We start from the raw sequence: 72,089 nt of genomic DNA, 5'->3' as shown, positions 1-72,089 counted from the left end.
TGTGTAGTAGAGCAGCCCTGCTTGTAGCTCAGAAGCCAAATATCTCCCTTGGGTGTTTGTGTTTGGTTTCACTTCCAGGAGACTTAGGTTAAAATCCAGGTGGTTTGCAGTTGCAAATGACCTTTCACTTCTATTTTCCTCTGTCATGTGACTGTGGTGTCGGTGATGGCTGATTTAAACAGGGGTTCTCAAAATGGGGTCTGGGGATCCCCAGGGGTCCTTGAGATGGGGGTTCGTGGCCAAATACATATGAAATTGAGTGTTCTTGACATGAAAAAGTTTGAGAACCACTTATTTTAAAAAGGTCACACCCAGCTCAGTGTCCTAATTAATTTTAGACTCAGGCCATGTTTGACCGCTTAAATCAGCCGTCACCCACACCACAGTGACGGTAAAGGCGATGTGTCGTGCGTCATCTGAACCTCGTCCTGTCCCTTCTATGCGTCTTCAGCTGTTGAACTGCATCATGGACATGGTGGAGAAGACGCGACGCTCCCTGACGGTGCTGCGCCGCTGCCAGGAGGCAGACCGCGAGGAGATGAACCACTGGATACGGCGCTACAGCGACGTGGAGGAGATGAAAAAAGGTGGGAGCAACGGACAGCAACATCGCCCTCCTCCTCCTCCTCCTCCTCTCCCTCCTCCTCACCACAACTCCTCCAACACAGCTAACAGCAGCGAGCCTCAGAACATAGGTACTAAAAGCCGCTGCTGCCGAAAATCACTACGAATCCACAGACAGAAAGAAAGGCACACAGGAAGTAATTAACCTGAGCAAAACTTCTGGCCATAATGGGAGTCGGGGTCAGGGGGGGGGGGGGGCTTTGTTTATGCTCAGAGGAATACCCCGTGATGCCTTGAATTCATGGAGATTCTTTCGTTTTTCTCGCATGCCTTTACGGTGAATGAAAAGATGAATAAAAAATTGAGAAAATACTTTTGAGCAGAAATGCATGTGTTTTGGATGTACTGAGCAACTGGATACATAACAATTTGACAACTGAGACTTTTTTTTAATATCGTTTTGCTGTTGTTGAATTTGGCCTCCTATTAACTGCAATTCATCAAGTATTGCTGACAGTTTATGACTTTCAGCCCCTCAATGTAACTACTTTCAACCTGGTGTCCCTATTTGGGCATATCATTATAGGCATTTGTTTTTCTTTCTCCCAAAAATAGCCGATCTCACAACACGTTGCATGTAGATAGATAGATAGATAGATAGATAGATAGATAGATAGATAGATAGATAGATAGTTATATAGATAGATACATAGATACATAGATAGATAGATATATAGATAGATAGATAGATAGATACTTTATTGTCCTTGCGGAAATTCATTTTGTGCCAAGCAGCCATCTGGATACAGAAAAAATCACAAAACATAGACAGATCTACTCAGTGCTACACAGCTCCTCTCTTACAGAGTGAAAACTAGAAGTCATGGATCGCAACACGTTTCTGAGCATGTAGATCGGCTATTTTCCGATGGGGGGGTACGCGGCCAGATACTTGGCACGAAAAAGTTTGAGAACTACTGATTTAGAAGGCATTTGTAGAATCGGTCGCTGGTCTTAATGGGTTAATGCTGCCCCAAAAAATAAGTCCAGAAACTGAGGGTGTGTGTGTGTGTGTGTGTGTGTGTGTGTGTGTGTGTGTGTGTGTGTGTGTGCGTGTGCGTGTGTGCGTGTTGCTGTGTGTGCATTTTTCAGAGATCCACCGAGACTTCTTGCACAGGCCTGCCTCAGGATACCTGCCTGAAGAGATCTGGAGGAAAGCTGGTAAGAGTCAACAACCACGGTCCCCTGTTATGTCCTCTGCATGGTCCACATGCATTGAGTAGCTCTATCTAAGAATAGGGGCCTCATTTACATGAACCGCTGTACACACAAAATGGGACAAAACGCACCACCTCCTGCGCAAAAGTTGGTAGATTTATAAAACGAATTTGATGGGAGAATGTGCACACCAGTACAGCACTGTCTGACACATGTGGAGACAATTAGTAACAATGACAGGAATGTAGTGAAACGCTATAAAGCTAAACCTTCTAATGACCTTTCTCACACAATTCATTTCACTCCCTATCAAATCACACAGCCTTCTATTAGACTTGTATGTGTGTGATCGTGCAAATATGATTCTGACAAACGTAGCTCGATGGCCTGACTCAACCCACGATTACTTTTCTGAGACACAGCAGTGAAGGCAACAGACTGGACTAGTGTCTGATGGCTGGCTTCTTGATAAAGTTACTGCTCATTATAGTCATTTTGCTGGCTTTTTAACTAAAGTAGTCAGTGGTTTATCATTGATGTATAGCTCTTGTTGTCTTAGCCACTGCTTCACACGGGTTTCAGTTGTATTGATCTGCTCAAATGCATTAATCATTATGGTTAATTGTGGAAGTGAAGAGGGCAGGATATAAAGGGACTGGGAGAGTATCGTGCAGGTATGCGTGTGCACGGTTTTATAAATCAATGCAGGATCTAAAAGGGAGAGTATCGTGCAGGTATGCATGTGCACAGTTTTATAAATCTGTCTCTTTTCCCGCATAATAAACTTTTAGTATGGAATGCACGCGCAGTTTTATAAATGACGCCCCAGAAGCCTAATATATTTCTTGGCCAAGGGGGATACCCCTTAGAGCTGAGCAGTAAATGTTTGGCATCCCACCACACATGTGCCCACACACACATATGCACGCACGCGCACGCGCACACGCACACGCACACGCACACGCACACGCACACACACACACACACACACACACACACACACACACACACAATCACACACACACACACACACACACACACACACACACACACACACACACACACACACACACACACACACACACACACACACACACACACACACACACACACACTACCTGAGGCAGAGACAGAACAGAGGCCTTGCAGTTTGCAGGTCCATAAGGCCAGAGGATTGGAGGCCCTCTGAGTCATTAGGGCTAAACACTCTCCATCTGTCACCACTATGAAAGGCCACTGCAGTTATACTTGCAGTGAAAATGCAGTCACCTGGCCCGAGGCGGGCCACAGCAGTACAGCACCAGGCTGTTGTCCCAGCATTATAACTGGATTCCACTGGAATCAGAAAAACAGAAACCTCTGACTTCACACTGCTTTTCATTGTGACAGCTAACAGTATAGCTTCTGCACAATACATAAACATAATTTTGTTGAACCAAACAAAGGCCCCCTGGGATCGTTGAATTGGGTAATGTCGGTTACAATGGTATCCTGACAAGCATAATTTGCCTCATGTTTTCGTGGAAGTGTGGTCCAGTAGATGGAAGGGTTGCATTGTTTGGGCCTTTCTGTATATCATGCAGAAACCTTGTATCTCCATATTTTAGACTTGTTATGTTTTTTTGCAAATGAATGCCCTACTTTATCATACTACAGTGTCACACAAAGTACTGTAGCTGAAATAACCAATCTACAAGCTCACAACGCATTGTGAGCTTGCTCACAACGCTTTACCACTTTAAAAGTGAAAGTGGTTAAGTGTGTCTGAGGGTTTTATTATTATTGAACCAATGAAAAGCATTAACAAGATCTTGTGACTAAATAATAACTACACTGGATCCATAGGAACACAGGTTATTTTTTACATTTTCTGAAAAGTCACAATTTTGGACATACAAGGTTTCCACCCGACAGCGACGATATTGTATAGCAGATATTGTTATCCCAGCTCAGCTCTGGTCCATCCCCGGTCCCAGCACTATTATGTTGCAGTCATCCACCAATACCCGACCTACTGTAGGAAATATGCTGCTGCTGTCTGCAAAATACTGTGCTGCATTTTCACCTGCAGAAAAAAAAACAAAGCTCTTTTAATAGCATAGTTGTCTTTCATCCAGGTACCACCAGCATCCCGCTCTCCCCAGCACTAAAGCACCTCCAAAACAAGCAGGGTGAGTAACGCACCTCACCTCACCTCCTACCATCTCGCCGCTAGGGCTGCATAATGTATCGAAAATGTTTCGTCATCGCAATATCAACATGCACAATATATTGCACATATCGCAGCTGCTTGAACTGCAATAAATGGTATATTTACATGCATATTTTATTCTTACGTTGTGCGTTGATGTTGCATGCCAACAATACCCGATCTACAAACTCACAACTCGCTGCGGCGGGAGGCGTTGTGAGCTTGGAGATCAGGATTTAAGTTGTTTTGTTGATATATAAGGTGGGGGGGGGGGGGATATCCAGTTAATGTTATTGGTTCTTCTAAATATCGGTTTTGATATATTTTCAGTTAAGCTCTAGTGTGATGCCATCTCTCTTCTCTGTATAAATGGGGTTTATCTCACTGCTGCCTCAGCAGCCAGCTATTTTGTATGGAGGAAGCTGTAGCACCTCTTCCTATTAATTGATGCCAGACACGTACTCTCTGGTCTGGTTCAGGTGAAGAGACTCCGGTGCGTTTAGAAAACAAGATCAGAAGTGTGAAAAAGCGGACAGAAACGCACATTCCCGGCGGAATTAAAACGTTAATATTGCTGCCCCGTGTTTTCCATTAAGTGCTAATTGCCCTGGCATCTGCTATGCAGTCTCCTTGATAAGAATTAATTAAATTTGCCAACTAATCTTAGTGGTGCATGTATTAGCCCTGATAGCTGAGAAGCTTAGGATGGTGCAGATAGTAGTAGTGGTGTGTGAGGGGGTGGGGGTGGCGGGTGGGGGCAATAATACAAGGAGGAAAAAAAGGGGAAATAAAATGAAGGATGAAGGTAAAGACAGGATGTGTGTGAAAGTGGTGGTGGTGTGTGTGTGTGTGTGTGTGTGTGTGTGTGTGTGGGGGGTGGGGGGGGGGGCTTGGGAGGATCGACAGAATACCAACTACTTCAGCAGAACACGAGGAGAATATCTGGCTCAACACACACACACACACACACACACACACACACACACACACACACGCACACGCACACGCACACACACGCGCTTGCTGCCTTCTTCTCGACACAGCTGTAGTTTGAGACAACTGGGCGAGTGCCAACTGCATGAGTTCACTCATTTACACGGACAGACTCACAGATAATGCAGCAGTGGAGAGAACAGTATCTCTCAAGTCTCTTAAATGTCATGACTGCTGGGACAAAAGTTTTCATTGGCTGAAAACTTCTTGTGGTCGTGACATATCAATTTAGTAATTGCCTCTTGGCATAATTCTAAACCTTGTAAATTTAGCTGCCCCTTTCTCCACAGTATTCTCTAGAGCTCTGCAAGGTATGGAAAATGTACGCTTGTTTTGTTTTTCCTGTGGGGAGAGCGAGGAAAGATGGCAAACCACAATCACTCCTGCCTTTTATTGAGCGTTGGGGGCTCTGGAAACTCCTATTTTAGACTGCCATCTGTAAAGGAGTCTGCGCACCTGCCTGTTCTAAAAACACAGCCTCCTCACTCATGTACGTGCTGGCATTTGTAGAACAAAAGGCCACAGGCTAACGTCTCCTTCATGGGAACTCCTGCAGTGACGTTATACATCACTGATGGGGAGGCAATTCAGTGTCTTCACTTTTAAGTGTTTTATTTGTTTTGTTTTCCCATTGACTCATTCTAATGGCAGGAGGGCAATTTATGAACAGCAGGGAATCCCAGACCACTGGGTTAATATTGAAGTTGGTGAACAAAGTTTGGAGACATCTGCTGTTGTCAGCACTGAAAATGATTGCTGCGAGACGTGTTTGAATTAATTATTCAAGTCTGTCTGCTGTCTTATTCTGACAGAAGGTTTTAAATCTTGGATGATGTACATCTGTTAGCTGAGATACAACAAGAAAAAAGCTTATGCTTACTTTATACTGCGTCGCACGACGGCGTCACGTAGTGGAAATTAGCAGATTCACAAGCTCACTATAAGACGTGTGCTTGTAGATTTGCAATTTTCCCACAACACCATCAATAAAGGAGGACGCAGGGGACAGAATAGGTAGCAGTGGTTCTCAAAATGGGGTCTGGGGACCCCAGAGGGGTCCTTGAGGGGATCCCAGGGGGTCCCCAGCAAAATGTGTTCAACCACTTTAACCCTATATACATAGGCCATTTGAAAATAGCTGATCAACAAGCTCCACAACGAAACAACACAAATCTTGTATGGGGGTCCCTGGCACAAAATATTTTAAGATGGGGGGTCCACAGCCAAATACATATAAGTCCTTGACATGAAAATGTTTGAGAACCACTAGCCTTCAGTAGTAACACCTCTCTCTCTCCCTCCCTACTTCCCTCTCTCTCCCTCCCTACCTCTCTCTCGGTCCCTCTCTCTCTCTCTCTCTGCAGAGGAGGCTGTGAATGAGGTGAAGAGACAAGCGATGTCAGAGCTGCAGAAGGCGGTGTCAGACGCTGAGAGGAAAGCTCACGAGATGATCTCAGTGGAGCGCTCTAAGATGGAGAGGGCCCTGGCCGACGCCAAGCGGCAGGCCTCCGAGGATGCATTGACTGTCATCAACCAGCAGGAGGACTCAAGTGAAGTGAGTATCACAGACCCCCCACCCGCTATGCCACGCTGTAAAATCCTGAGCATTCATTTAACTGAGAAAAATATAGTACAAGTAAAGTACATTTTGACAGTAGAGAAGCAGTTCCATGACAGTCTCAGTCAGGGTTGAACAATGCTCAGGATTTTGCGGTATGCTCTCATGTCCTCACTTGCTCATTATTCACTCGCTTCCTCAACTCTTCCCCCTCGTTCCCCTTCTTTGCACTCATCCCATGTCCGGTAGTCTGGTCCCCCGGTCCTGTTGTGTGGTCTGTGTCATGTGCAATCTCCTCATTTTCACTGCTTGATGATGGTTTAGCAGTGAGCTACAGTACTGCAGCGAACAGGAGCACTCGTCCTGCATTACTTTTTTAATCACTTTAAAACAAGGCAGGCGCATCGACAGCAAGGCCTTGAGGCTCATGAAGAGCGCCCAAGCGAACCGACAGCCGAGCTGTCAACGGCCTTGTGCGTCGATGAGCGTGCCGTCCAAGTAGGCAAGCCACGGTGGACGGAATAGGTTATCATCTTAACCAACATGAGTCCCTCCCCCGGTCTCAGCCAGTCATATAGGGCATCTGAGCTCATGCGTCCACATGTCATACCAGGAAAAAATTGACTTCGCCTACAGTACAGCTGGCTGCTGCTGCTCTGGTCTAGCACTGTGTTGCCATTTTGATTATAGAGGAGGCTGTCCAGCTGCCTGTGTAAATAAAGGCAGGCAGACCCAGATGGTTGGAGCAGAATGCCAGACAGAGGCCGTTAGAGAGCAGTTGACCACCACCTGCTGGTACCACTGACCATGGCCTTGGACCACGACTTGAAACATTTAAATCAAATCCATGTGCAAAGAAGGCAAATTAAATAATAATAATAATAATGATAATAATAACATTAAATTATATTATTATTATTAGTATACAAAAACTGTTTAAAATGTTCAAAAAATGTTAACATTTTCAAAAATAGCATTTTGAGCTTATAGATCGTCTATTTTCACTATTCATGGTACGACAAGTCTAAGCCATAAGTGGTTAATACAGTAAGTATTAAAAATACATCATCCGTAAGTAAAGAAACTGAAAAAAAAAGAAAAGAAAGATGTAGCACAACAGCCGAAACTTCTATTAGATGAGACTTATTTTTATCAACCCGCTTCTCCCCCCACTGTCTTCCCAGAGCTGCTGGAACTGCGGCAGGAAGGCCAGCGAGACGTGCAGTGGCTGCAACACGGCTCGCTACTGCGGCTCCTTCTGCCAGCACAAGGACTGGGAGAAGCACCACCACGTCTGCGGCCAGGGTCTGCAGGGACTGCCGGGGGGCAGCAGCGTCCCGCTGGGGACCCCGTCGTCCTCTGCGTCCTCCAGCGCGCCCCCCACCCATTCGGAGAGCACTCCGCCAGGCGCCCTGTCCCTGGCAGGCCAGGCCTGTATAGGAGGTGGTGGTGGAAGCGTCTCTGCCAGCCCGAAGGAGAGCAGTTCCAGCAGTGCCTCTCGCTCCACCACCCCGGCCACCCCTGCCCTGCTGGACGCCACCTCTCGCTGACCTCTGAGCCCTTCACTCCTTTATTTTTTTGGACACTAGACGCTACAGTGCCCGACACTCCAACGAAAACAAAACCAAACTGAGGAATCTTCATCGCACATTGCACCCATTCCTCTTTCCCTGCTTCACTCTCGACTCACTGAAGCGCTCAAAGTTATACACGGTGAAATCCTGAGTGTTAATTTAACTCTGAGAGTATACAAATGTAACTAAATGGACCCTTACGAGTCCATTTGGTTACATTTGTACACTCTGCGATACAAATGGATGGATTATCACTGAGGATTTCACAGTACAGCTGATGATGAAAAAGAAATATAAAAGATACTTCTGTCAGTCAGATATACTTCTCTACATCACCCCCTTCCACACACATAGAGACTCCAGTCTGGGTTTCAGTGTAGTGTAAAGCATGGAAGGTACAGTGACTCCTCTCCCCGTGTTCAATAACAAAACATATCAGGCTTACTTGCTGATGATGTGAGCTTTGATATAAGACTATGTGCCCTCAGGCAATACAGGATGTGTGGAAACATAACACTGAAGAGAAGTTAACTAATTGCTTAGCACTTGGATAGGATTTCCCTTTAATTCAGCACCAGTGACAGCAATGCCCAGCCCCTGACGTGTGCACTACTATATCACACCTCTCACAGAAGTGGCACTTCCTGCACAGTGTCTTTGAGAAGACGCGTGGGGGTGGAGAATAGTACCTTTCTTCCATTGAAGGAGGGAAGGGGGGAAAAATTCATTGAAGCGATTTATTCCTCAGAAACAGTTATTTATCTGATATTTCTTTTTTTGGCTTTAAGGGAAATTAAAGAAAAGTCCAAATATTCTAAATGAATAACGATGATGATGCTAATAATAATGATGATATGAAAATAAATTTTAAACTGTTAACTACCTTGCTAGCGAGCCAAGAAAATCTACACCGGACTCACCTCTCTGCACCATTGTGAACCCAAATGAATTCAAAGAAGAAAAAAATAATAATAACATGATCCAAACCTTTGTATTACACTGCCAAAGTGAGGAAGTAAGAGATAAGGAGAAGCACTCATCTTGTAACCAAACGCAAAGCAACATCCCCTCCTCAGCAGATAAAACCTGATTCATGCTTCGGGAACGGTGTCGCTCTGCAAAAAAATATCTCTTTTTTTTTTCAATTGAAGACGTGTTATTTTTGACGAGCTACACTGTTGCCGAAGCATGAATCAAGTTTAAGCCAGCCCTGAGAGGGCCAGACTGCAGAGGTGCTACAGAACAGCACCCAGAGACAGTCAGACAGACATACTGTACGTAGACTGTGCCATTCTATGCTCTGTAGCCGCCTGCTGCAAGCCTGGACAAACCAACAGTGATTCCTCAGTGACGGCCCAGACTAGTGAACACAAGAATGGACATCGTGGTGAACTTGCCCGCCAGATACGTTTATTGGAATGGACGGAGACCCTGCCAATGAGTGATTTATGTGAACACTGAACAGTAACAGAGAGGACAGAGAAAAAGAGGAAAGGAAAGCTATTTGGAAAGAAGATAACATGGCAAAAAAAGAAAAAGAAAAAAGAAACGGAGTTGCCCGAAAACCTCAAAAAACAAACTTGATAAAAAAAAATAAAAAAAAATGTCCAAGAAAGCATTGTATAATATGGAGAAATATGGAAAGGTTGTTTTTAAATTGTTTTTTTGTTTTGTTTTTTTAAACAAGCTCCATGAAGAGGAGATATTTGCTGTTACCTTTTCATTCTCTCCCTCCTTTTCCAAAGCATGATAAACAGACTAAAGAGCCTCGTAATGAGCGGTGTAGACTCATTTCTCCTCTCTTTCTACCTCCCCTCGCCTCCTCATCAACCCCTCTCTGCTCCTCCCCACCACTGGCCCTGGACCCCCAGCCTACTTTGGACAGAGCCTCTGAGAAGTCGCGTGGGAAGGGATCAAACCTGCTTGTAGATACTCCTTTTATTTGCTTTGGGTTTTTTCAATAATGTCTCTTGTCGCTGACGTCCACCTGTGCTGCCCTTGTGTATATCCAGAAAGATGGGACTTTGTTTTTCTTTCATTTTTCCTCCTTTAGTTTGGGCTGAATATTGAAGTCAGAGCAAGGACACTCTTTTACGAGGCAAAGCCCCATGTTGTACTTATTGTTTAATTTGTTGTATCTATATCAATGAGATGAAACTCCTCTTGTAGAATATTTTGTATTGCTCGCATTGTAAGACAGTGAGAGGACGGAGGTGCAATATGAAGAGAATTCAGCTACTGAATGGAACCTCAACAACTGCCCATAGGGTGTCATATAATATAGATACATATAAATATATTTAAAGTAACATCAGTAACTTAATGTGAATGTACATAGTATTTAAAGAGGTCCAAAAATGTGTTTGCCAAATAACAGAAACCTTTAAAGTCAAATGTCCGGAATATAATTTTCTCAGAGTTTGTTCTTTTCTCAAATTTATCAGTCATCTTTTCTCGTAGCATTTAAAACACTCAAATTTCACAGATCAAAGTGATGAGATTCTGTATGGAGCAGAAGTCAAACGTCCATACAGAAACACTACACATGTAGCTGAAAAAGGGATGAAGACTAATTAAGGTTGGATGGACACTACAACATTTCTTGAATTAAGTCCAAAGTTGTCATGCCAGCCAAAAGACTTTGACAGAAACAAAGATAATATATTATTTTCACCTTGTTTTGTTTTTTTTCTTTACATTTGGTGGATTAATTAACTGACTTATCTTGTCAGTGTCTTGTAGTGTGCTTCATCGGCCTCAGGTCAGTTTTCATCCTACTGGTGAGGATTCAACAGCATGCTGGTAAACAAAAAAAAGGGGACACAGGTTTTTAGGCCCATCTAAAACTTGAGAAGAATTACGACACATCAAATGTGGGATTCAAAGTCAAACCTTCACTGTAAAATCCCGAGTGTTACTTTAATTCTGAAAGTGTACAAATGGACCCTTTTGTACACACAGAGTTAAATTAACTCTCAGGATTTTACTGTGTTGAGTTTCGTTCAGTCTTGGGGCTCGTTGTGAAACATTGTCATCCTTTGGGCTTTAGTGCCACCTCGTCCTCAACAACCTGTGTCTATGTACGCTATGTATGTTTGCCCTGCACCACCTGGTGCAAGACAAACCATCACTCACCTACATACTGTTTACTGTAGGAGTAAGAGATACACCAGTGTTAAGCTACAGGAAAACTAACCTCAAAGCTTTTTTTGTTTATACCGTATCTGTTAAACCCCAGTTATATTGCATTATTTCTTAAGATGCAGTTTGATATACGATCGACTAAAGGGTACATCGATGATTTGGCACTGATTAACATTTGTCCAAGCCAAGAAGTGAGTAGCATTTCCCCTTTCATGTTTTTTGTTAAGACTACTGGCAGAATAATCGGCCTCGACGAAAATGCATTTATAGCTTGCATAAACAAGCTATAAAGAACGGTCATTCTCAAGCAAATGTAATTCTTACTAGTCTAATCCCTAACAAAATTGGTGTCATACCTCTAGTGATGGACCAAATTTGAAAAACAACAAATAACATATTGTCAAAAGGGAAATTCTGGCATTTGGCTACCCATGCATCTGTCTATGTCTGTGTGTTCTATCATACCTTGAGATATGGCATTGAATTCAGCCTTTTCCTGTATTTCGCTCCTCTTTCCCTCTGTCCTCCCGTCTAATCTCATCACCACTACCACAGGCCTCTCTTTACAAGCCCCCTCACACTAGCTACCTCCTGTGACCATACAGCTAACCACCAGGAGAGGTTGACCTGGACTTTGAAAGCTGGGCTGAGAACAGGCATGGGAACTTTGTGCATTTTTAAAACAATGGCATTGAACGGAATTGGCATTGTGAATCATGTGAAGGGATATTTATTTCCACTAGATGTAATATAATTTGTTCTATTTTTATGGCAATAGTCGCCAGAATTGTTGGCATTTAACTAGACACTGTATACTGTATGTGTATACTCTATACTCTATCAGACTTCACGTGTATTCAGTACACATTTACCATTACCAAAATAAAAACAGAACCAACCATTACATGGCATTTGTAGTCCAAAACCAATAAAAGCACAGACCAAAGTAATCCTGCATTGCCAGAGTAGGCTCTGACATGCTGTGTATTGTAAGACCAGAAATAATGAGGTTAGAACTCCACTATACCATTTAACCAAAGTGTCTGAAATACACACGGTCAGAGCACACAAGTAAAGAACACACTCAACCAACAGGCTGAGTATGAGATATGGTATGTAAATGAGCAATTAAAGCAATCAAACAGCTTGTTTTCTATATATCAAACAATTCCTCCGAACAATAGGAGGAGCTCTTTATAGCATGCCTACTGATTGCTTTGAGTGTTCTTGCAGTACAAAGCCTTGCAGAGATATTATATTGAATGCATGTGGTGTGTGTTTGTGTGTGAATGGCGGTTAGTTCTTTAATATCTTTTAGTCACCTCTGTATAAACTACTTGAAACCTCCAGAGCTTTAATGAAACATCCTTAACAGACTAATGGTTCAGATTCAAAAGATCTTTTCTTAGAGTGAGAGTAAAATACATTAGCATACCAGATCCACATTGAAATGTCAATTCCATTCAATCCCAAGTGCTTTTTGCCTGCCAGTCAGCCCTCAGAAAAACAAAACAAAACCAAACTCAATGACCACTTAAGAATGACCAAAATCCAACCAAAAGCTACAGATACCTTTTTATTTATTTTCATGTTCATGTGTTTTGTGTTCTGGCCCAGGATTAGAACACTTTTCTTTTGGGGTAGATGTGGTGGGACATGAGGTGATTGTACACAGTCCCACAAAGGGAGTGTAGCTGCAATGGAGTGAGCAACCAGTTTACCAGTATCATTCACTGGGATTCCTCCCAGTGACTATCATTAGATAGGACAGAATAGATCAATTATTTTCTGTTTTCACTTTGTGTGAAACCACTTTTGTGCCGAGGTGTATTATTGTGTCATATTCTTTCTTAGCATTCTGTTAAGGTATAGTAAATGGCAAATGCATAAGTGCTTTCCTGTTGTGAAAATCATGAAAGGGTCTCAAAACATCTGTTTATTTATTCTGTTATACAGTATACACGATAGGGACAAAGTATATGTTTTTAAAAAAGGCACATGTTTGCAGGTTGGCAACTGTGTTTCCCTACCAATGAAGGTTCAAAGGCTCATCTAATGTGATGGCGGCATGTCTTTCCCATGAAGTAAGCACTGATTTAGTAGGAAGCTGATATGGCAAGTAGTGGATTGTTTCCCCAAAAGCCATGGCTCAGGATGGTCCTGTTTTTACCTTTACATACATACACAAATGGAAAAAGGTTTGGTTTTATATGTGTAGGGAAGCATTATATACTGTATTGTGCAATACATTATTACAGAAAAAAGAATTGTTTCTGTAGGAAAGGTTGGCGCTTTGAAGAGTTTTCAGTTTTTTTTGTCCTCTTTAACGGTCCTGTTACCATTTTAGCTGAAGTGATCTGTGCCAGAAGAATTAAATTCTGATTTGTATTATTTATTTCTTGCATGCTTTCCTCCCTGTTGCTATTACCGCTCTTTAACTGTTCGCTCTGTTGGATGTGTGAAGCTGTAAAACATTCTAATTCAGGTTAATGTCTGTGTTGAACAATGTAACTGTGTAATTAAAACATGAAATGAAATATTTATCATGATGGTGATTCTTACTTTTCTTAAGGTAGCTACAATAACTACATTTTCAGACACACTTATTTGTCTCAAAGGTCAAATCAGCCATCATGATTTTGGGGCATAAACAATTGGCCTACCTCATGAACAGATATTGCACTCAACAAAAATGAGTGCAATATCACTTACATATCAATAATCCATTTGGCTAGCCAAATGAAACATTTTAAAGCCTTTCATCAGTTTGATTCTTTGCATAGTTAAGCATATGCCTATGATCCATGATTCAATGTTAATCATGGATAATATTTCTCAGCAACTGTCAACTATAAAATACACTCATACTTACACTAGAGCCTTACAAAAGATTTAAAAAGATGATCACAATAAACACAATGTTCATAGAAATACATTAATATATGCATAAAACAAAATGCAAAGTGGTCAATCAGTGTGACCAGTGGTGTAAAGTAACTAAGTACATTTACTCAAGTACTGTAAAAAGTAAAAATGTTAGGTACTTTTTACTTTACTGGAGTATTTCCAATCTTCAGTACTTTTACTTCTACTCAACTACGCCTCAGAGGCAAATATTGTACTTTTACTCCATCACAATTATTTGAAAACTTAAGTTACTACTTACTTTGTAGATTTGGATTATTATTACAAAACAGTAACCACTTCAGCATTTGTACCACTTCAGCCCTATACATTTCAGCCATTTGAAAATACCCGATCTACAAGCTCACAATGCCTTGCAATGCAACACATTGTGAGCTTGTAGATCTGCTATTTTCAAAAGATTTGTATACATTTTATACATTTGAAAACTTGTGAAATGTGAGATTCTGCATAATGACTCCTTTCCACTTTTGGTACTTTAAGTACATTTTGATACCAATACTTTTGTATTTTTATTCAAGTACATTTTGAATTCCCGGACTTTTACTTATATTTCTACATCGCAGTATTGATACTTTTACTTTAAGGGATATTTCACTTCTAAACATGTTAAGGGTCATTTTAACGTCTACTGAGGCTTTTGTGTTTCACCCAAACAGTTAATAAGTTGCTTGATTCAGTATTATTAATATTAATTGTATCGACACGCCCCCTTCCTATACAAACCCATTGTAACTTAAAACTCCATTTTAACCATGATTCATCGAAAACACCCGTCCTTGGTTCTGGTGACTCATATGACCTCCTTATAGCCTACATGAGGGGTTCGTGTTTTTTAGATTACTTTTTTAATGTATTTTCTTTTTTATTATTATTATTGTTTTCTTTAAAAAAAAACATTTCCCCCCCAAAAATATTAAAATGTAATGAAAAAAGTTATTGAAAAAACACGGCCCCTCACGCAGGACAATATCTGTCACCAGAACCAAGACGGGTGTGTGTTTTTATTAAACTACGGAGTTTAAAGTTACAATGGGTTTGTATAGGAAGGGGGTGTGTCTGATAAAAAAATCAGAAATCTAAATACTGAATCAAGAAACTCAAAAACTGTCTGGGGTGAAACACAAAAGCCTCAGTAGACGTCACGTCACGACGTTACAATTACCCCAACCATTTTGAAAGTGAAATGTCCCTTTAAGTCAAACATGTGAGTACTTTTTCCACCACTGAGCGTGACTGACATAGAAGTCATCAATCAGAACCTCACAGGTGATCCTTATCAGCATACCTAACCTGATCATGATTTGTTAGGTTGTTGATGGACATTTCCCTACCGCTCCGCTGGTGAACGTAGACTAGCCTACTCCCTGTTCAACTCTAGAAGCTATTAGAGAGGTGGAAGTTTATAATTAGTGCTGTCAATTCAGATCTCTTCAACGAAAATATAAAAGGGCCCGGAAGTCAATATTATAGGCTACTTTATTTTTTTGATATTTATTTTATCTGCCGTTAGGATTTGCGATTATTGTTTAGACAACTCGAGCGGCTGGACAGCCGCAGGTGTTTATATGTTAAGGTTAAATCAATGAATATGGCGTTGGTTTACCTGGAAGGCACAGAGCCTTTCACCGAGGACCCGGTGAGTAAAACATCGTCCATCTCAGTGGTTCTCAATCTCAAACGTTTTCATGCAAGAACCCCATATTAATATGCAGGCTTCATGCAAGAACCCCATATTAATATGCTTAACCGCAAGCAACTCTTTAGAATAGATCCTATTTTTTATATCTGGAATCTATAGTTGCAATACCAACCCCTTGACAGCCCATACATTCAAACAGAAAAGTCTGATCTGTAAAACTTTTGTTAAACGACTTTAAACTCACCAACACAAAGTTGATTCAGACAATATAGAACATCACCAAACCCAGTACTTTTTTTAAATTTTATAAAAATGTCAACTTCCTGCTGATTTTAATATTTGAAGATCCGGATCTGCGGATCTAGTCCGTGTTTTCTTAATAAAAATGGCTAAATCTACAGGAAGTTAACATTTTTATTAAAAAAATATACAGTACTGGATTTGGTGACGCTCCATATATTGTCTGAATCAGCTTTGTTTGTGTTCGTTTATGTGCTAAAAGAGTGACTTTGAGAGCTGTTTTACTTTAATGTAAGTCAATGAGGAGCATATTTTGAATTATACATTTCTAATCAATGGAGCAATTATTTTTGATTTGCAAGGTAACTACACAACCCAAACCTCTACCAAAGTGGTCTTGCCCTTCAATGGTCGGCCCACCGGGCATATGCCCGGTATGCCAGCTGCCCAGTCCACCCCTGCCTGTAAGTGCTCTTTTAGAGTGGTTTTGAAGCCAAACCCCTTGTTTGAGCCAAATCTGGGTTGAACTTGATTTGTGGAGCTCTCTCTGGTGTTGTGTTTGTGGACGTTTTTGAAGTAGAATATGCACAGAATGTTTTTACTGAAAGTAGCTCATACCATGTCTAAGGTGGATTTTTAATGAAACAAAAACTTTGCAGATAGAGGATAATCCAAGCTTTCTGTACAGCTGCAATGTTGGTGAGTTTAAAATCGTTTAATACAATCAGATCGGACTTTTCTGTTTGGATGTATGGGCTGTCAAGGGTTGGTATTGCAACTCTAGATTCCAGATATTAATAGGATCTAAGATTGCTTGCGGCTAATGTAGTGCCAGGTAGGCTACCCTTTCCCCAATACAAGATTTTGGGTGTCAAAGGGATAGTTCACCCAATTTTTTTTTTCTTTTCTATCGATTAGTCACCCCATGGAGACTTGAATTCATGGATATTTTTTGGTCTATCTAAGGCAAGCCAATAATTTGATGACCATTGGAGTGGACACAAAGTCGTGTCTCCTACCTGAACTGCTGCCGGTCATCAAATTGGTTTAGGAATGCGACAAAAACAAAAACAATCCATGAATTCAAGTCTCCATGGGGTGACTAATCGATAGAAAAAGTATTTTTGGGGGTGAACTATCCCTTTAAAATGTTTCAGAAATATTCCACATTTTCCTAGATTTTATTTTTATAGACTTATCATCACGTTTCGGGAGCTCATTAACTAACTTTGATGGGGACTCCCTCTGCAAAGCTTGTAGATTGGCTACACATTTTAATACAAATAAAAAAAACACTGTTAAAGGACATTTGAATACAATAAACACAGAAGTAATTTTTTAAACAAAAGTAAAATTTACAGTGCAGAAGTATAATTAAAAATATAGGCCTAAGGCTTAAATTGGGCGCAAATGTAGCAAGTGTTTGGTGAAATGAAAAGCGTGCATCGACCGACACATTTTATTTATAAACGTTTCTAAAATAAAAATTGCAGATTTACATCATTACGGCAGTTCGACCGTGGGTATCCCGACGCGCATGCGCACAACAGCGCTGGATGCATCGTTGCCATGTCGGCTTATTATAAGCGACTTTGGGCTTCTTTTTCTGTAAAGTTGCTTTTAAATACTGGAAGTGGTTGCGTTTTTTTTTGGGCTTGTCTCTAAGTGTACTTGCTTATTTAGGCTCTCTTCCAATTTTTGTATTGTTTAAACCAGTGTTTCTCAAATATTTTCATAAATGTTTTGTTCCCACTGAGCATTTCATTGTTAGAATGTTTCAAAAAAACATTCCACATTTTGAGTTTTTGAAAACAGTAGATCTACTATTGTAGATTGGCTATTTATAAATAGCCGATGCATGATATTATAGGTTTAAGTGTGGCTTTTTGGGGGCTTTTCCTAGACCCGGTTGCTTATTTCTCTCACAAAATATGGCAACACTGGCTGGATGGGATCTTTGGCATCCGTAGCCTAACAAAACACTCTCCGCATTTTCACAGGGAAATAATGGGGTAGCAACGGTTCTTCTGAATCAGATCATTATTATAGATGCAGATCTGTCTAGATCGGAATTAAATCGAAAGCTTGCTGCAGTCGTTGTGTATGTATGTGTGTGTGAAATATATGCTACTGCTAGTAGAGACAGAGGTCTAGCAGCAGCAATATCAGGTTCCATTCCTGTATCTATCCAGGAGCTGGCGGCCATCAAAGCCAGGGTCCTGGAGCTGGAGATGGAAGAGGAAGCAGACAAGCTGAGGGAAGAGGAACAGCAGGCTGCCGAGATGCATATGATATCCAGCAATTCTCAGCCTGGTAAGACAAAAGACTGTCTGCAGTTACAGTACATGCAACATTGGTTTGCTTTTTAGGACTGTTGCTGTCCTGTTATGCTGCACTGCAACTGAAACACTGATGTGAAAGCTTGCAGGGCCCTATTTGATCCATAGGTGTGTGTATAGCATAGCATAGCAGCCTTCAGGTAGGTGAGCTAGCCCAGTGGTCCTCAACCTGTGGGTTGGGGTCCCTACATGCTTTTGGGTGGGGGGGTCTCCCAGATGACAGTGAAGTGACAATTTAAGGACCTAAGACTTCAACAAAAAAAAGGAAGAAAAGAAAGAGCATTACTGTATCAAAAATAATCAACAAACTACTATAAAAACTGCTCAAACATTGGCCAAATTGTCAAATAATATAAGAAAGAGGCAAATATTGTGAACATAGCCGAGAGGCGTTGTGAGCTTGTAGATCTGCTATTTTCACAATATTTATCTGTGGTACCGAATGCCTCAACTCCTACAATTCCAAGTGCTTGTCAGGGTGGAGGGTCCCCAGTTCAAATATGATTATTTGTGGGGGGGGGGGGGGGGGGGGGGGGGTCACGGCCTGAAAAGGTTGAGAACCACTAAGCTAGCTGAAGTCTTGGCCATCTGGTTTACACCTGGGCCACAGCAATGTGGAACAACACTCCACATGTGCCTCATCTCTCTGCCCAATGAGATGAAGCAGTGAGTGCCAGGGTTCCAGAAGGGTTCATCTTCTTGCCCATGGTTATGTTCTGGCACTGTGCTTCTTTTCATTTTTTAATTCCTGTGTGTCTGTCCTTGGTGCCTCCTTAGAAGGGAGCTGGAATATGAGATTATCTCAGATGATAATGTAGTGCGGAAGATGCAAGCACAGATTATGCAATGAATTGTTAATTTCAAGCTGCAATTCCTGTATACATTCTCTCCTGTTAATTTGTGTGATGCAACGTGTTTGTGTCCTGCTGCAGGATTGTTCTACAACATGACCCATGAGGAGAGGATAGATGCCGACAACAGATCAGTCTATGTGGGAAATGTATGCCTTGTTTATTTGAGCACATTGTTCTAAAGCCTGTACAGCATCTTCCAAACATTTGTTCTGATACGTTGCTCAACACTCCCCAGGTAGACTATGGAGCCACTGCAGACGAGTTGGAGATCCATTTCAACGGCTGTGGACCTGTCAACAGAGTGACCATCCTATGTGACAGGTTCTCTGGTCATCCCAAGGGGTGGGTTAAAAACAACTGCTGGTAGCCTACTCGTGTTAATTGATGCATCACTGAGGATAATCCTGTGATTTCTAACTTTTTGCTTTTGAGCTTTTCATGACTGCACAGAACACTATTTTTATTTCATGTCAGCTAATGCAGTGGTTCTCAAACCTTTTCATGTCAAGGACCCTCAAATTAGTATGTATTTGGCCGTGGACCCTCATATGATTTTTTTTTTGTGTTAAAATGTTGTGTTTGTGTTAAAATGTTTAAAAAATACCCCCCCCCCCAAAAAAGAAATCAAGATAAAAAAAATATCTAACTCATTTTGCTGGGGACCCCCTGGAACCTCCTCAAGGACCCCACTTTAACATTCAGTGAGCATGGATAGTATATTATAATGCATTAATTGTATAGTATTGAGTCCCATTGTTCGTCATGACATTGTTCTTCTCTCTTTTCACAGCTTTGCCTATATTGAATTCTCAGATCGGGACTCTGTGCAAACTGCTATTAGTTTGGATGAGACGTTGTTCAGGGGCAGAGTCCTCAAGGTGTGTGTCATTAACTTTGGTCTTCAGCAGGTCTACTGGTCTAACATGCCGTTAAAGACCTGTTTACCTTAAGTGCAAGGACACTTTGGTAAAGGTTTTTGTAGTTACCTTGCCATGACTTGACTCCAAAGGTGGGCAAGATATCACAATTTGCACCATTGATTAGAAATGTATGATTCAAAATATGCTCCTCATTGACTTTACAGTGAAACAGCTTTGTCACTCTTTTAGCCCATAAATGCAGCCGATTCTGCCAATATAGAACATTACAAAACTGGTGCATTTTCTTTTAATAAAAATGTCAACTTCCTTTTATTGGGAAGAAACCCTGGACTGGATCTGGTTCAAATAGTAAAGTCAACAGGAAGTAGACATTTTTATAAAAACAAATATATAACGCAGCACCAGGTTTTGTGATTTTCTATATTGGCAGAATCAGCTTTGTGTTCCTTTACGGGCTAAAAGAGTGACAGAGGGCTGTTTTGCCGTACAATGAATGTAAGTCAACAAGGAGCATATTTTTAATGGTACATTTCTATTCAATGGAGGAACTCTTTTTTTAATATCTTGCTCACCTTTAGAGTTGCATCATGGCAAGGTGTTAAGTACACAACCCAAATCTATTAAGTGTCCTTGCATTTTTTTCTTTACAATTCAACTACCTCAATTTGTACTGACATCTTTGGTTTTATTATTTCCATGACCTTTGACCTGCAGGTGATGCCTAAGAGGACCAACATGCCAGGGATTAGCACCACAGACCGAGGCGGCCCTCGAGGCGGTCGCGCCAGAGGCAGAGGCTTCCGCCCGCCCCGCTTCCAAAACAACTTTCAGGGCAGGTTCCGGTATCAATCAGCGAGGCCGCTCCATCAGGTGCCACATCCTTACTATGGGGGCTCCTCAGTGGGGAAGAGACAGTGGGGACACATGGAGTACCGTGAGCAGACCCCCAAACGTTATCCGTGCCTTCTTCTCATCACCCCACCGTCGGAGGAATTGGGAGCCGGGCCGAGTGAACATCACTATCCTCAGCAGCGTTAACATGTGGGAGGGGGGGTATATAAGCCTGACACATTCAAGGAATTTCTGGTTTAAATCATTGCTGGGTTGGGTACTGTGTAATGTCTAAGAGACAGTGGACAATATGAGTTTGGCTTTCCTATTGATCAAAAAATGATTTGGTTGAGACTAAAGGAGCAAAGTTTGATTCTTGAATTCTTTTCTTCGTGCCAACAAATACATTTGCCCAGGGGAGACTATCTGGGTTACTTTTTAGCATTGTGAAAAGAAACGAATAAATAAAACAAATGACTTGATCACCTAATTTGTGCTCCATGTGTTTACAATTTATTTTTTAATTTGTTTTACAGTGTGAATAAATGACCCATGAATGCACTAGAACAGTATTTAATGAACTTAATGCAGGCAACGGTAAGGACATTATTTACAGGGGATGCAGGGGTAGGAGAATGACGCGTTGTGAACTTGTAGATCAGCTATATCAGCTGGCTTGTACCATCATTCCAGATACCATTCCATCAAAGGCCCTGCAGAAGGGAGTCGTCAAAGATCGTTATGCCAGTCTCACAGGAAAATAAATGTTAGGTTTGCTCATCATGAATTTAAAAGAAAAAACTCACTTTGATTGAATTGGGTCCCCTGGATTGTAGAATGGGTTACACATCACATCAGTAAATGAGTTGTGTAATTTTCTGAACATCTGAAAAACAATGTAGCCTAATTAGGCTTCATAAACTGAGAAGCATGCAAACAATCATTGGAGATGTCTCAAGTTTATTCCATGTTTAGATCTGTTTATCCATAACATACTCGCCCAAGAGAATTAAATTGAACTGATACTATCAGCAGGTTTATATTTTATTGTCAAATGGGGGAAAAAATGACTTACACTCCTAATCTCATTGTCCCGTAAAGATGTATTTGAGGAGTCCACAACAATGACAAACTTTACTTTAGAGTTGGTCACGTAGCCATATCTGGTTTACAAGTGAAGGACTTCACAGATTAAACAAGAATACAGCAAGATATATGGTTTCTAGTAGCCATAGAATGGCTGTGGTATTACATTTCATGTTCTTAGTATACAAAGCCATAGAACACATCCATCCCAGGGAGGGGAGTCATTGCAGCGGCACTCTTAACAGATAGCGCTGCATATGTACACTACTCATGCAATAATTGCTGTGATTTGGGGTCAGCTCTTGTCATTTAAGAAAAGTGGAGATATTTTAATAAATACATGTTTTATGCCAGAACCTTCAAATGGACAGTTAGATGACAAGAGCTGACCCCAACTGTCTCAGCAATTAACTATTGGGAGAGTAAGTACACATGCAGCGCTACAGGTTAGAATGCCACCGCAATGACTACCCTCCCCGGGAGGGCATGGATGTGTTCTAGAAGAGTGGGAACCATTTTTTCCCCCAGAAGATTTCGGGAGGACTGGGCACTTTTTGGGGAGAATACAGGGCATTACTCTGATTAACAAGTTGCAAGACTCACCAAGCCAAAAACTTTGGTGTAGTCATGGATGCAGACCTGAATTCAAAGTTTTGGTGCCCAGTTTTTCTGATGCCCACTCTGTCTGTGTTAGTGCCTGGGTTTACCAAGTGCCCACTCTTTTGAGGCCCCCACATTTACTATGTAATACATGTAGATGTATTATGTAATATCACAGCCATTCTGGGGCGAGGTTTGTAGCCCCAATCTTTGCATACAGTTTGCACTACGGATAGTGACGTCAAATATTGAGTGAAGACAATCTGACAAACAAGAGCTTATCAAAATGTCTAACACGTTGTAAAATGGATACACTTTGTAATCTTCAGTGGGATAGAGCAACCCCAGATACAGCTCCCTCTGGTCTGCCATGGCTTTTCCCACTGCTGAGATCTTCTCTTCAACCACATCCAGAGAGGTGTGGACTGTGTAATGAAACTTCAGCTCATTCTGAGTGGGAACACTTCGAATATACAACGGGTAATTCTAGAATAATAGAGAAATAAACAGATGAGCATTAATACAAAAGAACAAACAGTGGTGTAAAGTAACTAAGTACGTTTACTCAAGTCCTGTACTTCAGTACAATTTTGAGGTATTTATTTTACTTTACTGGAGTATTTGCAATTTTCTGTTCTTTCTACTCTCAGAGGCAAATATTTACTCCACTACAATTATTTGACAGCTTTAGTTACTTTGTAGATTTAGATTTTTATTACAAAACATACATTACCCACTTCAGCCCTATATACATTTCGGCCATTTGAAAATAACCGATCTACAAGCACGCAATGCGACACATTTTGAGCTTATGTAGATCTACCATTTGTTTTACATTTGACAACTTGTGAAATGGGACATTCTGCATAATGAGTACTTTCTATTTTTGGTATTTTAAGTACATTTTGATACCGATACTTTTTTTTTACTTTTTTTTTTTTTTTACTCATGTACATTTTGACTTCTGGACTTTTAACAGAGTTTTCTACATTGCAGTATTGATACTTTTACTTAAGTTAAAAATAGTACCTTTTCCACCGCTGGCATAAATACAAAAGAACAAACAACCAAGTTGTACATTGTTCCATGGAACTAGGCTAGCTTGTAGAAATAAGCTAATGTTGTTAGCTGTGTAGGTATAGGCGGCTAGACGTGTTGTATGCGACCACATTACTAAGAATCTAAATCAGTCGAAAAGGAAGATCATATGGTTTAAACAATACATCCGGTGAGAAGAACCTATACAGAAATTAACCAAAGTCAATGCAAAAGCGTAATGTTTACCTCCTTTGCGATGACTGCTATGCACACCGCCATATTGTTCTCCTACTGAGCTGTCACATCATGTCACGTGATTGTCACGGGAAAATAACATTAGAATTAAAAGCCCCCCCCCTTCTCTATCAACTATGTAAAAATGTTTTTTTTTTAATCATGATGTATATTTATAAATTACAGCTTTAGATATGATATGTGGTTGGACTTTTCATTCTTTATGCGTAAACGTTGCGTTAACATCGCTCACGAACAGTTATACTGTACCCGGATACATCATAGTTATACTGTATCTGAGTGCAATACACCCCCCAACCGATAGGGTCGCGTAGTTGAAAGCATATGATATGAAGGACATTTTGAGAAAATGGCCACCGATCGGATTAAAATGCTTTTTATTGAACAATACGGAAAATACGGGTACTTAGACACGGGCGTTTTAACTTGGTACATCCGTGGCCGTGGGATAAGCACTTTATATTTTAAATCTGAACGTGTGTATGTGATGTACGGGTTGTAAATGGAGAAAATTCAAAAACCAGGAACAAGTTGCGCCATGACTGTCATGATATGACAGTCATGTTTCAGGGCTGCTTGGACTCGTTGCTTGGAGTGCTTTTCATTCTTTATGCGTAAACGTTGCGCTACAGTCGCTCATGATGTAAGTACTGTAGTAAGGAACATAGATATATATATCTATGGTAACCACCCACTTCCTGACTTGTGGTCACATGACCAGAGAGCTGCTGCTGGTGCTGTTGTAGCAGCTTCACTGTAGTACTGCTGCCCTGCAATGTATGGCTGGTCTGTTCAAACTTTGTCTCTGTTCTCATGTCTACTATGTGGCTGCTGGACCGAGAAGCCCTCAAACATGTCGACACCAAACATCATCATCATGCTTATGGATGACGTAAGTTTATTTTTATGTTGGTTTCTTAGTGAATGAGTGCTATGAAGAACTTAGTTGTGTGAAGTGTGAAGTGTGTGTGTGTGTGTGTGTGTGTGTGTGTGTGTGTGTGTGTGTGTGTGTGTGTGTGTGCCTGTGATGCCTTTGTAAATGTATTTGATTTGTGTCTGATGATGTTGAATATGTGATGCAATTTTTATCTTATTTGTGTCTGTTTTTATTTTGTGTCTGTTTTTATAATGTCCATTATATGGACATTATAATGTCCATATAATGTGATTACAGAATGTTTAAAAATGGAAATAAAATTCAAAAAGTAATCAACAAACTATACTAAACAAACTGGTAAGAAAGAGGGAAAACATTTGATAATGGAGAAATTACCCATTTTTAAGCTTCATTTGTATAGTGTTCCAGTTCCAATTTTGTCTGCTCATTTCTTAGTGTCATCACTTCCAATTTCACTTTTTTAATCTATATCCTGATTGAGTTCTCTATCCTGATTGGATAAAATTGGAAATGAAACTGAAACAAAAATGCATTTTCTGTTTAATAAAGAGGTGGAGACACAAGGAGACTCCTGTTACTGCACAAACACTCTAGCAATGAGTACTATCAGAATATAGAGCTATTTAACACTTATTTTAACCAAAAAAAATCACTTACCCTACCTTTTTAAAGTTTACACACAAAAAACTCGTTTAGCTGGTAGAACTTGATCTCTTCCTGTCCTCAAGTATGGCCCTTTTGCTCCTGCAATGTAAGATGGAAGCACTGGAAGCGCTTCCCCAGAGTTAGTGTCGAAGTGTCCTTGAGCAAGACGCTGAACCCCTAATTGGTCTCGATGAGCAGGTTGGTGCCTTGCATGGTTTCCTCTGCCATCGGTGTATGAATGCGTGTGTGAATGGGTGAATGGCACAATCAATATAAAGCGCTTTGGATAAAAGCGCTATATAAATGCACCATTTACCATTCACTGTCTGTACTGATGAGACCCAATTATTGAAATCCCAAACATGGAATATACTTGGACCATGCCACATTTAATGCCTGTCTCAGGACTGCCACCTGCCATGTATACAGTGGATAACTTCCCAGTCTCCAGGTTTTCAGTATAGCTAACCACTTTAACCCTGACATCCCAATGTTGGGCATGTCTTTATAGGCTAAAAAGAAAAGAAAATTACTGATCTACAACATGCTGTGATGTGTTGTGAGCGTGTGGATCGGCTTTCCCCCCCAAATAATATTATTTATATTTATTTGATAAGTGGCTTGTTTTAAAATTTGCAGCGCTGTGGAATAGAGTAGACAATATGGCACACCAGGAGTCCATTATTATATATTTAGGGCTAGGCCTATGTAATTCTGGTAATATTAGTTATTTGTAAAGCATATTTAACTATTTGCACAGACTTGAGGCAGCTATTAGCAATAATTTATTTTAGCTGTCTTGTTGTCTTCACCTGATGCAATTGTGTGTACAGGTACCATGTGCAATAGGCCTTCTAAAAATGTAATGAGCATGTTACTTTACGAGTCACCAAAGTTATTCAAATGCATTTTTATATATTTCTACATTATAATGAAGAAACATAATAGGCTATATAACATATAGGCTACGGACATGTTGATGACCCCTGGGTGGGAGGGGCGGAGGGCACTTGACAACACTGCATCAGGTGAAAAGTGAGACTAAAACTGACTGATGGCAGCCAACTCATTTAAATTATAATTATAAATAACAATTATGATAGTGAAATTATAATTATTTGTCGAATGTTCGTCTTGATAAGGGCCACGGATGTTGGGCAGGCCATAAAATATTATTCTTATTTTTATTTATTTTTGCCTTTTGGGAAAAGGGCTCTTTGAGGCAAAAGGGCAGGTGCTCAAGCACCCAAAGCCCCCCACCTCTGCACGTGCCTGCTGGGGGGGTTCACATATGATTATTTTGGGGGGTCACGGCCTGAAAACTTCCTGCTGTAAGTGATGGAGTGGTACTTAAGAATGACAGAAAGTTGACATTTCCTCTAGATGGGTTGGGGGGACCTGGGTGTGTTTGGCCAGCCCTCTAAAGAGACGCCCAACCTGGATGCCATGGCAGCACAGGGGATGCTGTTCCCCAACTTCTACACAGCCAACCCACTGTGCTCCCCCTGTGAGTCCGCATTACACAGCCCACATTGTTTGCTGTACACCAGTGGTTCCCAAAGTGTATTCTATTGTTGACTCTATTCCATGGTTTGACTTTTCAAACGGATACAAATAAAAAAAAGTAACTGATTTGAACATCTTCATTTATTGTGCCTGAAAGAAAATGTGTTCCTGCTTTCTCACAATCGCAAAATATCACTGCATCTTAAATGTTTACTTTGGTAATAGTTACAGTATGCAGGTGTTACTACAGCATTCCCAGCATTGATGAGCCTCCTACACTAATGACACACACCTGAACTATACAGTTGGACTTAATCAAAGCAAAGTTGGAAGACATGCATAAGCACCTGAATTCAGCTTTGTCTGTTGGGATAAAATAGTTATTGTGGAATAAATGATCCATCAGCAAGCTATGATAATCATACCTAATTTACACATTTTTACACATTTGTCATGGAAGGAAAAGTCCTTTTGCACACCTACTGAGATGGACAGGTGTGCCGGAGTAATGAACTTGAAGAACAAAATAGGGAGTCCCGCACACTGTCTTCACTTACAAAAATGTATTAATAGGGATACAAAGTTTCCGTCACTCGGACCTTCTTCGGGCAACGTCATGCAAATAAACGAGGGAGATCTGTCCTCAATATTTATACAAATAATGCAAATGCATCACTTATCTCCAATGTAAATCCTTAGCTCCACCAGGCTGAAAATGTATAATTTCACCCGTTTGTGTGTATGTCTGTCTGTTTGTCTGTGCACGCACGCAGCCACTAGGCCAAGGACCTCCACCACACATTTATAAAATCTACCTCATGGCGCTATACCTCTAGAACTGTAGGTCTTACAATAAAAACAATTCTGTCATTTTTCATTTTCTTCAAAACACACTTTTTCCTACTCCTACAGATGTTGTCCAAAACTCGCACAAATAACACCATAGATCATGAATACAACATTCAATCAACTCCAAATTGGAATTGCATGTTGAGGGACCTCTTTAGAGTGACCTCCAAACCCATTTTCGCTTCTGACCATAGATGGCGGCTGACACGAATGTGAAAAAGAAACGTTGTTGTAACGCCATTTCCCCTGCAGCTTCCTCTGGTCCTGATGGCTGCAACCCACAACTTACACAGCCCTGGGTAGGCCACCTAGCCTGGCAGAGAGATGCGTTAGCACCCGTTTATAGTTATTTCTGTAGCTGGGAAGATTAGATTAGATTAGACCAGATTAGATGTCCTTTATTGTCCACAAGAGAAATTCATTTTGCTAGCAAGACGACGAATTAATACACCACAGTTAAAAGACAACACAGTAAAAGACAGTAAAAACTGAGGTAACCATAACTATTAGGAACTATTTATTAGGACTCTAGTAGCTATAACTTACTGAGAATTGTAATGTTTTCAAAAACTCCAGCGGAGCTCATGCTATTTATCTTGTTATTACAGCTAGAGCTGCATTGCTCACAGGGAGGCTGCCTGTCAGAAATGGATTCTACACCACCAACGCCCACGCTAGAAATGGTAACTCTTCAGTGTATACCTCCCTGCATACATAGCCTTCAGTTGTAGATACTTTCTTAGTGCATAGTCCACAATTGTACACACAGTAAAATCACAGCAAAAGTGTTGATTTATCCATTTGATAACTCAGAGTTGATAAGCAGACCTATTTCATCCCACGGGGGAATTTCTAAGTTTTCAACTTAAAGAGCAAAAAAAGTCCCACACACTGTCTTCACTTACAAAAATGTATTAAAGGAGACATCCGGTCATTTTAAGTGTTATGTTTGATGTGCGTCAAATCACTTACCGACGTAGAAATGAAAATCGCGTGACTCCACAAATCCCCCTATCGACCCCCACCGTTGGCACGATAGTAGGATGCTGGATAGCCCAAATTCGCCTATTTTAACAAATGCAAAGTCTGTTTTTTTGCTTCTAGTACTCATTGTTGAGTCTCATGATAATGTAACAGGCGCTAAAACTCAGAGAAGCTAACGGCTAATAACAGAACGAGCTAATGCTGGGGCTGCTTATCTCTCTGCATGGCAGCCCCAGGTTGCCAGGTCGGGAGAGAAACAGGCAACCAGCATTAGCTCGTTCTGTTATTAGCCGTTAGCTTCTCGGAGTTTTAGCGCCTGTTACATTATCATGAGACTCAACAATGAGTACTAGAAGCAAAAAAACAGACTTTGCATTTGTTAAAATAGGCGAATTTGGGCTATCCAGCATCCTACTATCATGCCAACGGTGGGGGTCGATAGGGGGATTTGTGGAGTCACGCGATTTTCATTTCTACGTCGGTAAGTGATTTGACGCACATCAAACATAACACTTAAAATGACCGGATGTCTCCTTTAACATGGATACAACGTTTCGGTCACTCAGCAGTTTTCAACTTCACCCTGCTGAGTGCTGAGTGGAGGGGGGGTGGGGTTAGGGGTTAAGTGTCTTGCTCAGGGCTCGAACGTGTGTTTCCTCCCCAATCTCAGTAGACACGCCCTCTGCTTCGCCCCTAGTCAGAGATAATTTACGATTCTGTGCCCATCGGTACATAACTCGGACGGGACTGAGTAGGCTCAAGCGAACTTTGCAACGTTCAGCACGGCAACTCGAGTGCTGTGGTGCTTCTCGTGGCTCTCGTTCGCTTGAGACTGCGCCCCTCCGTCGCGCTCCAAAACTATACTTTATCGGCGAAAAAAAGTAGTCTGAGGTTATTTGAAAAAGTAGTGGTGTCAGCGGGAGTCGAACTCTGGAGGTGTGGGTTGGGAGTCTAGTGATTAACGAGGCAAACCACTGAGGCCAGTGCTGAGATTGGGTATTCGAGCTGTATTAGTATGTGACAACGCCCACCGTTCCCAACTCTTCTAATGTAGAGCGAAAGAAGCCCCGCCCAGTAGGCGAGGCTACTGAGATCGGCGAGGAAGCACCCGTTCGCCTCAGGGACACTTCGACACATTGCCAGGGCCAGGAATCGAACCTGGTATCTTCTGCTTCCCATTCAGCTATGGCCGGCCTTTACATTACCGCTGAGAATGTTACTGTGCAGTACTTGTATGTAGCAGAGTCCTGGAAGGTTCTGGAATGCTGTGTACAGTGCACACTAACTGCCCACTAACTTAACTTCACACTAACTCTCTCTTTTAAAAAAAAAATATATTCTTTGGGCTTTTTCTGCCTTTATTGATAGGATAGTAGGCTGACAGGAAATGGGGAGAGAGATGGGGGATGACACACAGCAAAGGTCGTCGGGATCGGGAGTCGAACCCACGACACGCTGTCGAGCTGTATTACCAGCATGTGGTATGCGCCTGGACCGCTAGGCCAGCGGACGCCCCAGACACACTAACTCTCTTAACCTTTGCAGCGTACACACCTCAGGAGATCGTGGGAGGGATCTCCAAGGATGAGATTCTGTTACCACAGATGCTGAAGAAAAGGGGATATGTAAGCAAGATAGTTGGCAAGTGGTGAGTTGATATTACTTATTGAATTTAACTTTTAGAGGTTAAATAAGGATTCTGGAGAAAGATGCATTGTAGTCTTAAGTGGTGGACAGTACATTTTGATTTCTTTGTCTGTAGGCCTACTTTACTTGAGTATTTGTGTTTTTGGATACTTGTGACTTTCACTCCACTACATTTCAAAAAGAAATACTGTACTTTTGACTCCACTGCATTTCTAGGAAGGGGAAATTTATATTATGAATTAACTACTTGAGCCTTATTTCAAATATAGTGAAAATGGCACATCTACATCTATTGCTATTTCTCCTGGAAAATATTGGATCTTTCTGGGAAAATTTCAATACAGCAATGCATTGATATTTAAAAGAAAATGTACTTAACTTTTGAATACATATAATATATGTACTTGTACTAAGTACTTCAGTACTACAACCTTTACTTGTAGTTGAGTAATATTTAACCAGGTGTATGTATACTTTCTGGGGTTGAGTACTTGTGCACAATCCATGTTGCCCACAGTTTTAATGGGCTAGTAGTGATTAGTGTAATAAACAAGGAAAGTAATGACAACTGGGACCACTTGTCTCAAACGAGCTGTTCAAATGATGGCATTGTCCTTCTGGTTTGTGTGAATGTGCTTTATCTCAGGCATCTTGGCCACAGACCGCAGTACCTTCCTCTGGAGCACGGTTTTGATGAATGGTTCGGTGCCCCAAACTGCCACTTTGGCCCCAACAACAGCAGCTACAGGCCCAATGTCCCTGTGTACAACAACTCTGAGATGGTTGGCAGGTAGCAACACACACACACACACACACACACACACACAAACCTGGGCTATGCACATACTTTTGGGAGAGCAGGTGCACCACAGATATAGAAACCTAGATACCTCATTGGCCTCTGCAGTTCATTGGAGCGACGTGCTTGGTATGGTGGCCGCCATATTTTCGGGGGGCACGGGCACTGGCCAATCACAGCGTGTTGACTACTGGCCAACCACAGCGCTCTTTTCCAGGGCTTGTCAGTAGTCTAGTTGTCCCGCCCCCACCTGCCTCTGATTGGCCTACTGAACGCCCCTTTCTGTGACGCACACGGAAATTTCCTCTGTCCCCCAGAAGCGGATACAGACGCTCCATACACACGCTTCAGAGCCAGAGGAGGCGTCTACCTTTATATGTCTATAAGGTGCACCCCCGCACACACACACACACACGACAAGTGTAGAAGAAATATTAGTAACTAATTTGTAATCGATAAGCCCTACAAATTCTGACTGATTAACCTGTTGAAAAGTTCACACTTGTGACATGCATTATGTCCTTAATCTCACACACACACACACACACACACACACACACACACACACACACACACACGTACGTACACATACACATACACATACACATACACATACACATACACATACACATACACACACACACACACACACACACACACACACACACACACACGTCTCAGAAACGCTGAGGAAGGTTTCCTCTGCTGCTGTTATTATTTCTAAAACTGTTGCATTCTTTTATGCGAGTGGTGACAACTTCATTTGCTATTTGTGTGCCTTTTGAGTCAGCAGCATCCAACATAGTCTGAAGACTTTGAGTTGAGCGTGCCAGTTCCCTTGTTTTTTGTAAACCAGCATCCATATTCTGGGGGGAACATTCTCCAAAAATAGCAGATCTACAAGCTCACAACTGCAACAATCTGCTATCTTTGGGAAAGAGATTTGGTGTAGAGGGACAAAAGAGCGCACCAAGTACAGATGTAACTAATGTCCAGTTTAATAAGTATAGAAGGGTTTAAGTGGTTAAAAAACAGACTTTTCAAGAGGGATAAACAAAATGACCTAATATAGCCTTTGTACTGAATGAGAGCAGGGCGAAGAGCAACTGTAGTTCGGCAAGAGAAATATAAACACACACACACACACACACACACACACACACACACACACACACACACACACACACACACACACACACACACACACACACACACACACACACACACACACACACCACACCACACACACCCCTATACTCACTGACATGTCAGAAGGCCTGATGAAGACGATAATATAATAATAATAATAATAATAATAAACGTATTTATAGAGCACTTAGCAAAAAACTTAACAAAACACTAAAAGATGCAGTGTGGAGAAAAAAACATGTAAAAATAGAGAATCAACAAAACAACCTTCTTATGACTCAGTGGAATGGTTTGCCTGGCTGCTGCTCTGAATGAGTTGAGTGTACCCACCCCCCTCTTCTCTGTACCAGCTGTGCTTGTGTATTCCATTTTCCGCCCATTTTGTTCCCCCAAAAACAGCCATATGTGTATTCAGGGTCATTGGCACTGGCAGCCGGGTGCGGTTTTCCGCTTAGCCACGAGTTTAATCAGCGCTGCGTACCTGGGCCCTGGACAGACGCACGCTCGCACGCTCAACACAACACACACATACACACACATGCCCCCAGGAGATGGCAGGTTGCGTCGGCGGCTTACGAGGACACCTGGACCAAGCAGAGCGTGAGAGAGAGAGAGAGACGCCTGTCACTGCATCTCCCGTTGCCGGGCCACGCTTCAGCGCCGCCTCATAACAGTTCCCACTGCTCGACTCCGCGCTGACGAGACTTCCCGGATCTGTCATTCTGCAAACGCTCCTCTAAACGCAGCCTGTGAGGGAAATGCGCTCTCTGCATCCTGAGGGGACAGTAAAGGCAGAATCGGGGAGGGTACTGGCAACTCAAAACAAGAGATTGTTGTTTTAAATGATGAGTTATGTGATTCAATATTTGGGTTAGTTAGTAGTAGAATGTTTTGTGCCCCTGGAGACATGGACCCCTGCTGTCCTGGAATCAAGACCATCACCTGAGTCTCTCTCTCTCTCTCTCTCTCTCTCAGCTGTCCACTTTGAGCTAAAATGACTTGACATGGCCTCTACATTGTATTGAAAATGAGTGAATTTTAACAGAGAAGGGAAGCTTTAATTGAACACTTTCTTTTACAGATATTATGAAGAGTTTGAGATTAATAAGAAGACGGGAGAATCAAATCTCACTCAGATCTACTTAGAGGTACGTTCAAAACTCAACAATCCCTTCTTATTTTTCCCTTTAGTTGTTAGAATAGGACATACTGGTGCACATTGTTTTAATATTTTCCTTTTTGTTTTATTCATGCTTGTACAGGCTGAGTTAGTTTCATATACCCAACATCTACACAAGTAGAAAGGCACTGGTGCCTTTTACTTGTACAAATATATATGTCTTTTGTTTGTGACACCCCTAGACCCAATAATGTAATTGAAAATTATCCACATTTTGTCATTGTAACTAAAATAATTCACTCAGATTGCTGTCCACTGTCATGGCATAACAATCTTTAAAGTGCTCATTTGAAAGTGTGATGTCTTGATGGATGTAAATATGAAACAGAGGAAGAATGATTACTTGATCACATCTTGTGATGACTATTGTAAATAGCACACTGTTGTGTTTCTGGTGACTGGTATGCAAAGGGTGTTTTTTTTTATCCTCTTTTTCTCCAATGATGGATTACAGCTCTGACACTGTAAGTTGAATGTCTTCCTGTAAGTTTTTTTTTCTTCTTTTTTTTTTTTACCACTTTGAACCTGGTGTCCCTATTTTGGGCATAGGCAAACATTTTCAAAAACATTCAAAGATTTTCTAAAATGTTCATTGTTCAAAGACTTTTCAAAATCTTAAAATTGCATATCTAGAAGCTCACAAGACATCACATTTTGAGCTTATAGATCTGCTATATATATATATTTTTTTTAGTTTTGAATAGGGCTTAAGTGGTTAATGCTGTTAGGCAGCAATGGATCGAAACGTCGCCAATACCAATTTGAGGATATCCAATAGGAGACATGTATACTGTGTGTAATTGTGTATGTTAAAGCTACAGTGCTTTTCTACTATTGTGAACCATTGTTGGTAATGAGCCAAATGAAAAATGATACTAATGCTGTCCTTTGAGATCAGCTTAGTTCAGCTTGGTTTACCACAAGTGTAAAATATCTTGCATGTCTGTGTCCAATAGGGTTCCACCATACTGATTGAATGTTACATTGTTGTTGTTTTACATTGCAGTTGCTTATTGAACTGTGGTGCCCATAGGCCAAGCTTTGTTGTGTAATTTCTGCATTATTATGGGGCGGAGCACATAATATTACGGATTTACTGTTTTAATCACTTAAACCCTATACGTAGCTAACCAGGGGTCAATACCTTTTTTCCCTCGATACCAAATCTCTTTGCCGAAAATAGCCGATCTATAAGCTCACAAATGTTTCACAACATGTTTCTTGTAGATCGGATATGTTTGCCAAATGTTCGCAATTTCTTTATGAATTACCCTTAATTGGGATTCCTTTCTAGATTAGATATTCTTAGATAAAACTAACCCTAACCCTGGGACATGCAGGCTGCTCCATTCATAAGTGAAGAAGAGGTACAGACGACTAGACAATAGAATAAATAAATACAATAAAGTCACATACATGAAGTTGAGACATTAGACAATAAATAACAAATAAATACAATACAATTGAAAACAGTATAACAAAGTGCATACAATGTGTTGCTGTAAACCATCTTTATCTACTGTACCGCACACAATTCCGGTAGGAGACACTCAGACACAAAGGAGACTCTTTGTGTCTCCTACCGGAACCACTTCCGGTCATCAAATTATTGGCTTAGGAATGCAACAAAAACAAAAAAAATATCCATGAACTTCATGGCTGTATATGTGCCACACAAAAACGTGGAGAGTCCTAGGGTTCCCAAGGAGGCAAAAATCCAAACCAAAAACAATTGAAGAGGGAGACCACTGTACACTGTATGTAAAAGAATAGTTTTAATGCATTCAAACAGCTATTTGTACAACTTAATGTTTAGGCAAACAAACAAACAATTTGCTTAAAATCTTAGTCTACTCAGCGACGTGCTTTGAATACAATAACTCTTCCTCAGGCAGCAGCTGTTTGAAGGCATTAAAATTGTTCTTTTGCATGACAGTTGTCTCCCTCCTCAATTGTTTTAGCTTTGTACTATATCTGCACCAGCCGGATTAGTTGAGACGTAACCAGCCGTTACGTCAGATTCACACTAGCCGTGGTGTGCTGCTTCCGAGTTCTAAGAAAGCAGTCCACTGAGTCAAGTTCATTGCAAGTCCAATGCAGTCAATACACTGAGTCAAGTTCAATGCATTGTCTATGGCGAGGAGGGACCGCCCTTTAACCACTGCGGCAGGAGGCAGAGCGGCAAAGTAGAGAAAATGTCAACTTTGCCAGACAAAGCAGCAGCCAACCAGAAGTGTACTGGGGTCTGAAATAGGTGTGGACTAGGCGTTCAAACGAAGGAGATATCATATGGGTTGTTACGTTTCAGACATTTTGTACACAGCCATTTAGCGGAAAAACATAACGGTAGTAATCACTGCTGCTCTGGTGTGAATTTTTCGTTAGATTTTGTTGGTGTTGTAGGTAAGAGACTTAAAGCCACCACTGTAACCTTCCTGTTCTACCCTAGATTTGAACCCTGGTTTCCTGCGCAAGTGCTTACATTTTTACTACTGAGCTAAATAGAGCTCGACCTTCAGGCATTACCACTTGTCAACCAGTTGTGTCAAACCAAACACAGGATTTAAATCTATCAGTTGAAGCAGAAGCAGGGAGACCAAATACAACCACCCCAATTGTATAAGTGATATTGTATTAACATACTCTACCATGCAGATTGGTCAAAATAACATTGTGATCGCTAGGTTACATAATTCTCCCACCTTTTGCAGGAGGGTATCGACTTCATATCCCGCCAAACTCTTGCTCGCCGACCATTCTTCCTGTACTGGGCAGCTGATGCCACCCACGCCCCCATCTACGCCTCCAAGCACTTCCTGGGGAAGAGTCAGCGAGGCCGGTACAATCCCATTTCCTGTTTTATTGAGTCTGCTGAAGGCTCCATTACTTTGTAAAGCCTACGAAATAAGCTGCAACCACATGTTAAGTGATGCATCCAGACTTTATTGGTGTTTTACCTGAAGTGGAATAGTTTGAGCCGATAAAGTGGCGGGGCATAACTTTTATTATCTACCCGGGATTCTACCCTGCAGTGATTAACTCTGTGTTGTAGGTAGAGCCTGACTAATGCCATCATTTTGAGTCCGATCTCGATTTTGGAGAGTCATAGACTACTGATTACCGATTTTGAAATATTTTGACAAAAAATGCAAAAGTTTTCAATCAATTTGAAAACTTTAGATTTAATTATAGTTTAATTATAGTTTATATTTGAGAACATTAACTAGATTTTATTTAAACACCTGTCAAAATAGCTGCTCTATAAGCTCACAACGTTGTGAGTTATGGGCTGCATAATTGCCGATACCGATGTCGTCAAAAAGTCAAATAATGACATATATCAGCCCGTGATGAACTGTGTGTTGTAGGTACGGTGATGCAGTGATGGAGCTGGACCACAGTGTTGGCAAGATGCTTGCATGGCTGCAGGCTCTGAGCATCGAGCACAACACCTTTGTCTTCTTCACTTCAGACAACGGAGCTGCTGTTATGTCTGGCCCAAACCAGAGTAAGTGATATGCAGACGACTTTACACGGCAAAATCCAGAATGTTAATTCACTCTGAAACCCCGTTCACACACTTAACTGGAAATGCTGCCAATTTACTGGTGTATTTAATTTAGACTTATCTCCCTTGCTCTTCCCTGCCTATGCTGGCAGTTTTGTTAATTTATTTCCCAGCTTTGTAACAGTATTCATGTGTAAACATGACTTGAGATAGTGTAATTTTGGATTGGATTTGGCTGTGTGTTAGTGTGTATACGTGCGCGCACACACGCACACTCCACACACCACAGAATTTGGCATTGAAATTATTCTTTTATAATAACTTTTCTTTTGTTACAGAATCGTAATTTCTATGCGTGTGTATGTGCATGTGTGTGTGTGTGCGTCTGTCTGTCTGTCTGTCTCTGTCTGTGTCTCCAGGTGGCAGTAATGGGCCATTCCTTTGTGGAAAGGAAACGACCTTTGAGGGAGGTATGAGGGAGCCTGCCATCGCTTGGTGGCCTGGTTACATTCCAGGAGGCACGGTGAGAATGCTCCCATGCAGACGCACTCAGTCAAATCAAGCCTATCAAAAAAGAGAGGAGGATATCCGACCTATAGCATCCTGAATGACATCACAGCCAAGCTCCACTGGATAGATATAAACCCAGGTTTTACTCTCTGCCTCATGGTGTGCCTATCAGCAGGCCACTGGAACTTTGTAATACTGCTGCCGCTGTAATATCAAGCAGGTAGAGGCTAAAAGCAGTAATTATATCACTAATCCTCTCCTTTGCTCTCTTTGCATTTCTGTATCATCTATACCAGCTATTTCCAACATTTGGGCGGGGGCCCACTGGTGGGCCGTGAGGATATTGCAAGTGGACCCCTAAATAATTGGCAAAACACTTGTAACATTAACTCATTGAGTGCTATTCACGTTTTTCCACATGTTTTACCGCTATGGTGCAACGTGCCAATCACATGTTTCACGTGTTTTTGGAAAAAAATAATAAACAAAAAACAAAAAACTTTGAAACAAATGTTCAAAACCCAAGATATCATTGCATTTCCATCCACTCCTTGTTTAACTTATAACTGAAAAAGGCTGTATCTCGCTTCCTAAGCACTTTTTTTTTACTTTGAAAAAATCTCTGGCACTGGAACAACATAGCCAGAAATAATTTTGGCACTCAGTGAGTTAATATAGATTTTTTTTTAAACATTTCATGGTATTTTCTTTCCATTAAAACCTTGAAAGATGTGTTTTCATAGTGATACTGATCAATTGGAACTTAAAGTATACTACAACGTTAGTTCCACTGATCCAAGTGTCAAGTGGATTTTCAAGTGGACCCTGATCCAGAAAAGGTTGGGAAACACTTTCCTTTACCTTTTTATCTACACATCAGGTGACTGAACATTTGTGGTAATCACTTAAAAGTGAAGAATGCAAAAACAGACACTTGTTTCCCTAATATTTTTGTTTGGCCTTAGAGACTTTCCCCTTATGCTCTCTTTCTTGTGCTTGCTCTCTCTCTCCCTCTCTCTCTTTACAGTTACACACACTCATACACTTTCTCCATCATGCCTAGTGTGTGTGTGTGTGTGGGAAGGACCCCCCTCGCCTCCTCCCAAACGTAACCCCCACCCTGATCTTCTAAGCCTGTGCGCTCTGCAAATGACTTTTAATTGTATTAGGGGCATCTGTGACACGGGGCTGTGACGCGGAGGGATTTTGTGGAGGGGAGAGCGAGCGGAGGCTACAGTTCTGCAGGCTGCGGTAAGCCTTGCCCCCGGCTCATCTCACAGGGGTGTGCTGGGGCCTGATAGCGCTGCAGAGTGGCGAGGGAGAGGGGGATTGGGAGCGTCTTAAGCGGCTAATCTGTTTGTGTGTTTGCTGAGGTTGGATTGAGCCGTAATGAGGACTTCAGTATCTGAATATGCCAGGCGCTCAGGATAAAGGGGAGGGTGAGGGGGGGGGTTGCAAGGAAGTGGGGTGGCAAGGAAGGAGCAAGCGAAAAAAGGTTGCCTGGTAAAATAGAGGAAAAAGCTGGCACCATACTTAACTGCCAGGGACGTTTGCTGAACAGACACGGCTGTGAATTAAATGGCTATCGAACCGAGCATCATACAATCCCGTATGGGTGCACGTGTTGCTGTTAGGAGGAGGCTTGGCTTGGAGAGAAAGGAGGTCCACTTCCTCCCTGAAGCTCTCCAGGGTTGTGATGACAAAGCTGCTTTGTTGGTGCTACTGTGCAGTGCGACTGCTTTATCTGTTGCTCCGCTGCTTGGGAGGCGCAGAGTTTCCTCCTTTTGGTTCCTTTTATACTGTAGAGAAATCACTTTCGATCTATGCGTTGGAAAGTCCATAAGCTCTTTGAATAAAACGCTGCACACAATGAATGGCAACGTGAATCCTTTGTTACGTGGGCTTCTGGCTGTGTTACTGTGGCAGTACGTCTGAATTAGGCCTCATTCAAAGCTTTAGAGTATTAAGATCCGGAGATAAGGTGTTGAGCGTGTTTACATACTAGTACCTACCCACTCAATGAAAGGATGGTGATTCCAGTGTATGTGGGGTAATCCCACTGAACTATCCACGCAGTTCTGCTATGGATGCCACAGGGTCATGAGCAGGGTCTTGGTGCATTTTAATGCACTTTCGTTTACAGTGGAAAAGCACTTTAACTTTAAGTCTGTAAAGCGCTGTACAGATTAAGTTTAATTGATTGTATAGATTATTATTTTACTTAGATTTGTCAGGTTGTGGGGCGCGCTGGTAGCTGCCCAGACGGTGCGTTGACCAATTAACCTCACTTTCTTGTTTCTATGCTCTCCTGTCTAAATACAATCTAAAATGTTCAATTTGCATACTCTATTATCTTTGTTGTTGAGCGCTTTCTGGTTAAAAGGTTGGTGTGGGCAGCCAGTTAAGCGTGCTCTCTCTCTATTGCAGTCATGTATTCACACTCACAGATGGGTGAAAAGGAGGAAAGTGTATTGGAATGAAGGTGAATATGGTTGGAGAGAGATGCTAGTCCCGGATTCCCCCGGTGCCTCTGGGGGAAAGTGGACATTACCAAGGAGGAGTTGGGGGTGGAGGTTTGGGTTGGGTGGGGTGACAGTTAGGAAAATAGAGAAAGGGTTGGGGGGGGGGGGGGGGGGTGGATTTGACCCCCCAACACTGGGGAGCATCGCAGTCCCTTTTGTTGTGTTTTATCAGGCGACAGACACACAGGCAGAGTGGCTGAAGCTGGGATAGAAGGCCTGCCTCCTCAGATAACCAACATCACCACTCACCAGTTAATGCAGAGACAGAGAAATACACACAGAGAAAGAGAGAGTGGCATAAATAGAGTGTGATGAGGCAGACGAAAAGAAAGGAAGAAACAATGGAGAGAGAGAGAAAAGAATGAAGTCTCATTTAGATTACAAAAGAGGGGTGAGGTTGATAAAGAAAGGGGGGAGGGAGGGTGATGATGAAAGATGGCAGCTAATAAGATAAACTTCCCTTTCAGAATGCGCATAGTTTAGGTTTGAATTTTTGCCAATCTAAACAAGAGCTAAAAAAAAGAGAAAGGAAAAAAAAAGAAGTGGTTTGTGCCAAATTGATTTTGGTCCATCGCTTGTGTGTTTGTGTGTGTGTGTGTGTGTGTGTGTGTGTGTGTGTGTGTGTGTGTGTGTGTGTGTGTGTGTGTGTGTGTGTTTGTTTGTCTGTTTCTGTCAGTGTAAGAGACGGAGAGAGTGAGAGTGTGTCTGTCTGGAAGCGTAGATAGATCATGGAATGCATTGTGGGGCCGGGGCCCTTTCTACGGCTAGTTCTTTGGCTGCAGGAGAAAAGGGAATTCATTTCAGTGGTTGGAAGCCTCTGTGTGCGTGTGTGTGTGTGTATGTGTGTGTGTTTGCGCGTGCGAGCTGGCGATAGGAGCAAAGCGGCACATGGCGGCACAGCTGCCGAGGCCTGATAGCGCTATCTGATTGTGAGTGTGCCGTCTCCCTCTAAGGCTCGCTCAGGAGAGAATGGAACAGAAGATCAAGGATGACAGTGGAAAAAATGGCATTTTATCTGAAAATAGTTCAAAGTTTATAAATAAAATAAAGCTTTTCACTGGGACTGGGAAGAGGAGATAAAACACCAGCTAGCTCCAGCCCCAGCTGCCTGCCTAACCTGGTCCTGTTCTCCTCCTCCTCCCAACTTCTTCTTCTCCTCTTCATCACCCCTACTCCTCCCCATCACAAATCCCCCCCCTACACACACACATACACACACACACACTCACACACAAACACACAAACACAAACACACATATTTATAGAGAGAGGCTTTTTTTAGAAGCTTTATAATAAACCTGCAAGCAGCGATTATAGGGAGACTGAAAAAATGCACTCCCTGCAGCCTTTATACAACATGTGCATGCATGCATGGCACGCACGCGCTCTCACACACACACACACACACACACGCACGCACGCACGCACGCACGCACGCGCGCGCGCGCGCGCGCGCACACACACACACACACACCTTTTCATGACTGTTTGCTACCTGGTTGGCTTGACTAAAAGAATGCTTAAAACAGAATTTCCATCTTGAATATTTAAAGGGACACTATCATCATTTTCAACATTATCTCTATTTATTTGTTGTAGGGCTAATGTTCTGTCAGCATCCATACAACTGTGCATGAATCTTCTGCGTCTCTAAAACACAGCTGAAGTTGTTACCCCAGTGATGACACTTGGGTAAAATCTGTGAACGTGAAACCTACAACTCTTGCTTCTTGGTTTAGTTGGTACTAGTTGCCACTGTGACGTTGTCCTTCCTTGTTCACTGTTGTTGCAACAAAATGGCGACCTTGAATTAGGATAAGGAACATATGAATCAGATGGTTGTACAGTAATCGTGGCCATAGACTGAATGGTCGTGCCAGACAGATGCTTGCCTGCAAAATGCATTAAGGGAATTATACTGTAGGAACAACCAGAAAGGCCAAAACAGACAGAAAAGTGTTGTATCATAAATAGTGTTTTATTATAGACTATTATAATCAACAATTAACTGAAATGAACATTAACATAGTGATAATGGCCCTTTAAGGCCTGAGCTGATACACAGTATGAACAACTCTAATTTCACAGTGATTACAGGATGAGAGTTGAGTGTTGCACTGAGCATTGCAAAAGCATATTGAAGATAAATTGCGCTGAATTGGTTCCGTGAACTGGCACAAAGGAAATAGAAATGGCCGTATGTAACGCAGATACTGGATACCAGCTGTAGTATTTATCTATTAGTGCACTCTACAATTGAAGTGGGTGATTCAGTTGAGTACAAACAAAACGCATTGGAAGCAGGTTTCGCAGTGTCTGAGCTAATAGTGTGGACAGTGGACACACCTCGTGTCCGGCAATAGTGAAGACACCTGCCAGAAGATCTGGTGTCTAGAGTTTGAGTCTAACTTCCTGTCCCTGGAGAGGAGACATCGAGTTCATTGAGGGTGGGCAGATTTCAGGTTATGCAAGGACCACCTTTGGGTTGTGTGTGTGTGTGTGTGTGTGTGTGTGTGTGTGTGTGTGTGTGTGTGTGTGTGTGTGTGTGTGTGTGTGTGTGTGTGTGTGAGTGTGATTAGTTTAAAGCAGCACCAAGTATTTAAATTCTTAATGAGTGTTACTGCACTAAACGTTTTCCTGTTTTTTAACAAGCCTACTATAATCTCTATCTTTTGTTTCTTTGTCCATACGCAGGTGAGCCATCAGCTGGCCAGCGTGATGGATCTCTACAGCACCGCTCTAGCCTTGGCTGGCCTTAGCCCACCAGAGCACCAAGCACTGGACGGTCTTGACCTTTCACCTGTGCTGTTCAACCACCCACACACACTCCAACACTCTGCACTCTCTGACAGGTGAGGGGATGCATGTTGTGTTTTTGTGGGATGCTAGTAACCACATGGAGACCAGTGTTTATATTTGCCTAAACAAAGCTTTAGCATACAGTAAAGCCTTTCTGGCTTAAGGGATTGGTGAATAAGAACTTGTAACTAAAGGACTCGAACATGGATGAGATTAAGTCGGTAGGGCACATCGTGTTGTTTTCCTGGCCCGGGGGGTTGTGTGTGTGTGTGGGTGTGTGCGTGCGCTGTAACAAAAATCAAACATGTGATAATAATACTACTTACTTTTAAATTGTATAATTTAAAATAGAAAAGCTTGTTTGGGGTTTCCTTTTATTCCCTTGGTGGCATCGTCTTTTCTTTCAGAAGCCTCTTTTACTCTCAACAGGCCCATCTTTTATTACCGTGGAAACGAGATGATGGCTGTGAGGCTCGGACCATACAAGGCACACTATTGGACGTGGAGTAACTCGTGGGAGGAGTTTAACAAGGTGATACTGCCTGTGACCACAGAGCTTTTCCTCACTTCGCTTCATTTGCTATATCCTCACTCTTTGTCTTCCCTAATCTTCCTCAAACACACACACACACTCTTTCACTGTTGGTGTTATCTGAAAAATAGCTCGTTGTTTGACTGCCTTTGTACATAAGTGGGTAATGAATATTAATGAAGAGACCCCACTTAAGAAAACTTGTATCATTTATCAGCCTGTTGATTTGCATCCAGTAGAGAATGTCATTCACTGGCTTTCCTCTCTGTAACGTACACTTTTTCCTCCTTTTCAAGATGTAAGCACTCCCAGTGGTGGACAGTAACAAAGTACATTTACTTGAGTACTGTTTTTGAGTATCTATACTTTACTTGAGCATTGTATTTTTGGAATTACTTTTACTCCACTTCATTTAAAAACGTTTTTCAATGTTGCTGCACGGCCGTCGATCGAAGTGGGAAAACATACGTCATTCATTATCATTATTATAATAAAAATGGTAGATCTACAAACTCCTTTATAGATAGATAGATAGATAGAGACCAGCTACAACCATAATAAATAGAGCTTAAGTAAGTGGTTAAGCTGAACTTCATAACTATAATATTGTTAAATAATGCTGCTAGCTTGACACGGCTTGCATTTTACTCGCCTCGGCGCCTAGACCACCTTGGGCCATAGAAAACCCGCTGTTGCACACTGTACAACAGGAACATTTATAATATTTTTACCAGAATGAGACGGGTAATGCTTCAAATAATCTGATGTAAAGTGGTGATGTTAAGTTATATTCTTTTATTTCTTCCTGTCTGTAATCTAAATTAAGAAGATTAGACCGACAGACTTTTTTTTCTAAGACCAAAGGCTGCAGTCACTAGTAGACGCCAACCCTTACCACAGCGAATGACATGAGTCCATTTTGCCAGATTGACAGTTCAGCGACAAATGAGAACTAAACAAGAGAAGGTAAAAGGGCATTTTACCTTCTCCTCTTCTGCAGGTTGCAGATCCGGTCTGTGTGCCTGAATGTGTTAATGTGTGCAAATTACCGTGCCAGTAGGCAGGCTCTGGACCAGATCTGAGCACTGAGCAGTTAATAGAAACAGTTCTCGCGGGTGTCCGGGAGAGGACGCTAATTCCTGGGAGACTCCCGGAACTTCCGGGAGAGGTGGGATGTCATAGTGAAAATAGCAGATCTACAAAATCACAATGTGTTCAATGCGACACATTGAGCTAGTACATCTGCTATTTTCACTATTATTGAGCTTTTGTTTTTATGAATTTATAGATAATCTTTTAATTGTTTTTGGAAAATGTCTGAATTTTAATACAGCAATGCATTTATATTAAAAAGAAAATGTACTTTGTAATTTTTACTTTGTAAATTGTAGGCTACTTTTGAATACTTAATTATTTTTAAAAGCAAGTACTTCAGTACTTTAACTCGAACACAAATTTGACAGCACAACTTTCACTTGTAGTTGAGTAATCTTTCACCAGGAGTATCTATACTTTGACTCAAGTACTGGGATTTAGTAGTTTGTCAACCACTGAGCGCTCCACATAAGAGCAGTGTGGCATAAACTCCACCTCAGGTCATAATCAAATAAATCCCAGCAGTAATTATTATATTCATCACACGTGCGGAAATTCATGCTCCTGTATAGAAAATGGGGGACCCTGCTTGTGCTGCTCTGATCTGATACCCAATGGGAAGAAGTGGGTCCTCCCTTCATCCCCCTGTCCTTAAAATTATGTCCTTCTTTCTCCCAGGGCCCTTCTCCCAGCCCTGGCGCTGTGATTCGAGCAAGGCAGTTTGTTTTATGCCCCATCGGTCGCTTAAATTGCTCTCTCCTTCAGGGCCGCTGAATCAATAGCAGCCTCCTTTATCAGCTCATGTGAACTGGAGTGGAACTTCACAAATAATGGCGTCTGATTGCCTGTGAGTTTCCTATCGATTGGTGTATATATGTGTAGGCGGGTGTGCGCGCGCGTGCACATGCATGTGCAAGTCTATACACAAATGTACATGTCTCTTTATGTATGTGCGGTGGTATGTTTGTTTTGATGGTGTCCTCTTGTGCCACGCTGTATGTGAAAGTTAATGCTGCAGTGCAGTCATGTTTTCAGCATATCAGTGACTCAGTGAGACTATAAGCTTGATCAACCTTCTCAATGTGACATAAAAGACAAGTCTTTGTTTTTCTTGAAGGTTCACAAAAAACACAAATGTAAACTGTTGCATAGCTTTTCAAGTGCTCCGTCAATCATAATATCAAACAAAAATATTTCCTGTAATTTTATTAATAGAGCCACATGTTTTTTGCGTCTGGAGGTCAAGGGTTGTACTTAAATGACTACTGTGACTTGCTTATCTACCAATTATATAACTTATATGACCCTTTGTGTTATTTTACAAACTGGATTAAAATATTTATTTTCTATTGACATAGTCTAAACAAGTCTGAAATCCTCAAATGTATCTATTTGTAACTCTGATGGTCCATTTGGTTACATTTCGTCATCATGTGAAGTTTTTTATTATTATTACCGAATATATATTTATATAAAATAAAAATAAAATGTTATTATTACATAAAAAATATACATATACAACATGAAAATACCAACATTAAAGGAAAAAATCTTTGTCCTAAAAAATTACATGGGCCATTATTTTATGAAGGTGACAATTTGTACACTCTCAGTGTTATATTAACACTCAGGATCTTACTGTGTATGGTGCAGAACCAACAATCATCTTTTTCTGCTTCCCATCTCAGTTCTCTGCAACACTTATGAGATAATTGTTCTCCAGGCCTATGGTGAAAAATAAACAAGGGACGATGGATGTTTGTGAAGAAGAATGAAATTTGTGGTTAATCACTGGGGAAGGCGCTATTGTTCTGTCCTGGCAGTGCCCATGTGGTTCAGTCACGGGGAAAATGAGAAATTTCACAGCCTTAAATAGCTCTCATCAAACTCTCTTAACTCTTCTCCCTGTGCGGCAATGCAGTGATGTTAATGGGAAATACTTTTGGTGACCATGGCTGTTTTTACGGCGTGGCTCTCCAGGAGGCTGGCCGTCTATAACGGTACTTCTTTTTCATATCAAGGACCCCCAAATTAATATGTATGTGGCAGCGGACCCCCATCAGATTATTTTTTTTTACCAGGGACCCCCATACAAGATTAGCGATGTAAAAATGTTTTTAAAATATTCTCAAAATGTCTAAATATTTCAAGATTTGGGGACCCCCTATAACCCCCTCAAGGACCCCTGTGGGTCCCCGGACCCCACTTTGAGAACCACTGGCCTATAAGAGGTGTTGGTCTGTGTGTCCAGAGCTAATCTCGTATCTCCACTAATATTTTTTCACATGTAAGTAAGTAACCTCTGGAGGATTAAAATCATATACAGTAGTTAACAATAATAAACTGGTCGTAATTTAACTTTGTATGGCAAAACACGGTATATGCAGGCCAGAGTAGAGTGGAGGACAGAGGGATATAGGCACTCCAGATATTTAGCTTAATTTATAGCACTCCGTACGACGTGTCGCTCTGTGTCGCTTGCAGACGAGCTGATCTCCAAGTCCACAACACGTCTCATCACGATGAGAAGCAGGCGACACCGTCGTATGACTATGACGTATAACTCAGGCTTTACTCAGTGTCCAGTGCACAGACCAATATCTTTTAGGTCTGTATGTAAGTGGCAGATAATGCATGATGAGCAGCTCAGTTATTGAAGATGAAGAATAATGCACGATGCCGAGGCTAATTGCCTCTGCAGAGTTGCAAGACTGTTTTGACCTTCACCTCTGCCTCGTCCATTATCCTCCTATATCAGGCCACCTCGTTCTGTATTATCACTTACTCGTCATCCCGTTTTCCTGCTTTGTATTATAACTCTTCACTATGGTGAAATGGAACTAAACTATATTATTTTATAAACTCAGCAACAATCCGCAAGAATCCTATACTTGATGTAGTTATACTTGGAGAATGATATCTTCGTGCAAAATTGATTTTTTTTTTCTTTCTTTCTTTGGGGGGGATCAAAGATTCCTTTTTCCAGTCCTCCCCACAGCCCCTGGCTGCTGCTGCACCTTATCTTGTAATAAGAACCCCCTCCGCTCCAGTTTGAAAGCAGTCGAGCAGTATCTATAGCATTAATGTCAGGGGAGATATGGAGCTCTCGCTGTTCTGTCCTGGCTACAAGAGACAGAGTCAGAGAGATACACATGGCAGGCCTTTCTTGCAATCCTCTGGGACAAGATCTTTTACATTTCCAAGACCCTGTCTTCAAAAGGCAGTATGGGCAAGTCTGGATCACAGGGTACTCTACAGAGAGCGAAGAGAGAGCGAGAGAGACAGACAGACGGAGAGAGAGAGAGAGAGAGGGTGAGAGGGAGTCGAGGGGCAGGCATAGAACTTGGAGGTAGCAAGAGGAGGAGAAGTAGAGTTTGGATGAGTGCCTCCTTCGGGTCCCAGAGGGGGGTCGGTACAACACCTTACAGATGAATGCCTTTTTAATATTAGCGGTGTTCATCAAAATGTACGCGTGTCTTCGTGTGTGTGTGTGTTGGGGGTGTGGGTCATCTCAAGGGGGGTCTAGGGGAGTGAGTGGGTGTGAACTCTTTGAATTTACCTGATTTCCTCCATATATTGCTCCTGAATAATTGCCTGATCATACATTATTTTGACATAGTTGAAGAGGATAAATTCATTTAGGAATGCAGGTGATTTTCAAGGGGTAAATAGAAAAATGTTGCTGCACACTCATTGCTCTGGTGCACAGGTTTATTACTTCAACAGAGCTGCCGTAAGCCTAATTTGTATTGCAAGTTATAACTCTGTAAGATATTAACATATTTAATGTTTTCAGTACTGTTCACCGTCCTCCAGTGTTAGTTGCAATTTCAGAACGCTACATTTTCAAAATCATAAATCAAGTATTTTTCATCTGAAGACCAATTATGTTTTTTTTCACAAAAGGCTTTTGAATGTCATTTTCTTTTAGGATTTTTAATAGTCTAATCGACATCTGTGGTGTCGAGCCCCTACTGCTTGCAGTGCTCCCGGACATTGTGTGGCCTTGAGAGAGCAATTTGACCTGCTGTGGTACATGGAAGTCAAAAACTTTATATTTTGTATCATGTATGATGAAAAATGTTGTGGCACCGAAGGGGCCAGCCGTCTAGAACTGTGTGTTTGTGAGAGAGAGAGAGTTTTTCATCTACTGGATATATCTTACCCGTTACTTTTGGTCAAAATGACAACCACCTTTGGCTGGGAACAGTAAAGGTGTATCAAAGTTGAATAAACCACTCAAATTTAGATGGAAATGGGTATGTTCACAGACATAGTGGGGAGGAAATAATTAGGTCTTGACTTTAGGAAATCGGATGAAAAGACATGACTGACAAACCTGCATTTTCCTACCCCCATCCTAAACGTTTTAGAGCAACGTGGCTCTAGGTTTTTCCTGTAACATTCTCATGTGTGTGCATTTCTCTTCCAGGGTGTCAACTTCTGTCCGGGTCAGGAGGTACCAGGCGTGACCACTCACGTCCAGAAAGAACACACAATGGAGCCAATCATTTTCCACCTGGGTCGGGACCCGGGGGAGAAATTTCCTATCAGGTCAGTCTCCTTTACATAATTATCTCCCCTTGGGACGGCTTCCAGCAGAGAGGAGGAAGAGCAAGAGAGTGGGTGGCAGAGGAGGTAACTATAGCGGGAATAGAGGGAGGAACTGAACGGAGAGCACAGGAGGAATGGTCAGGCACAGCGCACACCACAGGAGAGGTGGGAGGGTGGATGGGGAGCAAGGTGAATTGTCAGGTGGAGGTCCTGATACCAATGAGATCAATGCTGATTCAGTGGTGTGAAAGAAGGGAGGGAGGTAGGGACTGCAGATTGATCCACTCAGCCAGAGAGCGCCTGATTAAACCCTCCTCTGTGCGGTTGCAAACAGCTCCTTAAAAGATCACTATCTACCCCCCACCACCACCACCTCCTTCAGCCTCATCCAATGCGCCCACTGCAAGTTAAAATGATTGTTCAGCTCTCAATTGAGGGAGCGTTCTGTTTAATGTGTTTCTCCTGTGTGTCCCTCTGTCAAAACACATAGTATAGGGAGAGTTGAGAAACACTGAGGGGAGAGAAGGTAGGACCCTCACAGATCAGGGTGCAAAAACAAAATGGTATGCACAATACTGTATATCGGTCATCATTTCTGTATCTGCAATATTGGCTTTAACCGATCGGTATCGAACCGACATCAAAACATATAGATATATTGGTTTTAGCCAATATTTTAGTTTGAATGCCTTTTGCAATGATGAAGGCTGCATATTCAATCAATGTTTGCTGCAGATTATTTCAAAAGGGTCACCAAGTTGGAACAATTTGAAATAAAAATATTACATTTAAGTTGTTTATGTTCACTTCAGATATGCGCCAACATTTCAATATCATGCATCCCAAGTGCTGTAATAAAGAGGCATTGCTTTTTAAAATACAGTGTTTACATTTGTTTTTTTAGAATGGACCAAATTTGAACTTACTGAGATAATATCGACAATATTGGTTATCGACAGCAACAACAATGTTGATATCTGTTATCATATTGGCCAGAAATGTAACATCGGTGCATCCCTAAAAAGAATAGGAGAGATTGAAATTGCAGATTAATTGATGGAACTTTTTAAAGGAATGCCATCCTGCATTGCACATTTATAATGACAATGTACTGTAACTGTGAAATATTCCTTTTAATGATCCCGTAGTTTCTCTGGATTTGTCCTCATCCATGGACTTACGCTCCCTGACTGGGTCTGTGTATCTCGTTTTACAGCCTGTCTTCGTCTCCTCTTTAACTTCCCCTCAATCCCCTTTCACACCGGAGGGGAGATTGGATGATGAAACATTAATGTTGTTTTTGTTTTATCTTCTCCAACCTCTTAGCCTTGCTTAGATTCAACTATAGGAAAGCAGAAAAGGAAAACCAATCAATAGGCAGTCATGTATTGTACGCGTGCGTGCACACACACACACACACACACACACACACACACACACACACACACACACACACACACACACACACACACACACACACACACACACACGCCACACACACTCATCAAATCATGTCTGTGGGTGGAGGTCATTGGGTTGGACTAGAAGGTCACCATATTCTTGGTCTTCTCTGCCCTCCAATCCCACACAACATGGTACGCCCTATACTTCCTTCTCTCTCCTTTCATTCCTTCTTGTTAGTATTGTTAATTCTCCTTTCTTTCTAAACTCACCCCCCGTTTCTCCCTTGTTACTCTTTTCTCTGTTCCTCTCGCTATGTGTCTTGGATCACTACTCAGCTGTTGTCCCTTGGTATCCACCGGGACCATTCTCCTCCGTCCTAGTATTGTGTGTGTGGGGGTGTGTGTGTGTTTTGGCCGTGTGCTCCTCAGTCCCCCAGCTGGACTGGCTGGCTGGCCGGCCATCATTAATCTTTGTCTCCACCTAAAGAGCCACTTAAGATGATGTAGGGCCTGTCGGCACACATACCTTCACTACTGTGGCAGGCTGTGATACAGCAAAGAGCACACACACATACACACACACCGGCCAGCCCAGCCCAGTCCTATCACCCAGTAGCACAGTATAGGCTCACACAAAGTGCCTTGGAACAAAATGCTGTCATTAATATCATTTAATTACGTTTAGCTATTTGTTTAATGTTTACTTAATGTACTATGTGTCCAGTGAGAACATGTCCTTTTCCTCTTGCACCTTTAGACTGAGAGCTTCTGGGAACTCAGATTATTAGACTTGAAGCACAGGCTTGGACAACTATCACTACCAGGTCACGCATGCATTTCATTGGGGACACTGGAAGCATCCCAGTGGATTTGTTCTCTCTGCCTGTCTTGTGCTGCCTTTGGCTCACCTTCCCAACAACCCTGGTCTCCACTCCCTTATGCAGCAGGCGGTTTTTAGCCCACTCTGGCCTCATCTTCTCTATCGTACCTGCCTGCCACCAAGCTCATCTGTGCCCAATCAATAGTCTTCACTGAACTGCTCAATTTCCACTGGGGTGGAGAAGATTGTGGAGGGAGGGGGAGGCAGGGCAGAGGTATTTGATTTGATTGTCTCTTCAATTCCCCCACCTTCTGCTCTCTCTTTGGTGTGTGTGTGTGTGTGTGTGTGTGTGTGTGTGTGTGTGTGTGTGTGTGTGTGTGTGTGTGTGTGTGTGTGTGTGTGTGTGTGTGTGTGTGTGTGTGTGTGTGTGTGTGTGTGTGTGTGTGTGTGTATTCCAGCACTAGGGTTATGAATCAGTAATCAGAGTGGTGACACACCTGAGCAATGCCCCCCTGTCCCCCCCTGGGTGTCATACATTATAAATCAAAAGACTTAATTTGCATACATCCTGGTTATTATTCTGTTTTTTGCTTTTGCACTAGCAAGCTAAGGGTTATAATCATGATAATGAGCTTTGCTGACTGTGGGCTTTTCATTTATTTGTTTGGAGAGCACAGAGGGCATGAATAAATATATTGTTAGTTTTTGATTTACAGGTCTGCAGTATGGGATATTCAATGCACAGACAAAACAATATAAGTTTGTATTACGCTGCAAGCCTCTGGTACACAGCGTCTGTTTGCCTCGAGTGGATACTGCCTTGAATACTTCTCGCTCATTGATGTGTCTCCCTCACATTTACTTGTTCTACGTGGCTCCATCATTTATCAGAACAGAAATCACAGCAATCAATAGTAAACACAGATAGTGGGGAAATTAAATATCCCTCATGCTGATCAAGATATTGTCTTCCTGGCGGAATCACACATTTTGCGATTTCAGATAGCTGGGCCAATCTTAATGTGATTCTCAGCTTTTTTTAGTTCTGTGGGAAGTAATCCTGAGATAATGTCGGTGCTAAGCTTATGACAAATGTGGCACACATGGAGAGAGACCTAATGTCAGACTGTACCCTACCAGTCCAGCCGTGGTAGGCCAGAGTAAAGGCTATGAATACAGGAAGAGAGGAGCAGGTGCTGCCGCATGGAGGAAGCCCCACTGCCCTGTGGGAGATCCACGCGGAGGGGGAGAGGGGTGCTGGACAGGGCCCGGGGTTATTACTCTAATTGACACTTCACCTCACACACATGCACATGCTCCCCAGGGGCCAATCAGAGGGCTGGATTTGGGAGGAGGGTGGTGGGAGAGGAGGGAGGGTGGAAGGCTGGCACAGGTGCTGCTGGTGAGTGTATCGGGGGTGTAATTGCACTGGTGATATTTGTCTATCTGTGTGTCACGCCACCAGACGCCCACTGTCCAAAACACACGCACACACACACGCTCACAGAGCCCATTAACCCTACAGGTCCTATTGAGAGTAGCGTTCCTTTGAAAGCCTTCAGGGCCTCTGTGTTTTACACACTGAATATAATGATGCACAGAGGTGCTGCATGGGGCTCGCTGGTGTCCAACAACAGTAATTGAGAGACAGGGGAGAGGGGGGGGGGGGTTATATGGTCCATCCTGCTCACTGGTGGGCTTTCCCAAAGGAGGTCAGCATGGACAGCATGTAATTGCTGTTGGGCAGAAACCTTGTATCTCCATATTTCAACTTTTTATAGTTTTTTTTCTCTGTGTTTTTCTCGTAAATGAATGCCCTACTTCGACAGTGTCACACACAAGTAGCAAAAACAGCTTCTAGTTTTTTGTTATCAATTGTTTTTATTCATCATATCAGCAATATATCAGCAATACAATTATGCCAGTATACATAGATGCATCATGAATTAAAAAAGTTTGAAAAAATAATTAATAAAATAACCAAAAAACTAGATAGCTTCTAGTTGTGAGCTTGTAGATCTGTTTTGCTATTTTTAATAAACAAAATTAAGTGAAAGTAGTTAAGTCTGTCCGTGGGTTTTATGAATATTTAGCCAATGAAAAGTATTAACAAGAGCTTGTAAGTAAATAATAACTACATTGGATCCATTGGAACACTTTTTTCCCATTTCCTAAAAAGTAACAGTTTTGGACATACAAGGTTTCCACCCGACAGTGGTGATGTGTGTTTTTATCTAAGTGTATCTAAGTGTTTTTCTTTGCTTGTTGAAAGTCATGTCTTCATCACCTTGATGTGATGAGTTAAGCTATGAAATGGCAGCGGTGACAAAATGAGCATCAACATCAGTTTAACCTCTTTAAAGGGCCGTTCCCACCGGCCACTATACTGTAAAAATATAGTTAAAGAAATCGTTCTTGGTCAAGTGGATGGGGGTTCACATCACAACTATTACCAATACAATGGTGAACAATAGTGTGAACGGCCCTTATTCCGATATACATCAGCTATTTGAAAATAGCAAATCTTGTATGGGGGTCCCTGGCACAAAATATTTTCAGATGGGGGTCCACGGCCAAATGCATATTATGTCCTTGACATGAGAAAGTTTGAGAATCACTGAGGCCGACCTTCAGAATCACATCGTTGTAACAATGGCCATTCTTATTTAGGTCTGATGTCTGTTCTTTCTTGTGTGTGTGTGTGTGTGTGTGTGTGTGTGTGTGTGTGTGTGTGTGTGTGTGTGTGTGTGTGTGTGTGTGTGTGTGTGTGTGTGTGTGTGTGTGTGTGTCTGTGTGTGTCTGTTGTACTGTGTTCTTGCAGTGTGTTATCGAAGGAGTACCAGACTGTATTGAGCCGTATCTCTCCGGTTGTGCAGCAGCATAAGACCACCCTGGTGCCAGCAGTTCCCCAGCTCAACATGTGTGACTTAGCTGTCATGGTAAGAGTCATGCACTACATGCATTTACACACAAATTACTTATTTATTACTTTTCTTTGATGATACATGGTGGTGGTGCATCATTCCAAAGTAGCAGAGTTTAATGTCAAATAATCCATGTTTTAACTGAATCCATTTTCATCAATTGTCTGTTGAAAGGAAAATTACATAAAACGCATGTGCGTGCACCAGCACTCTTCAAAGTCACACGTGAAAAGTTTTCATTAGTGCAGATAAAACCTTTTGTGTTCTATCTGTTCATTTAATTTTCATTATTTTCTTATACATCAGATACACGATTAGGGGAACCTGATAAAGCCTTTACTGTATGAAACAACTGAGTCGTTAAACCCTTCTGTGTACCAAAGCTATTCTCATTTCCTCTCTGCATTCAGTCAGCAATGAGCCCGAGGATGTTTGTTCCACTCCACCAAGACTGTCTTTTATGTTCATATGTTCATATGTTTACCAATATTTTTCTTCTCTCCTTATTAGCTAAATAGCTTATATCAGAAATCATCACCGGACTGGAAATCTTTTGTCGCTGATTGTTTGCTTGTTTCATGCATTTATATTAAGTCGGCTGAATTTAATTATGGCTTTGTTTCCTAAAGGACTAGTCTCTAGAGCTCTAGTGTGCATCATTCCTACACCAGCAGTGCCCCCTTGTGGGGAATAGAATAAACAGCATGACAAACTGCACAATTCTAACCGGACTAATGGATCTTCATCCACTCTCTCTCACTCACTCTCTGTAACAGAACTGGGCCCCAGCAGGATGTGAGAAATTAGGAAAGTGCCTTAAAGCTCCAGAGTCTAAACCCTGGAAGTGTGACTGGCCTCACTAAGTGCACATGCCTGAGCCAGAGAAGGAGACAAGCAATGAAGCATCAGAACTGCGTGCCTAACCCTGCCGATGAAGAACCAATCCAGTGTGTAAATGAATGTGAATTGTTTTGACATGCAGAGATCAACACACAAACAACTGGATAATAAGGTGTCCTGAATCAAGACTTGTACAAATCCAGTCCCATCACCCTTCCAATCCATATTTAGCCATATCAACAAGTTGAAATAAGGCATTGTAGGCTGAAATAGTTAGTTTTCTACCATGTTCTTGTTTGTGTACAAAATATAATATTTGTATAAGATATAATGTGTGGATTCTCACCAACTTGGAAAAGAGTCAGGTCATTAAGAAATCAGTAGGTTTTGATGGTGAGTTTTCAATTCCATACAGGATTTTATTTTCTTCACATTTCTTATCCCAAGTTCCCAACGGCCATGTCATATCCATATGATATGGATTATTACTAGCAAGGACAGTGTTAAGTTTAGCCATGGGTTTAATTAATTTACTTTGATTAAGGTTGAACATAATTACTATGGTTAAGTTTAGGCCTGGGTTGAATTAATTTACTATAGTTAAAATTGGGCATGCCCAATCTTAATTTAAGTAATGAAACCCATGCCTAATCTTAACCATATTGATAATGCATTATTAGTATGGTTAGCATTAGGCATGGGTTTGATTGATATACTTTAGTTAAGTTTGGGCATTTAGTATGGTAAGGTTTAGGCATGGGTGTGGTTAAGTTTAGGGTAAGGATCTGGGGAAGGTGTCTGTTTCTTTTTTTTTTACCGAATATGTTACAAGATTTGTCATCTAGTGACAGCCTGTCATATGGGTAAGGAAATGAGGAGGTTGAAAGTAGGAGTCATTGCCGTCATATACTGTGAACAGAACTAGTGGAAGTAGTCTGCACTAGTGGAAATGCTTGATAGGCTCAAGGAGATACTTGAAATGATTTACTGAATTTGAGGTTGGTCGTCTTAAACGTAGGCCTACATAATTTGCACGGGCTAGGGGACAAACGGTTTCACTATGTAAAGAAACCTTCAACAAAAATAGATCCTTTTTTTCCCTTTCTTTTTAACGCTTTTATTTGGAGAGAGACGGGACACCTGGAGAGAGTAGGGGAGTAATATGCATCAAAGCGCTTTACAATGTATATCACATTGACCCATTCACACACCGACAGTAGAGGAAACCATGTATTTAGGAGCTCAGGGTCTTGCTCAAGGACACTACGACAGGCAGGAGGAGCGGGAACCTTGGATTCCAAGCCACTGCCCCTCCCCAAAATTGTCGCGGAATGGAAATAATTTGTGTTGTGCAAAACCAGGGAGTCCAGGGTGAGGGATGGAGGTTCCAGGGGAGGATTGAAACCCTGGTTCTTTTGGCTTGGGGGTCCATGCTGCATGTTTATCCTGTGAAGGACATAGGAAACCCCAAAATAAATCAACATGTGGGAATGATTACGGCATGAGGGAGTTGTGTGCATTCTTAATTAAGGTCGTGGGAGTAACAGATGTAACCATGATATTCTTGTGATGACCAGCGCCCGAGGATCTGTATGATGTGGTTGGAATGGCTTTCCGGGTGGGAAAGATGGGCCCAGCTACATCTTAGACATGCTGAAGCCATATGAACCCTTAGAACCCTAAGGTCATCTGGGTGCTGGCCTACTAATTGTTCCCAAAGTTGGAACAAAACATGGTGAAGCAGAATTTCGCCACCATGCACCACACACCTGGAACAATGTTCCAGGTTACATTAGACAATCCCCAACCATAGCCGTTTTTAACATATTTATTTAACATTGCTTACTCTAGCCAATGATGGCTAAGAACAGCTAGGTCTTGCCTGGGCTTTAAATGAGCTGTGCTGTCACTTTTTAGCCGCATGCTTGCAGCGGCTCTATAAACAGCACTAGTCCTAGTCGACACCCGAGTGACAAAATGTCGACACCCGAGTGACATTTAGTGACACCTAAGTGTCATTGGCTGTCCTGGCTGTCCTTCACACTTCACGCCAATGGGGAGACGGTACTTTGAAGCACACGCCTCTCCTCCTTTGACACCTATTTGTCATTGGCTGTCCTGCCTGTCCTTCACACTTCCCCCCCTTTAAGCCAATGGGGAGACGGCGCTTTGCAGCACCCGCCTCTACTTCTTTGCAGCAGAGAGAGAGAAAGGGAGATAGCCTCAGGCCGGAGGGTTAGCCTAAATGCTAGCGTGCTTCATTAGACCTAGTTCGGCTATTACGTTATTATTTGGCCATGTTCACACTGACTTCAAAAGACCCGTGTGATGTTGCCACCACTTATATAAAAAACACTAGAGCGTTAATCTGCGACGCTAAATGTTGCCAGGTTTGGCGAGAGAAACAACAAGCAATCCACAAAAAAAAAGCCTGCCGCATGCGGCTTTATTATGACTTTGGTCATTCTTGTTTTTTTGTATCAAAGGTGGGAGTATTTGTTATAATGTATATGCTCCTATATCTTATTTTAATTGTATCTTATTATATACTCCATTTCTTTTTAAAGTGCATTGTTGCACTCTGATTGTATTTTTATTCTGTAAAGCACTTTGAAGTGCCTTGGTGTATGAAACGTGCTGTATAAATAAAGTTGCCTTGCCTTGCCTAGACTCACTGCCAAGGCCATTATCCCTGATTCCCTTCTCATCACCAGCTTACTCTGACCAGGCAACCTTCTGGGCATGCCTCGTAATGTTCCGCAGGTCCAGTTGGTCAGCCCACACTGTGATGTCGGTGTCCAGTTATAAGGAGTATATATAGTTTTTCCATTGGTAAGAGTAAGAGACCACGCCCCTTCCGAAGTTTAAGTAATTTATTAAAGCAAGAATAAAATGAGTGAGTGCAGGTTGTGAAGAGAAACCTGGGGAAGGATGAGACTCAGGACCTGGCAGCCATTGTGGCTCTGCTCCCCTGGTGGGTTCCTAGAGAGAGGAATGGAGAGTGATGATGAGGAGAAAGGGGGAGGTTGGTGGTGGGGAATTTGGATGTGATGCAAAGGAAACTAGACGCGTCGCAATTCTGGGAAATTGCAAAGTGTGGTTGCGCCGACGCCGGTCGCGGGTCACGGCCGCCGGGACTCGAGGAATACGCCTGGAGGAATACCGTCGGAGGCCGTGTGACGTGCGATTCGAATTCGGGAATTCGTGACACGTGACGTTTTGATTTGAGGAAATAGGCCCCTCCCACTAAAGAAACAGGCCCCTCCCACAAATGTAGCAGGCCAATGACATCATCATGTCACTCCTGAGATCACTTGCTTTTCTTTTTGAGAGAACTGATCCCTCCAAAAATCCAGTTTTTGTGTCAAATGGTTACATTTTGCGCATTTGTGGCGCCCCCTATGGGTCAAAGTGGAAATGCTTTTGGGGATTTGTTCAGTAAACCATCCTCGACATAAGATTCAAATTTAGGATTGACTGGACGTTTCGTTTGCGTTTTTTGGCATTTTTTGTAAAACAGGCCCCTCCCTCTAACTTTGGAATCCAATTACGGCCGAACGGTATGGAGTCGGACTATCAAAATTCCGCTTGGATATGTTTATCGCATGGGTCCATAGATCATGTGTACCGATTTTTGTGAGATTTGGACTAAATCTGTAGGAGGAGGAGCTAAAAGTGTTTTGAAGAAAATTCAAAATGCCGGAAAATTTATCAAGACGGAAATGGGCGTGGCCTATATGGGGAGTTGCGTCATGGCCCAAGGAATCCAGGGGAAAATATTTTTTTATTCTACGACCTACGGTTCAAGAGTTATAGGCCAAAACGTAAAGTGGGCTGTTATAGCGCCACCATGTGGCCGACTGGTGTGATTCTTTTTTTTTATAATTTTGCAATAAATTATGAATCTCCCCTCCAAGTCTTGTAACTGTAGCCCTTACGGTTTCCGAGAAAAAAATACTTGAATGGGAGTTTTTGCAATTCCCATTAAAGTATAGATTTTCCGCCATTTTGAATTTTCTTCAAAACACACTTTTAGCTCCTCCTCCCACATATTTTGTCCAAATCTCACAAAAATCGGTACATCTCTGGACCCATGCGATAAACATCTCCAAGCAGAATTTTGATAGTCCTTACGGTTCGTCCTTAAATGGCTTCCAAAGTTAGCGGGAGGGGCCCGTTTTACAAACAAGCCAAAAGTCACAAACGAAACCTCCAGTCAATCCCAAATTTGAATCACATAAGGGTGATTTACTCAACGGATCCCCAAAAGCATTTCCACTTTGATCCATAGGGGGCGCCACAAATGCGCAAAATGTAACCGTTTGATGCAAAAACATTATTTCGGGTGGATCGATCCTCTCAAAATGAAACGCAAGTGATCTGATGAGAGACGTGACAATGTAATTGGCGCAGCCTCCGACAGTATTCCTCCCAGCGTATTCCTCGAGTCCCGGCGGCCGAAGCCCGCGACCGGCGTCGGCGCAACCACACTTTGCAATTGCCCTGAATTGCGACGCGTCTAGTTAGCATTGTATTTGTATTTAACTGTACTTTCTGTGCTTTTTTTGCAAACTGCTAAACAAAGTATTCAATAAATCAATCAAACCAAGGCGTCTGCCCAAAGATCTTTTAGGAGCATGCGCACGGCCATGCATCGATTAAGAACAACCCTTAAAGGGCAAGACCACTGTGGGAGAGGTTTGGGTTGTGTAGTTGTTACCTTGCCATGATGGAACTCCAAAGGTGGACAAGAAATGTTATAAAATCATTTTTCCAGTGATTAGAGATTGATAATTGAAAATATGCTCCCCATTGACTTACATAGTACTGTAAACAGCTCTCAAAGTCACTCTTAGCACGTAAACAAGCACAGCTTAGCACATAAGCGGATCCAGATCTTCAAATAGTACCCCCCACTTTCTTTTTCTTCTCTTGTACATATTTTTCACTCTTCATACCAGTAACCTGTAAGCTGATTGTATGACATTCTGTATAGTAGTGTGTATATCTGTCTGTCTCTTATATGTCATCATGATTTGTGTGCATGGGGATCTCATCTTAAACAAGCTCAGTGCTTAATGAGTCTTCCAGTTTAGTAGACCTTGTATTGTGAATTTGTACTTCCATGTACTGTTGTTCTCATGTCCTACCATGTCCTTCTCTCTTTTAGTTTTTTGAGTGCTTCTGTATTCTGATTCATTATTCATAGTTATGTTGCTGTATGTGAAATGAATGTCCATTCCTGTTGATTACTGTGTTCTGTATCTCGGCTACATTGAAAATGATGGCCTGCCCCTCAACTGTACTCCAAGCTGAAATAAAGGCTATGATGATGATGATATAGGTGTCTATATTGTAAAAGAAATTCCAACGATATAAAATGCAATTCCAATTGGTATTAATGAAGGGGGGAAATAATTGACCTAAATAACGTTTAAGTTTAAGTTTTACTATCCACAAGGGCGTTGTGGGCACCCCTTCCTGTCGATTTGATCCAATCAAATCCATGAGAAGTTTTTGTGTTTAAAACTTTAAAATAATTATCTGTTATCTATGGTTTGAACACAGGACCTTTGGACATGTAGAGACTAGAGAGCATCTAAACACAGTGAGCTATTATTGTGCTTGCTGTGTGTCTAAAGTCAAATAGATTAATCACACACAAAAAAACCTGTAGATGCTTGTTTCCATAGTGCTGTCTCCATATTCAAGCATCTAAACAAGGAACGAAAACAAAAATAAAAAAAATAACTGCATATCTTGATATATTTATTTTGTTGTTAGTTAAGCCATTAAGACCGGGAACGCATGTGTGTCATTTTTAGATGTCTTTGGCTATTCAAAAATAGAAGATCTACAAGCTCATAGCATGGCTATGTGCTTGTAGATCTGCTATTTTGAAAAATCATGACCATCTTTGAATATACAAGCAAACATTTGTAAAATATGTTGTTCTAGGGGCCAAATAAATCTAAAAATGACACAGATGTGTTCCCGGTCTTAATGGGTCAGGGTGGCTCACGGTGATAGGACACTGTCTACATAATCAAAAGCTTGTGGGTTCAAATCCTCCTCCTGCATCTTTACTCTGAAGCATGTGTTGAACACTGACATCCAGGAATCACACTTAAATGTGTCGAGGTGCCGTAAGGCAGTGGATAGTTGGTGGACACCTCTGTGGGCTTTGGCACAGAAAGCCACACGGCGACCAGGGCCACAGGTTCAATTCCCATCACTGCAAGCAAGGCCACAAGTTCAAGTCCAGCCTAGCACCGGCACCAAAGCCAATACTCATGGATGTACTCAGTACAGTGGGGGTGTTGTTTCCACACAGTAAAAGTGGGTGTTATGGCAAAATAAATAACACCCGCTTGAACTTTTATAAAGAACAGTGACTTGTCATCATGGACAGACTGGAAAACTGCTGTTTGGACGCCATCTAGTGTCCATCATCAGACACTAAATGTGTATGGAGATTATTATGGATCTATAAATCAGTTCTCAAACTTCTTCATGTCAAGGACCCCCACATTAATGTAGGCATTTGGCCACGGACCCCCATCTGAGAATATGTTGTGCCAGGGACCCCAGAAGAGAAGATTTATGTTAAGAAATTCAACATTATTCAAACTTTTCCAAACATTTTCGAGATTTTTCAAAACATTTCAAAAATTGCAGATCTACAAGCTCACAGCAAGCCACGAAGTGACGCTGTGAAATTGTAGATCTGCTATTTTTGAAAAGCCAAAGAGCTTTCTGACTCCACACAGGTGTAGATGGTTTAGTGTTGATGATGACTGATAGCAGTCTGGGGATCAACATCCGGTCGGAAAACGGAAACGGAAATGGTGCGTCTATGTCTTGTTCAGCGCACCGGATTCAGTAGGCGGGGCTTTGGACCGGATGTGTTTAAGTTGGACGCAGGCGCACAACGTCTTCTTGATTCAAAAAGTTTGGCGTGAACCGTGCCACTGTGTGCTCTGTAGAAGGTAAACTAATGTTTCATTTATATCAACATGACACGTTTTTATCCACTAATATTTAACACAATTATTATTTAAGCACTCGAGGTGTTGTAGGACTGTGAATTATTATGACACCAAACATGGACAAATATAAGAAATATTGTGTTTTATAACAGAGGGAGAAAATGCATCAAACTAGTCATTTTTATCCGGTCTTGACTTTTACTTCATAGATATAATATGCAAATGTCTAAATCGATTAATTAATCTATTATAGTCTTGATTCAAGGCTATAGCATCAAACATACATATTTGTTCCAAATGATCACAACTAAATTGTCACCTAAAGTTTAAACGTTAAACCACACTCACTGAGGTTTGTAGATCTAACCCCGCCATATATACATTAATGTGCGTTTATAATCTATTTTAGCCTTGGAACAAGACGGTCAGGGATTTTATTGATGGTGATCGAGTCTGATGTTTGTTAGTAGTTTTGAACGGCTCATAAATCCCCATAAATGAACCCAATCCAACACATACAGTGTTTAAACAGAGACACGGATGTAACTCGTCCGTAGTACTCCGTACGGGTCTGTTGTGTTCCGTAATATTACGTAAAGTTGAATAAAGACGCGTTTTAATCCCGTGTGTGTCGGAACGCAGTTCTATTTCCACATTTACATGGAGTGTAATACCTGCGTTCACCTGCTGCAACAGACCCACTTTACCAAGTATTTGGTAGCCATTGAATGATACAGTGATGTTCAGACAGACCAGATTGAGACATTTATTCATGGAATAATACGGAATATTACTGAACATAAAGGGTCCGTATGTTGTGTAAGATGTTTGAGACTTTAACATGGAATTAACTACAAACACCATTTTGGGGAGTTCAAGAATGTCATAGATGAGATCATAATAATAATAATGTTTTATTTGTGCAACCCTTTTCACATTTCATACTTGTCATAAAATATCTAGAACAAAACAAATGTAAAAGCCTAAGGATAGGATAGATAACGGAGCTAAGTTGTAACATAACACTCAGGCAGGAGAATAAGTAATCTAAACTACATATCGATATCAAACTCAATAAGAAGAAATCTGAGTCTTGATCCAATGCTAAAATGAAACTATAATATAGTCTTTATCGGCAGGAAACCTCAGAATGTCCAAAACTGTTACTTTTCAGGATTCAAAAATGGCAAAAGTAGCAGATCTACAAGCTCAAACCGTGTTTTGTGCGTTTCAAGCCTGTAGATCTGCTACTGTTGATGCTTTTATGCGATGCTGTAGTATGATCAAGTAGGACGAGAGGTTGAACCACTTTAACCATTATCTTATGCTTTGGGCTATTCAAAAAATAGCAGATCTACAAGCTCATAGCGCGGCACCGAGTGCCACGCTACGAGCTTGTAGATCTGCTATTCAAAAAATAAATCATGAATATTTTTGCACATTTTTCAAAATATGTTTTAAAGATTTACATTTTTAACTCATATGTGCTTCTGGGGGGATTCTACAAATGTCTTCTAAATCATAACAGTTTTTTGAAAAGAACTTATGTTGCTATAATCAAACTTTTTCATGTCAAGGACAAGGACCACACAAAATGATATGTATTTGGCCGTGGACCCCCATCTCAAAATGTTGTTCCAGGGACCCCCCAGAAGCAAAGATTTGAATAAAATAAATATGCACATTTTCACGATTTTAAAAAAAATAGCAGATCTACAAGCTCATAGCGCGGCACTCGGTGCCTCGCTATGAGCTTGTAGATCTGCTATTTTTGAATAGCCAAAGTGTAAGATAATGGTTAAAGTGGTTACACTGATGCGTTCCCGGTCTTAAAGGGTTAACACTATAGCATACATGGGCAACTGGCGGCCCGGGGGCCACATGCGGCCCTCACCTTCACTTAGGGCGGCCGCAGGTTAATAGTGATATATTATTGATTTCAGCTGTTCAAATTCCAAACATGCAATCATGACCCGCTTTAATTACTTCAGTCTGATATTATTATTTTAATGACTGTCCAATGTATTTGTATTTAAGTTCATAAAGTTAACTTAAGTACTAACTAAATGTATTTGAAATTAAATAAAAAAATATACGTTTCAGGATTCCAATTAAAAAATATGAAAAAAATAATTAAGGATTCCGAAATAGCAAAAATAGCAGATCTACAAGCTCTGAGCTTGTAGATCAGCTATTTTTTTTTCTGTCCGACAGTAACAATATGCAATGTGTCCCTCTTGACTGAGTGTGGAAATATAGTGGCCCTCTAGTCTACATCAAAGTTGCATCACCCCTGCACTATAGCCTACTTAAAAACTCGATTTTCTATTATTGTTTTTATTATTATAAAATATATTAAATGTAATGTTGGTGTATATCTGTGTCTTGCAGGTTAATCGTGTGGTGACCTTCTGCAGAGTGGACTAAATCGACTTCATACAGTGAGTTGAAAACGCTGAGTCATGGCTTCTAGCTATGACTCAGCGTTTGACTCGCTGTATGAATGCTTCAGGGAAGGTTCAAAGGATGGATGGAGTCATCAGGAGATAGCTGGTAATAGAGTGTCTGTAACTCAGGACAAGGGGCAGGAAGATGGAACCTCGACAACGCAGCAACGAGCCCTGAGAGCTGAAACGTATAACGGTGCCAACGAACGCTCTCCGTTGGAGATACAAGGCGTACGGTGCTCGGGACGTGGTGCCATACAACCTACGCGGCTCTATTAATACCAGCTATCTTCAACCACGCGGCGGGAGACCCCACACGGTACGTACCTGGATCACACCTAGCCAGCAGTGGTGGAAAGTAACTAGGTGCATTTACTTGAGTACTGTATTAAAGGGCAAGACCACTTTGGTAGAGGTTTGGGTTGTGTAGTTACCTTGCCATGATGTAACTCCAAAGGTGGGCAAGAAATTAAAAATAATTGTTCCATTTATTAGAAATTGATAATTCAAAATATGCTCCTCATTGACTTACATTGTACGGTAAAACAGCTCTCAAAGTCACTCTTTTAGCACAAAAACGAACGCAAACAAAGTTGATTCAGACAATATAAAACATCACCAAACCCAGTACTGTTTTGTTTTTTTATAAAAATGTCAGCTTCCTGTTGATTTTGCCATTTTAATAAGTAGAGAACCCGGACTGGATCCGCGGATCCGGATCCAGATCTTCAAATAGTAAAAACAACAGGAAGTTGACATTTTTATTTAAAAAAAAAACAGTACTGGGTTTGGTGATGCTATATATTGTCTGAATCAACTTTGTTTGGGTTCATTAACGTGCTAAAAGAGTGACTTTGAGAGCTGTTTTACCGTCCAAGTCAATGAGGAGCATATTTTGAATTATCAATTTCTAATCAATGGAGCAATTATTTTTGATTTCTTGTCAACCTTGGGAGTTACATCATGGCAAGGTAACTACACAACCCAAACCTCTACCAAAGTGGTCTTACCCTTTAAGTACAATTTCAAGGGATGTGTACTTTACTTGAGTATTTCCAAATTTCAATACTTTTACTTTTACTCCACTACATCTCGGATCAAAATATTGTACTTTTTACTTCACTACATTTATTTGAAAACTTTAGTTAGTTACTTTGTAGATTTTAATTATAATTACAAAAAATGTATTAACCACTTCAGCCCTATATACATTTCGGCCATTTGAAAATAGCCGATCTACAAGCTCACAATGTGTTGCGATGCGACACATTGTGAGCTTGTAGATCTGCTATTTTCAAAAGATTTTAATATATTTTGAAATTTTTGAAACAGGATATTCTAAGTGAATTTTGAATTCCGGACTTTTACTTGTAACAGAGTATTTCTATATTGCAGTATTGATACTTTTAATTAAGTAAAAAAAAATCAGTATTTGTTCCACCACTGCTGGCCATTATAAACTAGGGCTGTCACCATTATGTTATTATTATTATATATTATTAAATATAAGTTCACGATTCATTGTCACATAAATGATTGCGATCAAATATTTAATTGTGTTTGACGTTGAGCATTGGAACATTATGAATACAAATGTAATTTATTTTAGGCTTTTAGGGCTTCGTAAACAAAAGTTGCACAAGGTAGATATGACAAATAAGGGGTAATTTCTCCATTCCGACATCTCGCCACTCCGACTAGTGGCTTCCGCGTGCGGTTAGGGTTAGGTATAGGGTTCGTTAACGTCGGAAAGGCGACATGTCGGAAAGGCGACATGCACCCGACAAATAATATACATCATTTAATTACAAAAAATACATTCATAGTGGAATTAGCAGAGTGGAAATAGCCAATCTACAAGCTCAAAACGTGTGGCATCGCAACATGTTTTGAGCTGGTAGATCTGCTATTTCCACAAAATGTTTGAAAATATATGAACATTTTTAACATGGTAATGATTATGACGATTATGCATAACATAATTGCAAATTCAAATAATTGCAATTAGGCTATTACGTAATAATTGTGACCGGTCTAGTATAAACCCTAGGGTTTATACTCATGGTAACTGATGACTGGTAACAGTCACTCTTTGAGTGGTCTGGTCTATCGGCTGAGAGCTGAACCAAGACGTCTGTGGTTTTATTTTCAAGCCGAATCCCAACCCTCAACATTCTGCCTCCCCAGTGTTATGGAGAAATTGGTGACCTGACAAAAGATGTGTCCATCTTGTGGACTTCACATGTCAAACATCCAAAGTCAATCGCTGTTAGTTTATGAACGGAGTTGCTCTGTTCATAAACAAACGGTTGTTATTTACATTTGGACATGGTGATGTTTTTGTGAAGTCCACGAGATGGTCGCGTGTTGTCTGAAGGTCACCAATTTCACTGTAACACAACACCACCATGCTGGAGGTAGGAGGCACAAACTGGAGTTTTGGAATCAGCGGCCATATTTGAAATAAATTGGGCCTCTTCCTCACTTCCCTTCACAGGTGTTACCAATGATGCTAATGAAGGCTGTGTTCCAAATGGAACTCCATTTTAACCATGTTAAATTCATCAAAAACACCGTCCTTGGTTCACCCGACTCATACCGCCCCCCTAATACGCGAGGGGGCCGTCTTTTTTCAATTACCTTTTTCATTTATTTTTAATGTTTTTGGAAAATGAAAAGAATTGAATACAATAAAAAAATAAATTAAAAAAAAATAAAAAAATTAATCGGAAAAACACGGCCCCCTCACGCATTAGGAGGGCAGGGTGAGTCACCAGAACCAAGGACGGGTGTTTTCGATGAATTTAACATGGTTAAAATGGACTTTGAAGTTACAATGGGTTTGTATGGGAAGGGGGCGTGTCTGATAAAATGAATATCAAATATCTAAATACTGAATCGAGCAACTTAAAAACTGTCTGGGGGCCTCACAAAGGCCTGAGTAGACGATAAAATGACCAAAAGTTATTTTGAAAGTGAAATATCCCTTTAAGCCAAAAATAGCAGATCTACAAGCACTGCGAGGCGTAGTGAGCTATTTTTAGCAAAGAGTTATAGGTGTAGAGGGAAAAAAGAGCAGCAAAATTTTATCTCGAACACAATTTTATACAATATAGAGGGGGTCCCTGCTTCATCAATCTCTCAGCTAGGGGGTCCTTGGCCTGAAAACGTTGAAGACCCCTGTCTTAATGGGATAGTTTAAAACACTTTTTCCTATTGATTAGTCACCCCATGGAGACTTGAATACATGGATTTGTTTTTGTCTCATTCCTAAACCAATAATTTGAAGACCGGCAGCAGTTCCGGTAGGAGACACTAAGAGTCTCCTTTGTGTCTCCTACCGGAACCGCTGCCTACCGGTCCATAATTCAAGGCTCCATGGGGTGACTAATGGATAAAAAAAAGTACGTTTTTGGGTGAACTTAGCCTGGGTGCCAGCCTGCTTCGCTACATTCGGCGGATTTTTTTTCCTCTCTGCGCTTCTCAGTCTGGAATGCCTCCTATCTCCAGGAGGCGGGACACAGCAGCCAAGGTTCGAAACCTACCGTGGCTTCTGATTGGTCTGTGGTGCGGGGCGGGACAAAAAAAACGGTGTGATCGTTTTGATTCGTCATTCGTTTGAACAACATCCGATCAGCAACGACGTTGCCTAACGTAACATATGTAGTTCCAGTGTAGTTCTACAAGACTAGTCAATCGGGGGCATTCCAGACTGAGAAGCGCAGAGAGAGAAAAAAATCCGCCGAACGTAGCGAAGCAGGCTGGCACCCAGGCTAGGGTGAACTATCCCTTTTAAGTAATGTAAAGTATACATGATGTGAACATGTACGGGTGAGTACATCATTATCAGACCTAAAACGTATTGTTTTATGCCCACAGTGGCTGTAGGCCAGTCAAGCATCTTCAAATCATGTACTTAAAGGAGTAGTTCACCCAAAAAATTACTTATTTTCTATAAATTGCACACCCCATGAAGCCTTGAATTCATGATTTTGTTTTAGTTTTTGTCTCATTACTAAGCCAATAATTTGATGACCGGGTGTATTTCCGGTAGGAGACACAAATACTTTACTTTGTGTCTCCTACCGGATACATTAGCCGGTACGAGACGGGAATCTAATTATTGGCATAGGAATGCGACAAAAACAAATCCATGAATTCAAGGCTTCATGGCGTGTGCAATTGATAGAAAATAAGTCATTTTGTGGGTGAACTACTCCTAAGTTACTTAATTACTTACTTTGAGGAATAGAAATGGCCAATTACACATTGAAGTGCCCACTTTTCCCGGGTGCCCACTCTTCTGGTTACAAAAATGTTAATTTATTTTCAAACATGTTCAATGTTCATGTACAATACAATTAAATCCTTAATCGCAATTATTTGTGACAATTACTCAAGTAAAATGCCATAATGGTGGCACAGCCCTGTCAGTGACCAGCTTATGGCTCTACAGACCATCTTCTTGGCTTCCAAAATGTCACCATGTAAGGCCTGCTCAACTCAACGTTTTTGTTTTCTATTTTGTGTCTTTACAGAACACGAAGATGACAAGAAGAAGACGTCCGTAAGTGAAGATGGCAGGAAGGTAGGAACCTTTTGATTGCAGCTGCTGCTTGTTAAGGGGGCTACATGCTACATGCTACCATACCATGTATGTGGTCATTTGCGTCGTCTATCGTTTCACGTCATTTGCATCGCGTCATTTGTGGGTAAAGCTTCATCACGTCGGTCCACATCACATAGGACCATGTGCCTTTCTGTGATGTGGATTTATGTGATTTTATTTATTGTTTCACGTAATTTGCGCCCAAAGCTTTGATCACATCGGTCCACATCACATACGACCATATGTGGTCGTAACTTCTCCTCTTTTTCTCTATTCTTTGCTTTAATAAAGCAATAACAAAATTATTTGTTTTTATTTACTTTTGTGTCCGAGTTATTTGATCGATTTTTTGTTTTTGTCTATCTTTCTTTTCACAAACACATTTCTTTCTTCTTGCCTGTCTATTGCACTAGTTCTTCACTAGTGGTTTGTGTGTACAAATGTATGTGATGTGGAGCTATGTGATTTATGTCTGGTATCATTATGGTTGCATGTAGCCCCATTAACACCGTGTTTACAGTCATCTATGCTGTAGGTCTGTGCAAACTAAAAGAGAAAGCAAATGATGTGCGTCGTGTCATTTGCTTCTTTCTTAGTGTTTTTAATTTCATTTGCTGTTTGAGTCGTGGCTGCTGTTCAAGGTAAGTGATAGTAGTGACACGGTCTATCATTGGTTGTCGGGCAGAAACCCTGTATCTATATATACACACACACACACACACACACACACACACACACACATACACACACACATTTTTTTTTGTTGTCGTAAATACATTTCTTTACTTGGTCATACCGTGTGACAGTGTCACACACTAAAGCAGTACAAACAGCCGATCTACAAGCTCACAACGCAAAGATCATGATAATTACATTGGATCCATTGGAACACAGGTTATTTTGTGTCCATTTTAAAAAGTAACAATTTTGGACATACACGGTTTCTGCCTGACCTCCATACTTTAACTTCCCCTCTTTTCTCTTCATTATTTGCTTGAATAAAGTTATAACTTCTTTCTTTTCGTGTGTCTTGTGGTTTTTGTGTGTACAAATGGAACCAAATGGACCCATCACTGGTCCATTTGGTTCCATTTGTAGTACTGACAGTATACGTATACCAGGCTGTTTATGTAATGACAGGGTACAGTATATGTAGGCCTACGCTAAGCTGTATAATATAGTGACCGGGTACAGTATATGTATACTAGGTTGTATAATATAGTGACAGGGTATAGTATATGTGGCTCTTGGTCACATAGCAAACTCACATAGTTAAACCTATTTGTGCTTTATCTATTTTTGATAAAATTAAAAATATAGCAAACATTTTTTTAGCTTTAACCGTAAAATGTGCACTATCAGTGTCGTTCGCGTAGCGCCGCTTGCGTTGCGTCATTTAACGGGTGGCGGGCCAGCGGTTTGCGTCGTTTGCGTTCAATGCCCGTCATTCGTGAAGAATAAGTAAGAAGGGACTGGACCAGTGTTTTTTATTATTGGGTCCCGGCCAGCGTTTGTATGATTTGTCTCGTAGCATTTTGCGTTTTGATTTGATTTGCGGCGCGTCTCAGGATTTCACGTCACCGTGCAGGTAAGTCTTCATCACGTCAGCCCACATCACATAAGTCCATGGTGTAGTGTAGTGTAGTATGTGATGTGGATTGATGTGATGTATGTGTTGTCATTTCACAACACATGCGGGTAAAAATTACATTTGATTTCACGTCGCTTCCGTCATATACAGGTAAGTCTTCATCACGTCAGCCCACATCACATATGACCGTACAGGGGGGCCGTATGTGATGTGCATTGATGTGATGTATGTGTTGTGTTGTGTCATTTCACAACATATGCGGGTAAAACATCATCATGTTAGTCCACGTCACATATGAACATATGTGGAGGTATGTGATGCATGTCGTCCTTTACGTTGTGTGTCGTTTCGCGTAATTTAATTGGCGTTGTACAGTTTCAGGCTTTTGCGAGTAAAGCTTCATCACGTCAATCCACATCACATAATAATAATAATAATAATAATAATAATAATAATAATAATCACATTACTGGTCGTATGTGAATTACTGGTCGTATGTGATGTGGATTTATGTGATTTTGTGATTATTTCACGACATTTGCGGCTAGCTCGTCATTCACATCGGTCGGCAATTTTTTCTTTTAGGCGAGGTACACGCCGTTGTTTACAGTAGGTCAGAACAGGGAGAGATGTAGGGCCATCATTCATATCATATGCATTTAATGACTTTGGTTATTCCTGTTGCTTGTGTTGTATGATACAACACAAGCAACAGGAATAACCAGTTGTATGTTGTGTATTAATGTTATTCATAGTGTTGTATGTTGTTTACTAATGTCATTCATAGTGTTGTATGTTGTGTGCTAATGTCATTCATGCTGTTGCTGTATTGCTGACAAATATTGGCACAATTGATTTTGCGTTGCGTCATTTGCGTTAAAGCTTAATCACGCCAATCCACATCACATATGACCAGTATGTGATGTGAAGGTGTGTGTGACGGATGTCGGCATGTGCATCACGTATAGTTGCTCGTTATTTGTGCCGTCATTTGCGGGTAAAGCTTCATCACGTCAATCCACATCACATCATAATAATAATAATAATAATAATAATAATAATAATAATAATAATATAAACTCTACATATGACCAGTATGTGATGTGGACTTCGTTTCACGTTGTTTGCGTACAATGCTCGTCATTTGGCAGGAGAATAATGAAGAAAATGGACTGATGCTGGACTGAGACTGATGCAGAGAACATGAAGCAAAGAATGCTGCTGCCATTGCGTCATATACGCCTCGTATAATTTATGTCAATCGCCCACAAATGATGTAAATTATACGAGTCTCTCTCTCTCTCTCTGTCTCTCTATCCCTCTCATCTCTCTATCTCTCCCCCTGCTAAGTATGTT

The 72,089-nt window shown here is 41.4% G+C and overlaps 4 protein-coding genes across 7 annotated transcripts in view; 3 read left to right on the top strand and 1 right to left on the bottom strand.

Annotated features, from left to right (window-relative positions):
• The window catches only part of cbfa2t3 (CBFA2/RUNX1 partner transcriptional co-repressor 3), a 65,533-nt gene extending 51,767 nt beyond the window's left edge, over nucleotides 1-13,766 (top strand). For all 4 annotated transcript variants that reach the window (XM_084057345.1, XM_084057344.1, XM_084057346.1 and 1 more), the window contains exons 8-12: nucleotides 452-695; nucleotides 1,717-1,785; nucleotides 3,900-3,953; nucleotides 6,331-6,521; nucleotides 7,709-13,766. In XM_084057345.1, coding sequence (XP_083913471.1) covers nucleotides 452-695; nucleotides 1,717-1,785; nucleotides 3,900-3,953; nucleotides 6,331-6,521; nucleotides 7,709-8,074 — 924 coding nt within the window. In that variant the 3' untranslated portion in view covers nucleotides 8,075-13,766. The remainder of the gene's footprint in view (nucleotides 1-451; nucleotides 696-1,716; nucleotides 1,786-3,899; nucleotides 3,954-6,330; nucleotides 6,522-7,708) is intronic.
• A 4,239-nt stretch (nucleotides 13,767-18,005) lies between these two features.
• Nucleotides 18,006-21,447, top strand: pabpn1l (PABPN1 like, cytoplasmic). The gene is made up of 5 exons (XM_084064172.1): nucleotides 18,006-18,362; nucleotides 19,321-19,388; nucleotides 19,478-19,584; nucleotides 20,033-20,120; nucleotides 20,838-21,447. The coding sequence occupies exons 1-5, from the start codon at nucleotides 18,281-18,283 to the stop codon at nucleotides 21,159-21,161; spliced, it is 669 nt and encodes a 222-aa protein (XP_083920298.1). The 5' UTR covers nucleotides 18,006-18,280; the 3' UTR covers nucleotides 21,162-21,447.
• A 64-nt stretch (nucleotides 21,448-21,511) lies between these two features.
• Nucleotides 21,512-23,981, bottom strand: trappc2l (trafficking protein particle complex subunit 2L). Its single transcript, XM_084064184.1, has 5 exons — nucleotides 23,925-23,981; nucleotides 22,954-23,126; nucleotides 22,030-22,117; nucleotides 21,761-21,840; nucleotides 21,512-21,667 (listed from the first exon to the last, which is right to left on the bottom strand). Exons 1-5 carry the CDS (start codon nucleotides 23,955-23,957, stop codon nucleotides 21,622-21,624), a joined length of 420 nt encoding a protein of 139 aa, XP_083920310.1. The 5' UTR covers nucleotides 23,958-23,981; the 3' UTR covers nucleotides 21,512-21,621.
• Nucleotides 23,982-24,697: 716 nt separating this feature from the next.
• Nucleotides 24,698-57,762, top strand: galns (galactosamine (N-acetyl)-6-sulfatase). Its single transcript, XM_084063491.1, has 14 exons — nucleotides 24,698-24,825; nucleotides 26,860-26,983; nucleotides 28,440-28,514; nucleotides 30,361-30,463; nucleotides 31,109-31,252; nucleotides 33,492-33,558; nucleotides 36,302-36,429; nucleotides 36,959-37,098; nucleotides 37,518-37,621; nucleotides 42,825-42,982; nucleotides 43,359-43,461; nucleotides 48,989-49,110; nucleotides 54,155-54,272; nucleotides 55,034-57,762. The coding sequence occupies exons 1-14, from the start codon at nucleotides 24,709-24,711 to the stop codon at nucleotides 55,118-55,120; spliced, it is 1,590 nt and encodes a 529-aa protein (XP_083919617.1). The 5' UTR covers nucleotides 24,698-24,708; the 3' UTR covers nucleotides 55,121-57,762.
• The last annotated feature ends 14,327 nt before the right edge of the window (nucleotides 57,763-72,089 follow it).

This window comes from Gymnoscopelus microlampas (assembly GCF_963454915.1).
Source record: "Gymnoscopelus microlampas genome assembly, chromosome: 1".
NCBI classification, from domain to species: domain Eukaryota; kingdom Metazoa; phylum Chordata; class Actinopteri; order Myctophiformes; family Myctophidae; genus Gymnoscopelus; species Gymnoscopelus microlampas.
This window is presented reverse-complemented; position numbering and strand designations above follow the sequence as displayed.

Bases quoted from the DNA above. Each gene is read 5' to 3' on its own strand.
- pabpn1l (XM_084064172.1), top strand. From the start codon at position 18,281: ATGGAAGAGGAAGCAGACAAGCTGAGGGAAGAGGAACAGCAGGCTGCC. The intron at 19,389-19,477 runs GTATGCCTTGTT...AACACTCCCCAG, and splicing joins GATCAGTCTATGTGGGAAAT to GTAGACTATGGAGCCACTGC. The intron at 19,585-20,032 runs GTGGGTTAAAAA...CTCTTTTCACAG, and splicing joins TTCTCTGGTCATCCCAAGGG to CTTTGCCTATATTGAATTCT.
- trappc2l (XM_084064184.1), bottom strand. From the start codon at position 23,957: ATGGCGGTGTGCATAGCAGTCATCGCAAAGGAG. The intron at 23,127-23,924 runs GTAAACATTACG...CTATTATTCTAG, and splicing joins TAGCAGTCATCGCAAAGGAG to AATTACCCGTTGTATATTCG. The intron at 21,668-21,760 runs GTGAGTTTTTTC...TCCCTTCTGCAG, and splicing joins GGGGACCCAATTCAATCAAA to GGCCTTTGATGGAATGGTAT.
- galns (XM_084063491.1), top strand. From the start codon at position 24,709: ATGTATGGCTGGTCTGTTCAAACTTTGTCTCTGTTCTCATGTCTACTA. The intron at 24,826-26,859 runs GTAAGTTTATTT...CATTTCCTCTAG, and splicing joins TCATCATGCTTATGGATGAC to ATGGGTTGGGGGGACCTGGG. The intron at 33,559-36,301 runs GTACGTTCAAAA...CACCTTTTGCAG, and splicing joins TCACTCAGATCTACTTAGAG to GAGGGTATCGACTTCATATC.